The sequence below is a fragment of the Eurosta solidaginis genome, chromosome 1 (genome assembly GCF_040869045.1).
Source record: "Eurosta solidaginis isolate ZX-2024a chromosome 1, ASM4086904v1, whole genome shotgun sequence".
NCBI lineage: Eukaryota > Metazoa > Arthropoda > Insecta > Diptera > Tephritidae > Eurosta > Eurosta solidaginis.
Genome location: NC_090319.1, coordinates 356,853,299 through 356,925,387, shown reverse-complemented (window position 1 = coordinate 356,925,387; position 72,089 = coordinate 356,853,299).

Below are 72,089 nucleotides of genomic sequence, written 5' to 3'. Positions count from 1 at the left end.
GGTTGATGCTAAATATACGCAAAAGGGACTATAGGGGATCAATTATACCCCATTGAGGACAATAGAGATCAATCGCAGACTGCTCTCTTTATGGATACGTCGCACAATTTTTTGCAGGTATACTTCAAACTGGTGAATTTAGCATGGCGATGTTTTCACTGTGGAAATTGTCTCGCTGTATTATCTTTTCTGTAGTTCCGAAACAGATACAAACTTTAAATCTAGAGCTAGTTGGTATATTGATAATTCTTCAATAGTTTCGAACATAGTTTTTTCGATAGTGTCAAAGCACTTCAAAATAACCTGCATTGAAAATATCAAGACCTATTTTAGCTGCTAAATTTTTGCATTGCCGGCTTTCGGCCACCGCTGGAGCGGGTTTAAACTATTCTATTCGATACAAAGTATTTCCGCGTAGAAACCCTTTCATAAATGTGTGTGTGTGGGCGTGTGTACAGGCAATAAGCATTTTGGATTCACCAAAAATCTCCCTCTGAAGTACTAAAAAAAGTTTAATACGAATTGGCTCAAATATAAATGGCTTGTCATTGACTAAATGTAATCTATTTAATTTATGGTGATACAATTACCCCTGGCGACCCTTTCCTGTCAATGTGCTTACCTTTTCGTTGATAGAATATTTATCAAATATATTATAATTATGAAACAAAAAGTCCACACTGTCTATCTTTGAACTGGAGAAAATCTAGTTACTATCGAACTAGGACTTATCTGCTACTTTAGGTCTAGTTCTGAAATATTTAAAAAAATCGTATTTGTGGTCCGATCTGGCTCATATTTGGAACAAATATTACATACAGTCCCGTAGATGTGACATCAAAATACTTTGGAAGTCGCGAAGGGATAAGCATACGTGGCGCTGAGTAGTAGATTGTAATGATTATGTATTGAGGACTTAGATTGTAACAAATTATCAGGAAATATTCCTTGTCATAATGATTCAATAAATAAACTAAATAGAATAAGAAATTATAGGGAATTAAATAAAGACTAAAAAGTGGAAAATAAAATAATAAAAAAAAATTTAAGTTAAACGGTTTTATTGAAAACAATACTTATATTACGTAATAATAATACTAAAAGCTAGAAAATAATATCATAGAGGAATAATGTAGTAAGTACCAAGCACCTAAAGTAATTTCGTAACGTGGCCAAGTATTCAAGTTTTAGATAAAAACTCCATTCTGGATCCTACAAACAGATTTCGCAATGCTCGCTGTGTTATACAGGAAGCTGAGCTTGAGCAAACAACTTAATTTATTATAATTAAGTTTCGATACAATGTTCAGGTTTTCTTATCTCCGGAACGGTAGTACTAAGGTAGTGTCAAACTGATGCCATAGATGTGATCTCAAAACAGTAGCCATCGCTGCTAAAATTACCTTCTCGAACTTTAGTTTAAAGAAATCTCAGGATACGGAGGCGACATGTGTTTATCCTTATTTGATTTGAAGAAGTTCTTTTAAGCCCTTTCGGAGTTTATGGTGTTGTTCAACGTCATTTGACAAAGTTTCATTTGCTTTGCTCAGTTGCGTAGTCAAAAGCTGTTTTGAAGTCGACGAAAAGATAATGTGTGACGATATTCTTTTATTCGTAGTCTTCAAAGGGACTTGGAGTATAGCGAACTTCTGGTCGACGATAGATTTACCAAGTCTGAAGTCGCGCTGATGAGATCCAATCAGTTCGTTGACTTTGGGATTCAGTCTTTCGCACAATACTTAAGAAGAACCTTAAACGTGATATTAAGCTGGCTGAGTCCCCGGAAGCTAACGCTTTTCCTGTGAGATGGTCATACCGATCTACAGGCATGCTCTCGCCCCACAGTTGATGCATGCTATTTTACCAGCTTTTCGTCTGCGTCATTACCCGGTGACTTTTTTCTCTTCTCTTGGGTACGGATTTGTTATTGTCACTTGAATGAACGCACATTTTATCATCCACGTTTTCAGGCTCGTTATACCCTTTGCTGTCTTGAAATTTTGAGAGCTACCTCATCCATAACTTAAGCATTTCTGTACATCTGTTTCCGCAGTTTGCGTATATAAATTTAAATTTTGCATAAAGTATCATTCAAGATGTAGATAAAGGTTTAAATGGTCAATATAGATGAGAAAAGGCGCACATGGGTTGGCTGGCGCAGAAAAACGAAATTTAGCCACATTATAAATGTTTTGGGAAAGAATTTTTTTTATACCACTAACTACTTTACGTCTTTCGTTCTTTTTTACAAAATCAATAAATAATAAAAAATACAGACTATTCAGGGAAACATATTGTAACGAATTTACTTGCAAATCCTCTTATTTGCCCTTTTGCTAGGATCGTATCGCTAAACTGTTGAATAAATAACTCCAATATTGAATAACGGAAAAATGGTCTTTATTAAAATACTTCACAATAACACTCAAACTGTGCAACGAATAGCTTAAAAACCAAACTGATATCTTAAAGGAAACTGACTTTCAAAATAATAGTGCTATTGCTCGCTAGATATCGTCTTACTCGTAACTGCTTGACAATTCAAATCAAACTGAATTACTTCTTACTCGCCTGCACTGCTTTTATAGTTTACGCTGCATACTTCTAGGCTCTTCGATTTCCAGAAGTTACTAGTTGTTTCGGCTACAAAATCGCCAGCCACAACTACGTGCACAAATTATTGCTCTCTCTTGTGACAACTCAGATAAGATATATGCATGTATTTGTGCATTGCCGCTCAGATGTTCGTATACGTACATATGTGTAGACGCAATTATTTATTCGTTTATGTAGATACATAATGATGAATTATTGATGTGCATTCACGTCACTGGTTAGCATCGCTTAGAGACGATAGCATCGCTCAGTGCTGCTAACATTCGTTACACTGCCCTCCACCTAAGTCTGATCGTCCCGATCAGACAAATCTCTCGATCTAAACGCCACTAGCATCTCCAAATGAACCACCTTTCTATTTCGTGGTTTCCCAATGGTTTGTATGCGGTAGATGGAATTACTGATCTTCTTCACAACCTTGTACGGGCCTTCCCAAATGCACCGAATTTTGGCTGGAACACCTTTCCGCCGGAGAGGGTTGTTTAACAGTACCAAATCTCCCTCCAAGAACCCTTCCGAATTATTGTTCTCATTGTACCTGCGTTTGATCTTACTACTCATTATCCTTAGTCGTTTCCTCACACTCTGTTGTTTGACCAATGAACTACTTCGCAGAGCTTGCGCTTGACGGATTGGCTTGACAGTATCGTTCCGCCGTTTCCCAACAGAAGTGCGCGATGGCTTGAAACCACCCTTGCATGCTTCCTGCAAAATTCTTGCAGTCGTTTTAGTGCGTCCATTAGGGTTTGTCAATGCCGGTGTTTTTGTCGCAGGTACTTTTGATTTCGCTTTGTTTGGCCCATTCGTTTCATCAACCTTTACTTTTGACTTTCGTGGCCTTTGTCGACTTTTCTCCACCAGTACTCGATTACTGCTGAAACCTTTTTCCAAACTGAAGTTAATTGGCACATCCTGGTTCTTATAAAGCATCACCCTTTTCTGCATATCGATCTTGATGTCATGGTCAACCAAGAAGTCCACTCCCAATATGACTTCATCAACGATCTTCGCCACAACGAATTTGTGTAAAACCATGACCTTCCCAATCAGTACTTCATATATCACTTCTCCCTGGACTTGGTTATACTCGCCTGTGACCGTACGCAACCTTGCTCCAGGTAACGGTTTAACTCTCCTGTTGACTAATTCAGATCGAATCAAGGAATGAGATGCCCCCGTATGTACAGTCAGTACACGCTCTTTACCATCCACATTCCCTCTGACGGTAAGACTGCTTGATTTCCTTCCAATTTGCGACAAAGATATCACAGGACATTCAATAGCCGGGGCAAGTTTTCGTTCTTTACATTCGACACGCTCTTGCTCATTTCCGCCAGCTTTGCGTTTACGGCCACCCACATTGTTGGAACTATTAGCACCAAGATCGCAATGACGTGCAATGTGACCTGGGTTTTGCCGCACTTGAAACATTTAATAACTCCGGCATTCTTCTGTTGAGATCCCTTCAGTGCTTCCAAAATTGGGTCTACCCACTCTGGCCTTTCTACTTCCACACGGCGTGCTTTGAAAACTGGCTTACACAGAAGCGACGCTGTTTCCTGAATCAGAGCTTGTGACACCGTTTCTGCGAATGTTGGCTTTGGGTTTGCGTATGTAGCTCGCTTCGTTTCCACGTCCCGTATGCCATTTATGAAACTCTGGATTTTTACCCTTTCAGTGTATTCCACGGGTGCGTCCGCATTTGCAAGATGAGCCAATCTTTCAATATCTGAAGCAAACTCCTGCAATGTCTCATTTGCTTTTTGGTAGCGGTTTTGCAACTCAATTTGGAATATCTGTTTCCTATGCTCGCTTCCATAACGTCGTTCTACAGCAGCCATCAATGCTTCATAATTGTTCCGCTCTCCTTCGGGAATCGTCTGTAGAATTTCCGCTGCTGGCCCCTTCAATGCCACGAATAGTGCAGAACTTTTATCTTCCGCATTCCAGTTGTTCACTGCTGCGGTCTTCTCAAACTGTAGCTTGAAGACCTGGAAAGGAACAGAACCGTCAAAGGATGGTGTTTTTACCTTTGGATTACTCGCTGAAACTGCTGGGCGATTCATTTGCAACTCCTGTATACGACCTCTCAAAGCTTCTATCTCGGCATCAATTTTGTCCTCGAGCTGCACAATTTTTGTATCCTGTGCTTCCAGCTTTGATGTTACCCTTATCTCCTGTGCCTCCAGCTGCGAGGATATGCGGGCCTCCTGTGCTTTCAACTGCTCAGCGAACTGAGATGTCATATATGTCTTTTGCTCTTCCAGTTGAGTTTCCATCTTGGATGTAATCTGTGTCGACATTTCTGACATACGCGTTCCTTGTGCTTCAATCTTGGATGTTATGCGTGTCTCCTGCGATTCTAGTTGTGATGCCATATATGTCTTCTGTTCTGCCAGTTGAGATGACACTGTCGATGTTTGAGCAGATATTGCAGCTAAAATCATGTTCAAGTCTGTACTGGTAACCGTCTGCGATGTTTCGTTCTTCTCTTCAATTTTTGTTGTCTCCTCGCCATCAAGATGAAAGACATGCTCTTCCACATCAATTCCTTCTGCTTCCATTGCTTCTCGTAGCCGTGCCTGAAGTTCGAGTTTAACGCCGCTTGTATTCAATCCACGGCTCTCCAACTCCTTCTTCAGTTGCGGGATCTTCAATTCACTTAACTTTGCCATGTCCTTGTTGTCCTCTAGAATTTATTCAACAATCCCACTTCTGACACCAATTGTAACGAATTTACTTGCAAATCCTCTTATTTGCCCTTTTGCTAGGATCGTATCGCTAAACTGTTGAATAAATAACTCCAATATTGAATAACGGAAAAATGGTCTTTATTAAAATACTTCACAATAACACTCAAACTGTGCAACGAATAGCTTAAAAACCAAACTGATATCTTAAAGGAAACTGACTTTCAAAATAATAGTGCTATTGCTCGCTAGATATCGTCTTACTCGTAACTGCTTGACAATTCAAATCAAACTGAATTACTTCTTACTCGCCTGCACTGCTTTTATAGTTTACGCTGCATACTTCTAGGCTCTTCGATTTCCAGAAGTTACTAGTTGTTTCGGCTACAAAATCGCCAGCCACAACTACGTGCACAAATTATTGCTCTCTCTTGTGACAACTCAGATAAGATATATGCATGTATTTGTGCATTGCCGCTCTGATGTTCGTATACGTACATATGTGTAGACGCAATTATTTATTCGTTTATGTAGATACATAATGATGAATTATTGATGTGCATTCACGTCACTGGTTAGCATCGCTTAGAGACGATAGCATCGCTCAGTGCTGCTAACATTCGTTACAATATAAACTGAAAAAAGTAAATGTATGAAATTTGTATGCGATTGTGCTGTGGCAGATAAAGTCGATGTTATTTTATGAATTGTAGTCACAAATTTGGCCTACGAAATCCACTGATCATCTGGCGAGAAAACAATACATTGTCATCGTCAATATTTCTATACCCAGTGTGTATTTCTATCCAATCCTTTAATAACTTTGATTGGATAATTGAAATACGTAACGGCATAAAGATATCGAGATGGATAAAGACTTTCTCATATCAAAATTATAAGAACGGAAAAAGATTTTGATTGCGCCAAAAGTCGGTCCGTTAAGATGACGACTTGGGTATATATTTACGAGTTTTGGTATACTGTCTTACCTGGACTCAAAAAAATTGGCAATGAAATGATCGAATTTTAAAAAAATTACCAAAGACCGATAAAATGATGTAAATTGAAAAGTGAGCTCAATTTATGACGAGACGTAGAAAAGTGCGTGAAAAAGAAAATTTTTGTATTTATAAGCCTTTAATTAAATTTCGCGACCACTGCCTCCTTACGATACTCTTATTGACATACATCGAAAAAAAATCAATCAATCCTAACGAAATTTGAAACAAAGATTTTTACGGTTTAAGTGATAAAATTTCGTGATGGTTGTAACTTAGTAACGCAAAATAGAGTTTGAGTAACACTTTGGGAATGGGCGAGGCACCGTCTACAATAAATAAAAGAAAATTTTAAAGTTTTGCATGCCTTTAATAAGAAGCCGATATAATCACTTGGCAATTTTGCAGAATTATAGTTTTTGGTATTATAAATAGATGTGAAAATTCTTTAATGACCACACCCAATTTTTTCTCAAAGTAGCACGTAGTTGGATTCGTACCATTATAGACTGCTTGTGCTGGAACCTAAATTAAAAAAAAAGAAAGTCAGGACGGGACTGTCTTCGGTTGTGCCGAAGATTTCACACCTTTCATGAATGGGGCTGAACAATAATCTTATCCCATTCGTAATCTCCAAATAATGCGCTTTATAGGATAAGAAATATATAGTGAACAGATGTATATACCTAAACGATTTTAAGATAAATATAAAAAAATGGCAAAAAACCCCCTTATCTGAACGATTGGTTGTATTGGATATATATTATATATAGCTCCAATTGAAATGATTTTTACAGGAAATCTTCTATGGTATATTAGAATAAATATCACCAAGTTTAACGTTTTTATATTGGAAATTAAGGGAGAAATTGCCAAACAACTTTCTGTCTGAACGATCGGTTGTATGGGATATATACTATATATAGCTCCGATCAAAGTGATTTTTCAGGATATCTTCAATGATATATTAGAATATATATCACCGAGTTTCACGTTTATACTTTCTAAATTGTGGCAGAGATGATCAAAATCGTCTTATCTGAATGATCGGTTGTATGGGAGATATATGTTATAGTGGTCCGATCCTACCGGATCCGACAAATGTCTAATATAACACAAAAATAAATCCTTGTGCCAAATTTCGTTGAGATATCTCAAAATTTGAGGGACTAGTTTGCGTTCAAACAGACAGACGGAGGGACGGACAGACGGACTTGGCTATATCAACTCAGTTCATGAAATGTATAAAAATGGAAGTGGTACTGGCCCGCTCCTTTCAGTTAAGCCATTCAAAATGTTTTGATACAAAAGTGGAACAAAAAGCGGCCAAATTTAAGGAGACTTGATAAAAACATTAAGTGAGTTCAGAATTTTGGTATTTGACGTTGGAGACGTTGCAATAGCAAATATAAGCTACGGATCGTGAGCCAATTTTGTCTTTGCAATTTTTGTTTTGTTTTGATAATTGATGATTTGCTATCCAATATTGAAAAAATAAACTACGGTTTTCATGCTGCGTTTTTTGGAATAACGTAGTAAATGCATAGTCGTGTATTTTGTTAGTGTACTGTAATAAATAAGCTACGGAAGTTTGCAATTCAATGATGCTAAACCATTTGCATAAAATCCTAAACTTCCTTATTGTTTTTATGACCTTTGCTGTTTTAAAACCGATTACGGAAGACGATTTGTACATATTTAAATAATATATTTCAGCTTTCATATCATTTCTCCTAAAATATATCCTTAATATATACATATGATATCAGAAGGGTATATAATGTTCGAATTGGCCTGATCTTAGACTTGTTTACTTATTTTTACGCTGACATTGTTATCGCTGTTAGTGCTGGTTTCCAATAAGAGGCTCTTCACAAAATGTTGTTGTTGTTATAGCGAAGAAGACATTCCTTGACGGTTTTGGGAAATATTGTCGATGTTGATGGGCTTTTGCCAGATATAGATCCGGTAAGTTCGGGTTACAAGCATTATTAAGGTAAAAGCCCTATAAACTCGTGAATTATTTAGTATGAGTCTTTTAGGCCATCCCGCCTCCGTCCCCTAATTCCGTGTGGAACTTGGGGTCGCCAAAGCTTTGCCTGCTTAAGAAGTAGGATACGCCATGGGTAGGTGAGGTTGATAATTAGGTTGAAGAAGCTATACATTGCGCTTACAACCCATTGTGTCATTTAGGTATTTCAGTCGCCCCTCGTTACGACTTCCGCTTTTTTTCAATCACTACTTTCTTTCTCTTTATCTAGTCCAGAAAGGAAGGAACCTACGTCACGTCCATTAAGACCAAAAATATATCGATGTCAATATTTTCAGCTTTGGCAGCTTTAGTTCGCTGCTACAATTATCTTCATCAGGCGTAGGTTAATGGAATTGGAAACCGCGAAGTGGCATTTTTTTAAACCTGATTTAAATCTGATAATTGGTTTTAAATCCTCACTTTTAAAAGCATTCGTTAACTGGCGTCTTGATATTCTTTTTGGGGCATATTTTAATATTCACTTGGCTTGGCGGAACATCAGCGATCGGAGTTTCGGGTTCGCCGCATGTCTCGCTGTCTGGCAATGATGAGATTTGCTCTCTTCACAACTGAAGCACTTTCTGTTAGCATTGAAGATATATATCAAAAAAAGCTATAATATAAAATTGTAGAATAATTTTGCAGAATACTTTATCTCGTTACATGTCTGACATTGACGGGGTTCTGGAGGTTAATGTTGATTTTTTTATGAACTGAAATCTTTAAAGAGCTTCGTGAGCTCTTTAGAGTTGTCGATACAAATCTAGACTGCATGGAAAATAAATATTTCTAATATAAAAAAAGTATCGGTTTTCCAGTGAAAAAGATCGAGTTGGTATCCCAACTAAAGTATCGAATACTTACCTTTTATCGATATCCTCGTTCCATCACAAAGTCTAGTTAGTCTTTATTTAGTTAATTCATCATAATTGTTCAATTTAATAAGGTTTGTTGTCTCTCCTGAAACAAATTTTATTGTGCTAATAAAAATGTATAAATTAATATATTTATAAATAACTGTTATTTAAGAATATATATGTAGACACTTCAGTGTGTACAGTAAAGTCGGAAAGTAATAGAACAAGATCAAAAAAGTTGTTTTTGTCAGTTTATCGTATCATTTATTAAAATATTATTCACATATTTGCAGTAGTTTTATACGTTCAATGTAGTTCCATGATACGAAGACTTTTTTAATGAATTTTACTGAAAGCTCCATCAAAATTTATAAGAAAACAAAAACAATGAGTATGTTATTTTAATCGATTTTCTTGAAAATGGCCACCTTTTGATTTAATGACTGCAGCACACAATTTCGGCATTCTTTCGATGAGTTTTTGAAGTGTTTGATGTGGAATATTATTCCATGCTTCGTTCAAACAATCCCAGAGGTCAGGAAGGCTTGTTGGCTTTAGAATACTCACAAATCGATCCAATTCTTCTTTCAATAGCTCGATGGGATTTAAATCGGGGGATTGTGGTGGTCAATCCATAGTATCAAGTTCACCTGCAACTTTTTTCGTTCTAAAAGAGAAGTACAAGGTTTTGATGTATGTTTCGGATCGTTATCTTGTTGGTAAATGAATCCACGACCAATCAAATAAATGCCGGATGGTATAGCATGGCATTGGATTATACTGTGATACTTCTCTTTTTTCATAATTTCTACACTTTTTTTTAGTTGACCGACGCTAGCGTAGCTGAAACAGCCTAAAACAATCACAGAGTCACCACCATGTTTCACAGGTGGCACAATCTGCTTTGAATCTTTCATTTTCGTTTCTGCGAACATATCGAACATATATACGCATATGGCTACCGAAAAGTTCGAGTTTTGATTCGTCTCACCATAAAACTGATTTCCACTGATCAATCGTCCAGTCCGTATGTTCTTGAGCAAACTTCAGTCTTTTCTGTTTATTTACTGGCCGTAGAAGTGGCTTTCTGACAGCAATACGTCTGATCATACCTTTTTTTTCAGCCGGCCTTTGACAGTCGTGAGCGATATTGGTGAATCCAAGTCTTCATTGATTTCAGCACCAATCTATGATCCAGATTTCAGTCGATTGGCCTCATTTATTGCATATATTTTGTTGTCGATTCTTTGGTTTGTCTTTATTTGTCGACCGGATCGTTTTCTGTTAGTATTTTGTCCAGTTTACCGATATCTTCTAATGGCCGTATGAACTGAACACAGAGATATTTTCAAAAGTTTGGCTATTTCTCGATAGTTTTCCCTATTTTTTTTTTGAAAATAATTATTTGGGCTCGTATTTCGACGGGTATTTCCTTTCGACCATTTGATTTGATCATTTTCAATCTGGAAATATACAATTCTGAGACTATTTCAACATCAATTTCTTTTTTATCTTGTTCTAATATATTCCCACTGTACCGTATATATATAACGATATCTTTGTAAAGAAAAGGATTGACAGCTATATTTCAAGCTTTCTTATGTACAGCTTGAAGTGGATGGCGCGCCAAGTTGGCGTGCAGAATGAAAGTTTACACAAATAACAAAAACATTCTACACGTCAACGAGTAGGTGCTTACTTGTCGTGCACGCTTTGGGTGTGTTGTCAAAAAATTTTGTCGCTACATGTGGATATATTTGTGTATATGTGAAACGTGCAATGTGAATTGACAGCGCAAAAGTCGGTAGAGTAACCCGGCTCACGTGTAACATATCTACTCATACGAATACACCGTGCAGGGACCAAAACGAAGCCACCTACAAATGATTTGTTCGATGTAACGAAATGGGAGTATTTATTTATTTATAAAAAACTCCGAATGTGTGTACCTATAGAGTTAAGTATGATTATGGTGCGATGGTATTTGTGTGTAAGCAGGTGTCTGGAACAGTTCTTAATGCTTGTTTGCTGCACGAACGGTTGCAGCATCAACTTCAATTGCTTTGCGACGTGTAAAGCATAATAGTTTTCTGCATACATACTTACATTTCTTCATACATGTATAACAGTGCATTTGTGTATTTTCATTACTTTTTTTACAAATTGTATAAATTGCATTTGCACACTTGTAGATGCATTCACAACCATTTGTACTTATGATTTTTGCCATATGTTTGCATTATTTTTATTCAATTTAATAACATTTATGTTTTCTTATAGAAAAATATGTTTTATATGATATTTTTTATTGTAAATTGTTTCATTAAATTTTGTCTTGCGACTATTCTTAACATTGTTTGTGCTTTTTTCAATCTCTTTTTTCAATTGTTGCTGTGAACCGACCATGCAATGTGACAAAATATTTGGTGCAACATATGTTGCCAGCTGTATGAAAAACAAAACAATGGGAAATAAAAATATTAAAGCTCGGTTGAAAGGACACTTTAGTTACTCATATACATATACTTATATATATACCATAAAGTGAGTTTGAGGTCATATAAATTATTGAAGTTCAGTGGAAATTTTTTCATAGTGATTTCAGTTTGATAAGCCGCTGCATATGCAATGATTCAAGATACGAGTACGCTTTTAAGAAGTAAATATCATGATTATATTCTCAAAGATTAGCGGTGAACAAATTCAACGCATCTTAGCGTTGTCGTCTAGCCAGATGAAATTTGATACTTTGAACCTTATCCACAAATATTTTAATTTTTATTTAAATTTTGAAGAAAACTCGTCGCACACTGTGTTTGAAATTTTATACTCAGCTGAGCAGAGATCACAGAGTATATTAACTTTGTTCGCATAACGGTAATCCGTAACGGCATAAACTAATCGAGATAGATATAGACTTCTATATATCAAAATGATCTGGGCGAAAAAAGAAATTCTTTAAGCCATGTACGTCCGTCCGTCCGCCCGCCCGTAAACACGATAACTTGAGTAAATTTTGAGATATCTTGATGAAATTTGGTAAGTAAGTTCCTGGGCGCTCATCTCAGATCGCTATTTAAAATAAACGAAATCCGACTACAACCACGCCCACTTTTTCGATATCGAAAATTTCGAAAAACCGAAAAAGTGCGATAATTCATTACCAAAGACGGATAAAGCGATGAAACGTGGTATATGCGTTAACCTTATGACGCAAAATAGAAAATTAGTAAAATTTTTGACAATGGGCGTGGCACCACCCACTTTTAAAAGAAGGTAATTTAAAAGTTTTGCACGTTATAATTTGGCAGTCGTGGAAGATATCGAGATAAAATTTGGCAGGAACGTTACTCCTGTTACTATATGTGTGCTAAATAAAAACTAGCAATATTGGATGACGAACACGCCCACTTTAAAAAACTTTATTAAATGGGTGTGACACCTACCATATTAAGTAGACGAAAATGAAGAAGTTCTGCAGGGCGAAATCAAAAGCCCATGGAATCTTGGCAGGAATATTTTTCGTAGTATTACATATATAAATAAATTAGCGGTACGCGACAGATGATTTTCTGGGTCACCCTGGTCCACGTTTTGATCGATATCTCGAAAACGCCATCGCATATACAACTATTGTCCAATCCAGTTTAAAACCCTCTTTAATACCTCCCATCAACATTCCAGGTTTACCCTAGGTTCATTTTGCTAAATGGTAATTTTCCCTTATTTTTTCTCCAAAGCTCTCTGCTGAGTATGTAATGTTCGGTTACAACCGAACTTAGCCTTCCTTACTTGTTAGTGATAAATTTTGAAATGAAGTATTATAGGCTTAAAAATATATTCGTCTAGTCCATCGTGAATTCATACAAGTGAAAAATCATTCTATTCCTCCTGTCAAATAATTGCTGATAGGGAAAGCGGCTGTCGCGAATGGCCAGAAAATAGAAGAAAGGTTTGTTTTTTGCTGTTAAGAAATTGAAGTGCTCACTTGTGTTTCAAACAAACTTTTGTTTCAAATGCATCCACAGAATATGAGACTGAACATTAATATTAATTTTTAAAATGTTGTTAATAAATAAAATATGAGCAGCCAGTTAAGCAAACATTTTAAAATATGTAAATAACTCAATGCACCAGTCGTCTTAAGAAAATTTTGAAAAACACTATTGAGCAAATGATTTAAGTAATCAAACAGCGTTTTAACAGGAGATAGAGTCTGTTTACTATTGTGAACGTTTTTATCAAACATTCGCAACTTGTATGAACTCACAATGGTCGAGCCAGACGACAACGCTAAAATGTGACATAATCAACTTTTATACAAAAAAAAAAAAAAAAATAAAATAAAATAAAAAGAAAAAAATATCGATTTCCGAATTATTATAAATACTGCCTCTAAATTAAAAAAGTCACTATAGCTTTTCATGATCGGATGGGTAGCAGTAAAGCTTTCACGAAAATAAAGCTTTCTCGTATGGCCAGACGCCACAATCTATAGGAGGGTTAGAGCATTTTACATTTTTCTGAACTTGTATTTTGTGTCAATAAAAACTCATTCCAACATTTACATACGTTTTAGTCAATAAAAACTCATTCCAACATTTACATATGTTTTAGGTGTTAACATGGTCTTATGGGCAGCTAAAACTGCGCAAAAGGGATTATCTGGTTTTTATAAACACAAAATAGGTTATGTTTAAAGATTTCAAAAGCAGCATTGCTTGTCCATTGCGATTCTAGATGTTGCTGTAAGATTCCATAAAAGTGTTTTGTAAACAGGAAGTTCGCCAACTAAAACTCTTGGAGACAAACCGATTTAGGCGTTGTGTTCAATTTCGTCCCGTCTTGATCGTAGCGCATGTGTGTATGTCGCAGGTACAATTCGTATGTATTTGTGAAACACGCTCGTTAAGTGAGTGTGTGGTTTATACATGTGTGCGATTCGTTCGCAGATAGAAGTCAATGATTTAAATTTTTTGTATTTTGTGGGTTGATTTTGTGTCCTTGAGCTGGTATAAGCAGATTGTGTTTTTATTTTTAGAGGTTCGACAAATAACGTCCGAGGCGGTGTTTGCTTTTTCATTGATTATCCCTGAAATGTTTTCTGTTTATATTGATGATTTTAACTACCTGTTTTTACTCAAATATTGATTTTTTGCCGGCTCAAGGTTTAAAGACCAAATTGAAAAACACAGTTTTCGTTTTTTTTTTATGCCAATATATTTCGGCTTTCTGCGGTAACCTTCCTCAGAGCCACTAATGACAACATAAAAACATAGAAAACAAACAATTAATATCACATATTTTACTAATAAAAATTACAAGTTAAGAAAATGTTTACAAACAAAATTTATAACAAAAATCCACAATTACATCATTTGACATTAACATACATTGTTTGGTGTTTACGTCAGCACCGTCTAATCAGGTGTTTGCTACTGTCCTATTGTTGATGACGATACAAGTGAGGACGGACTGTGATGTATGTGCTCACTTCTATCGTCATCTACTAAGCAAAAATAGGACAGTAGCAAACACCTGATTAGATGGTACAGACGTAAACACCAAACAATGTATGTTAATGTCAAATGATGTAATTGTGAATTTTTGTTAAAACTTTTGTTTTTGTTTGTTTTCTATGTTTTTATGTTGTCATCAGTGGCCTTGAGGAAGGTTACCGCAGAGTAGCCGAAATATATTGGCATTAAAAAAGCCGAAAACTGTGTTTTTCAATTGGGTTTTTAGACCTTGAGGCGCCAAAAAATCAAGATTTGTTTTCTGTTTATATAATTCCATGTTTTCAAGTAGTTTCAATCTTAGGCTGACGACAGCGTGCTCGATATATGATATGCTGGGCGTAAAGCAGTTTTTATTTTCATACATCTTACAAGCCTCAAACTTTCTGGCACTGTCACAACCTTTACGATTTTAGATAAGATATAGTTTTCATAGCTTTTCATGCTTATATTTTAGCAACACTTATTGCTTCTACTCTGTCCTCAACCTTAAGTTATAGCGGTGTGTATAGAGAAATTTAGCTATGCTTGGCAAGAGACTTATAACCCTTTTCAACTACCGTATTTTGCGATGTAATGGTAGAGTGGTAATATTATTGTCAATTTTGTGAAAGTTGAAATTTAAAACATTTTTTTTATTTTCAAAAAGCTCGGCGTGGTTATTGACGAATTTACCTCAAATCTAAATATAACACCAAGAACTAAATATAACACCGACAACCACCAATTCTAAAAAATTGCTTAATAATACCAATGGCTTCTGATTCACGGCTTGCAGATGTTGTACGACTTTCCTCCTTAATGTGGGGGGTGCCACGCCCAGTTACTAAAATTTTTATTTTGCGTTTTAAAGTTAACTCACTCTCTAGGTTTCATCATTTCGCTAGCATTTATTATTTATTAAATTTGCGATATCAAAAAAGTAGGCGTTATTGTTATCTCATTTCGAAACTTTCCAATTTTTCATCTTTAACTCAACCCATTAAATTTCATCACTTTATCGGTGATTTGTTGCATTTTTCCAAACATCCATGGTAAGTTTCAATTTTTTCCATTGCTTGAAATTTCTCATAGCTTATAGAGTATATTAATTTTGTTCGCATAATTGTACCCCGTAACGGAATAAACTAATCGAGAAAGATATAGCTTTTTTATATCAAAATGATCTAAGTAAAACAAGTAAGGAAGGCTAAGTTCGGGTGTAACCGAACATTACATACTCAGTTGAGAGCTATGGAGACAAAATAAGGAAAACCACCATGTAGGAAAATGAACCTAGGGTAACCCTGGAATGTGGTTGTATGACATGTGTATCAAATGGAAGTTATTAAAGAGTATTTTAAGAGAGAGTAGGCCATAGTTCTATGGATGGACGCCATTTAGGGATATCGCCATAAAGGTGGACCAAGGCTGACTCTAGAATTTGTTTGTACGATATGGGTATCAAATGAAAGGTGTTACTGAGCATTTTAAGAGGGAGTGGGCCTTAGGTCTATCGGTGGACGCCTTTTCGAGATATCGCCATTAAGGTGGACCAGGGGTGACTCTAGAATGTGTTTGTACGATATGGGTATCAAATGAAAGGTGGTAATGAGTATTTTAAAAGGGAATGGGCTTTAGTTCTATAGGTGAACGCCTTTTCGAGAAATCGCCATAAAGGTGGACCGGGGGTGACTCTAGAATATGTTTGTACGATATGGATATCAAATGAAAGCTGTTAATGAGTATTTTAAAAAGGAGTGATCCTTAGTTCCATAGGTGGACGCCGTTTCGAGATATCGCCATAAAGGTGGACCAAGGGTGACTCTAGAATGTTTGTACGATATGGGTATCAAACGAAAAGTGTTACTGAGCATTTTAAGAGGGGGTGGGCATTAGGTCTATAGGTAGACGCCTTTTCGAGATATCGCCATTAGGGTGGGCCAGGGTCTAGAATGTTTGTACGATATGGGTATCAAACGAAAGGTGTTACTGAGCATTTTAAGAGGGAGTGGGCATTAGGTCTATAGGTCGACGCCTTTTCGTGATATCGCCATTACGGTGGGCCAGTGGTGACTCTAGAATGTTTGTACGATATGGGTATCAAACGAAAAGTGTTACTGAGCATTTTAAGAGGGAGTGGGCATTAGGTCTATAGGTGGCCTTTTCGAGACATCGCCAATAGGGTGGGCCAGGGGTGACTCTAGAATGTTTTTACGATATGGGTATCAAACGAAAGGTGTTACTGAGCATTTTAAGAGGGAGTGGGCATTAGGTCTATAGGTGGACGCCTTTTCGAGATATCGCCATTAGGGTGGGCCAGGGTGTCTCTAGAATGTGTTTGTACGATATGGGTATCAAATGAAAGGTGGTAATGAGTATTTTAAAAGGGAGTAATCACTAGTTCTATAGGTGGACGCCTTTTCGAGATATCGCCACAAAGGTGGACCAAGGGTGACTCTAGAATGTTTGTACGATATGGGTATCAAACAAAAGGTGTTACTGAGCATTTTAAGAGGGAGTTGGCATTAGGTCTATAGGTGGACGCCTTTTCGAGAAATCGCCATTAGGGTGGGCCAGGGTCTAGAATGTTTGTACGATATGGGTATCAAACGAAAGGTGTTACTGAGCATTTTAAGAGGGAGTAGGCATTAGGTCTATAGGTGGACGCCTTTTCGAGATATCGCCATTAGGGTGGGCCAGGGGTGACTCTAGAATGTGTTTGTACGATATGGATATCAAATTAAAGGTATTAATGAGGGTTTTAAAAGCGAGTGGCCCTTAGATGTATATGTGAAGGCGTTCTCGCGATATCGACCAAAATGTGGACCAGGTGATCAAGAAAATCATCCGTCGGGTACTGCTAATTTATTTATATATGCAATACCACTAACAGTATTCCTGCCAAGATTCCAAGGGCTGTTAATGTCGCCTTGTAGAACTTTTTCATTTTCTTCCACTTAATATAGTAGGTGTCACACCCATTTTACAAAGTTTTTTCCAAAGTTTTATTTTGCGTCAATAAACCAATCCAGTTACCATGTTTCATCCCTTTTTTCGTATTTGGCATAGAATTATGGCATTTTTTTCATTTTTCGTAATTTTCGATATCGATAAAGTGGGCGTGGTTATGGTCGGATTTCGGCCATTTTTTATACCAAGATAAAGTGAGTTCAGATAAGTACGTGGGCTAAGTTTAGTAAAGATATATCGGTTTTTGCTCAAGTTATTGTGTTAACGGCCGAGCGGAAGGACAGACGGACGACTGTGTATAAAAACTGGGCGTGGCCTCAACCGATTTTGCCCATTTTCACAGAAAACAGTTATCATCATAGAATCTATACCTCTACCAAATTTCACAAGGATTGGTTAATTTTGTTCGACTTATGGCATTAAAAGTATCCTAGACAAATTAAATGAAAAAGGGCGGAGCAAAGCCCATTTTGAAATTTTCTTTTATTTTTTATTTTGTTGCACCATATCATTACTGGAGTTGAATGTTGACATAATGTACTTATATACTGTAAAGATATTAAATTTTTTGTTAAAATTTTACTTTAAAAAAATTATTTTTTTAAAAGTGGGCGTGGTCGTTCTCCGATTTTGCTAATTTTTATTAAGCAGACATATAGTAACAGGAGTAACGTTCCTGCCAAATTTCATCATGATATCTTCAACGACTGCCAAATTACAGTTTGCAAAACTTTTAAATTACCTTCTTGTAAAAGTGGGCGGTGCCACGCCCGTTGTACAAAATCTTACTAATTTTCTATTCTGCGTCATAATTTCAACCCATCTACCAAGTTTCATCGCTGTAACCGCCTTTGGTAATGAATTATCGCATTTTTTCGGTTTTTCGAAATTTTCTATATCGAAAAAGTGGGCGTGGTTATAGTCCGATATCGTTCATTTTAAATAGCGATCTGAGATGAGTGCCCAGGAATCTACATACCAAATTTCATCAAGATACCTCAAAATTTACTCAAGTTATCGTGTTAACGGACAGACGGACGGACGGACGGACGGACATGGCTTAATCAAATTTTTTTTCGATACTGATGATTTTGATATATAGAAGTCTATATCTATCTCGATTCCTTTATACCTGTACAACCAACCGGTATCCAATCAAAGTTAATATACTCTGTGTGCTCTGCTCAACTGAGTATAAAAAGAAATTCATTTGGCCATGTCCGTCCGCCCGTCCATCTTTCCGTAAACACGATAACTTGTGTAAAGTGTGGGGTATCTTAATGAAATTTAGTACGTAAGTTCCTGGGCACTCATCTGAGATCAATATTTAAAATGAACGAAATCGGACTATAACCACGCCCACTTTTTCGATATCGAAAATTTCGAAAAATCCCAAAAGTGCGATAATTCATTACCAAAGACGGATAAAGCGATGAAGTTTGGTATGTGGGTTAACCTTATGACGCAGAATAGAAAATTATTAAAATTTTGGACAATGGGCGTGGCACCGCCCACTTTTAAAAGAAGCTAATTTAAAAGTTTTGCAAGCTGTAATTTGGCAGCTGAGTATGTATGTTACGCCCTAAGTTAACCTTCCTTACTTGTTTAAATTGGGAGTGGTCGCAAACCGATTAGTTAATTGCCAAAAAGTGTATATATATATGTATATTGGCAAAGATAATCGAAGTCCCAAACATTGTGAATACATACAAGTGAAAAGTCTTTCTATTCCTCCATTTCCATACCCACCTGTCAAATAATATCCGACAGGGAGAACGGCTGTCGCGAATGGCTAGAGAATGGAAAAAGGGTTTGTTTTTTGCTCACGGTTATTAAATTGAAGTGACTTGAATTGCTTATTTGTGTTTCAAATCAGCTTTTCTTTTAAATGTGTATACAGAAAATCAGACTACATATTAATATTCATTTCTAAAATCTAGTTAATAGATTTAATGTGAGCAGCCAGTTAAGCAAATATTTTAAAATATGTAAATAATACAATATACCAGTCGTCCACAAAAATGTTTGAAAAACACTACTGAGAAAATGATTTAAGTAATCCAACAGCGATTGAACAGATGATCGAGGTTGTTTACTATTGTTAACGTTTTTGTCAAACGTTCGCCACTTGTATGAATTCACAATGGTTCCAAATTTCAATACGATATCTTCTACGAATTCTGATTTAAGGGTTGAAAAAATTTGATCGAATTTTTTTTTCTCGACATTTTCTTTATCGAAAAAATGGGGGTGGTTACCCTTGGATTTTGGCTATTTTTAACGCGAATCTATTCTGGGTCAAGATAAGCCAATTTACCAAATTTCGTAAATATATTTCAATTTTGTATTAAGTTATCATGTTAAGGGACGAAGGGCTCAATTAAAAACTCCTTCGATGCTAATAATTTTGGTATAAGGAAGTCTATATCTATCAGGATTCCTTTATACTATTACGAATTACAAATTATATTACGAACTACCGCTATTCTACCAAATTTATAAGAGCCTATTGTACACATTTACGCTGCGTATACAAACTATGTCGCGATTTGTAAGAAAATAACAATGTTATGTGGGTAAAGTAAAGTTGGATAACTTTTATGCCAACACTATTGGGTATAAAAACTTTGCTCATCTGCAATGTATGTTTAGTTGCAGCTAAGCAAATACTTGTGGCATAGTAAATGCATACTTGCAACAACTGCTGCATTTCTTCTAAAGTTTTTGTTATCACATAGATATGTGTGTATGTATGTATATATATTTTTGCACTTGCACCATTGCATAAAACTGAGTTTTTCTTTCACACATAACTGCAATTTAGAGGTGTGTGTGCACTCATACAAATGCAATGCTCAAGGAACAACACATACAAAAAAAAATTAATATAAATATAAGGCGCGATAACCTCCGAAGAGTTTTTAGGCCGAGCTTCTCTTCCAATTTGCGTCGTGCTCCTTTATATTTTTCCTACAAATTGGCCGGACGGCACTTACTTGTTTTATGCCGACTCTGAACGGCATCTGCGAGGCAGATGAGTTTTCACTGATGGCTTTTCATGGCAGAAATACACTTGGAGTGCTTGCCAAAAACTGCCGAGGGGCGACCTTGCTTAGAAAAATTTTCTTTCAATTGAAAAACCTTATTTCTAAAATGTTGATGTTGCTTTGCCAGGGGTGTAAACCCAGAGCATTCGGTGTGGTAGGCGGAGCACGCTACCATCACACCACGGTGGCCGCCAAACAACAACACATACAAACTTGCGCTTTTTTATTTATGTGTAAATTTATATTTTGTTTGGTTTTTTCGTTATTGCAACATTTTGTTTGTTTGTCTATTTTATTTGAGATTCAACAGCTGTACAAGTGTTGCAGTACGTTTTGCTGTTGCTGTTCTTATTGTTGCTTCAGTTTTGTATCTCTTATATGCACGGCTTCAAGTTTTCCTGCCCTCTTCTTGTCCTTCTCGTCGTCTTATGATTAACTTTTTTGTTGTATGACCATAACTAAATTATATGGTTTTTTTTTGTGTTATTGGTTGTCTTGCTACTTGTGCTGTGTTAACAACAATCCCTAAAATTGCTTACAAGCTTCGTCATCAGCTGCAACACTTCCACCATTATTGTCATTGACTATTATTGTGATCGCAAACATTTTTTGTCAACATCGTTTCATAAATGGTTGCACGCAATATTGCTATTTCGAATTTGTTCTTACATGCAATTCATTTGTAATAATTATTTTTGTGGGTTACGGGATGACAAAAAGTAGAGTTTTAGTTTCAGTTGGAGCTAGTCAATAAGGAAAACGATTAGTAAACGAAAAAAAAAAAAAAAATGGTAGTCATCAGGAATCCAAATAGGCTATCTTTAGCTATTTTGGTGCGCCGTTACTGTGGTATTTTTGTATACCAAGAGATGGCTTTCTACATTATTGAATTGAAATTTCAAAGTTAAGGGAAATATTTTACACTAGAGCAGTAAGCTGCATATGTATATTTTGAGTTACATCATGTTTGCGCCGAAAGTCTCAAACAGGTGTTGTGGGGACATAAGGTCAACGGCAAAAACACCAACTGATGTTACGACAATTTCAAATGTTAATAAGGCCAATTGACTTTATGAGCTTTTTTTATTCGGCCATTTAGTGAACTTCCGTTTAACCATATGACCATTTCGGAAAGGCCATAACAATATATATCAATTCAAGATTAGCAAAAAGCTTTTTCAGCATTGGTTTTGTTGAGCTTTTAATCCGATTTGCACTTTTATGAAATCAGAATATTATTCCATATTTTCACTAACTTTATTAAACCCAATTTTTCATTAAAGTGAGACCAGTATATAAATAAAAAACGGCGCAGGCAAAAATTTGGAACAAAAATTGCGCTATTGTCATTAGACTGTGACCAAAATTTAGAAAAAATTTTTTTTTATTTTTTCGGAAAAATATGGGAGCTTTATTCCTATAGTTTCTAAAATTTTGATGCGGGGAGGTATGAAACAAAATATTTGACCTCATGGCTACTTGAGAAAAACGAGGTTACTTGATGGCCATTTCGGAAAATATGGATGGTCATAATGTCAATATCGTTGACATTGTAACCCCAAAATAGGTTTTCAAAAAAAAAAAAAATTAGGTGTAGTTGATATCTTAATTTATTCATTGAAGATTTGTTCGACAACAGGGGGTTTGATCGGAGGTTGTCCAAATACACTTTTTTTAGTTTCCACTACTAGCTCGTCCAGTATATCTCTTACCTGCTTTCAACTGGTGAAATTAACAAAGGATGTCCTAGGCTTGGAAATAGTAGCCGCTGCATAGTTGAAGAGTTTAGGCCTACTACTTTTCTTGGTACTATTTTGTTACCGAAATCCTACATGTTATCCCTTTCTTCGATAATTCCGAACCAGTGGAAAAGTTTAGGAAAAGAAAGCATACTCATAGTCGAAGCTGTTTGAAGCTGATAGCCGTTTCTTTGTAGAAAGCCTGTCGATTTTAAAACTGGACAAAATCTAGTTACTACCGAATGAGTACTTCCTTGGCACCTTAGGTCTGGCTCCGTAACAATAATTTATATCACTTCTTATTGCCTTCCCTTCAGGGAACTATTTGCTTTATATGTTGATGAATTCATGATAATGGCCACAAGTCATTGGTTAGCAGCAATTGTCACTACCAAATTCACAACCAACCCATTCTTAAAAGTCTATATTCATAAAGCGTTCAGTCAATAAATTAACCCTCTTAAAGGCCGGCCACTCGTGAATATATCTATCACGATTTCATCGCTAAGTACATTAGTGAAATTAAAATCATTTATTTGCTTACAACTTATGATTAATATCACATCTGATTTCGAATACACATGTGAAAGTAAAATGGTGTAGCACCGTCATATTGGTAGAAAAAAATCAAAAGCGATATCAATTAACTTACATACATATATGCATCTATTTTATAATTACTCACATACATGTATGCCATTTAGGCAGCAAATTGTAGCATTTAAAAGCATTTGACTATAGCCGGATGTATTGAAAATTTTCACCGTCTCTCTCTCTCTCTCTCTTATAGTCGTGCAAAATAAGAAACGCATGCTTATGGTATAAATGCACATATATTTCTTTTTAGCGGAGAGAGCATATGCATTGCATATAGTACTCCCTTTGTACTACTTCTATATGCATATGATTATATTGTGTCGAATATGAGTGACACTAAGTGATACTCATATCCCTAGTCTGATGCTAAGCAAATAAAGTCACAACAACAATAAAGCAGACAGTCAGTTGTATCTACATAAACGAATAAACCATTATGTCTACACATATGTACGTATATGCAGCTGAGAAGCAACGTACAACCACATGCAGATATCTTATCTGAGATGTTTCTAAAGGTATGCAATTACAATTGTGGAAGTTTCGCTCACACATACAAGCGCATGGAGTATGAGAGAAGCTATAAAAATTAAAGATCAGTAGTTGTAGCTGAGAAATTTATAACTAACTAGTAAGTACTGGAATTAGAAAAGCCTAGAAATATGCATTGAGAAGGTCGGACAGTATAAAAGGGCGACAACAGTGGAGGCGAGGATCAGTTTCATTTCAGCTGTCAATCAGTTTGGTTATTAAGCAAGCTATCCGTTGCAAAGTATCTATATATTAATACGCTAACAAAATTTCCATACAATCAATTGAGAGGCTGTTTCGCATACTTAGCATACGTAAAATCATATAAAAGTTATATGAATCGATTCGTATTGATCAGCCGCAGTGCATAGGCTTATTTTTGTTAACAAATATTACTCTATTTGTTTATAATTAATAGAAAAAGTTTTTTGTAAATTCGAAGAATTCATACAGATATCGTAATTTATTATCGTGCATAAGCGCGCCATCTTTGGGAACAATTGCCTAAGTTTTCTAATGCGAATTTCAAAGACCTAAACCTTTGTGCACAAGCGCGTCGCCTTTGGGAACAATTTTCTAAGTGTTTAATGTGAATTTAAAATTTTGTGTATCCGCGCTAAATTCGAAGCACAAATGTTTCACGTGCATGCAAATATGGTCTCCCATTGTTGCCACTTACCTATAATAGCCTCTACCAAAATCCTAAAAAATTTTTCCAAATAATTTATAGCGTACCAAAAATCTTAAATAGAATTAATTTTTGAGCGGCCCATTTTTTGTGGCAAATTTTACCTACACGTAAATACATAAGTCTTTATTTAACATATTGTTTGTTTTTTATATTAGTTGTTTTCAAAAAAAAACATGAAATCACAAATAATGAGTTAACTTTTGTTGAAACTAACTAATTTATTTATAACAATTAATGGCAAATTTGCTCGAAAATGTTGTTGCATTTGCAGATTTAATCCTCATTTTAGATAAAGTACGTCTTATACTGAACAAAAGAGAAAAAGTTACAAAAATATAACATTAGATTTTTTATATTGCCTTTTATGCTAATTACGAAACAAAAAAACGTCCCAAAAACTTTTTTGATTTTAGGTCAGAGCGGCAACCGGCATCATAGCGGCCGTCTTGCATAGGCAGTATATTACCCACTATATTTATTATTAAGCTAACTTTGTTGGATTATATCAGGCATGCTTAACCAACGAACCGATATCATTTCGTTACGATACGTTAAGAACGTCAAATTAACGAAGTGATTTTGTTTCGTTTTATGCCATATCAAAACGAAATCAAATCGTTTATGTTGATTATTAATTTCAAACTATGCTGGCAAAGCTGATTGATGGCGGAGTCATTAAAGGTGAAAGCATTAGCCAAGCTGATTGCAACTGTTCTCATGAATTTTGACAGTACGAACATTTCTTAGAGTATGTTTGACATTACCACAAACGAATTACACAAACAAATTACATGGAGTTTGTGTGTATGTCAGCTCGCTGTTACCACCTTACGGCTTCACCATGGCTATAGCATTGCCAGCACAATTCAAACGTAAAGCCTCACGTTTTTTGTTAACGTTTTTAACGTTAACGAAAGCTTTTCGTTTCGGTTAAAAACGAGATACAATTTATCTTGATAATTTCTTTATCGATAAAATTTCGAAGTGTTTCAACGGAAACGGTGGAAATTTTTTGATAAACGATTAGCTTAACGTTAAGGTGCATCCCTGGATTATATATCCATTAATCGGGTGCATAGATCCCAAAACCCTAACTGGTTTATGTCGCTTAAAGTTATGAAATCAATTTTATTTTAGTAAATAGGATTGCGTGAATAATTTAAATGTTTTTGTTTGTTTTTCCTTTCTTCCTAATTTATTCTGCTCTGTTATATCTTAGTATTATATTGTGCACAGACGATATTTTATGGTAGATATGGTCATATATATTCATGAAATGGAGTGTTTACAAATTTAATACAAATTATTTACGTACATGGATCTCAATGGGATCCCAAAATTAAATATCCGAATATTAGAATCTTCATATTTCCACAATGATCACACTAAAACCCGGAAAAAAGTATAAGTGCACTTATTGCGTTTTTATATGGAACTGTTTGTTCACTTCACTTAATTTTTCGCAATTTAAGTACTTTATTTTTTTTTTCTTTAATTAAACATTTTTTTAGTAAACTCTGCCTTCTTTCTCATTACATAATTTTTTTTTATTTTTTTTTTATTTTTTATGAAGGTATTCTATTTTACTCGAAATTTTTGTTTTGTGTCACACTTACATATTAGATATGTATTTATACCAACTTAAACGGGTGGCGTGAAATAGGCTAAATTCCTTTAGCAAATTTCTTAATTTTTAACTAAAAGTTCGTGTTTTTTGAATTATGACACTATTGACGTAAATGGGCGATATGTGCATATGGGTGATATAGGCCTACGGGGGAACCGAGCTCCCAAAACTAACTTCGGTAGCGCGCCAACGGGGACCTTCCGGGTGGTGTGGAAAAACCTATTTTTCAATTCAATTTCAAGTAATTTCACCATAATTCTATGTCAATTTTTACATAATTTGTATACTCAGTTGAGCAGAGCTCACAGAGTATATTAAGTTTGATTGGATAACGGTTGGTTGTACATATATAAAGGAATCGAGATAGATATAGACTTCCATATATCAAAATAATCAGGATCGAAAAAAAATTTGATTGAGCCATGTCCGTCCGTCCGTCCGTTAACACGATAACTTGAGTAAATTTTGAGGTATCTTGATGAAATTTGGTATGTAGGTTCCTGAGCACTCATCTCAGATCGCTATTTAAAATGAACGATATCGGACTATAACCACGCCCACTTTTTCGATATCGAAAATTACGAAAAATGAAAAAAAATGCCATAATTCTATACCAAATACGAAAAAAGGGATGAAATATGTTAAGGTAATTGGATTGTTTTATTGACGCGAAATATAACTTTAGAAAAAATTTTATAAAATGGTTGTGACACCTACCATATTAAGTAGAAGAAAATGAAAAAGTTCTGCAGGGCGAAATAAAAAACCCTTAAAATCTTGGCAGGTATTACATATATAAATAAATTAGCGGTATCCAACAGATGATGTTCTGGGTCACCCTGGTCCACATTTTGGTGGATATCTGGAAAACGCCGTCACATATACAACTACCACCACTCCCTTTTAAAACTCTCATTAATACCTTTAATTTGATACCCATATCGTACAAACGCATTCTAGAGTCACACCTGGTCCATCTTTATGGCGATATCTCGAAAAGGCGTCCACCTATAGAACTAAGGCCCACTCCCTCTTAAAATACTCATTAACTCCTTTCGTTTGATACCCATATTGCACAAACGAATTCTAGAGTCACCCCTGGTCCACCTTTATGGCGATATCTCGATAGAACTAAGCCCCACGCCCTTTTAAAATAATCATTAACACCTTTCATTTGATGCCCATATTGTGCAAACAAAGTCTAGAGTCACCCCTGGTCCACCTTTATTGCGATACCTCGAAAATGCATCCACCTATAGAACTAAGGCCCACTCCCTCTTAAAATACTCATTAACTCCTTTCGTTTGATACCCATATTGCACAAACGAACTCTAGAGTCACCCCTGGTCCACCTTTATAGCGATATCTCGAAACGGCGTCCACCTATAGAACTAAGGCTCACTCCCTTTTAAAATACTCATTAACACCTTTCGTTTGATGCCCATATTGTGCAAACAAATTCTAGGGTCACCCCTGGTCCACCTTTATGGCGATATCTTGATAGAACTAAGCCCCACGCCCTTTTAAAATAATCATTAACACCTTTCATTTGATACCCATATCGTACAAACAAAGTCTAGAGTCACCCCTGGTCCACCTTTATTGCGATACCTCGAAAATGCATCCACCTATAGAACTAAGGCCCACTCCCTCTTAAAATACTCATTAACTCCTTTCGTTTGATACCCATATTGCACAAACGAACTCTAGAGTCACCCCTGGTCCACCTTTATAGCGATATCTCGAAACGGCGTCCACCTATAGAACTAAGGCTCACTCCCTTTTAAAATACTCATTAACACCTTTCGTTTGATGCCCATATTGTGCAAACAAATTCTAGGGTCACCCCTGGTCCACCTTTATGGCGATATCTCGAAACGGCGTCCATCTATATAACTTAGGTCCACGCCCTTTTAAAATAATCATTAACACCTTTCATTTGATACCCATATCGTACAAACGCATTCTAGAGTCAACCCTGATCCACCATTATGGCTATATCCCTAAATGGCGTCTACCTATAGAACTATGGCCCACTCCCTCATAAAATACTCTTTAATGCCTTTCATTTGATACACATGTCATACAAACACATTCCAGGGTTTCCCTCGGTTCATTTTCCTACATGGTTATTTTCCCTTATGTTGTCACCATAGCTCTCAACTGAGTATGTAATGTTCGGTTACACCCGAACTTAACCTTCCTTACTTGTTATAATTTTGTTTAAGCAGCTCCATACCAAAACGATATACATAATTACATGTGAAAAGTTTGTAGAAATTTTAAGAAAATACAATCAAAAAGTACAAAGTCTTAGATAAAATTCAAAATTTTAAAGAAAAAGTTAAGTAAGTTAGACCAGTTTGCTATATTTCCAACACTTGATGCATAGACTGAGTTGAAAAAAATACACGTTGGTCGAATTTCGACCACAGGCGATACTAGTAAGTGTTATTGTGAAGTACTTTAATAAAGGCCGTTTTTCCATTATTCAATATTGGAGTTATTTATTCAACAGTTTAGCGATATGAACTTTGACAGAAGATTGCAAATAAGAGGAATTGCAGTAAATTTGTTACAATTTTAATGCCGAATGCATACAAGAATATTAGAGAAACATGTATACATCCATACGTACGTTTCATACGTACGAAAGCACTTTCCCTGCAGTGATCAATAGAAATTTATTCTACATATGTAATTATAATAACAACAAGTAAAGGTTACTAAATTCGTGTGTAACCGAACATTATATACTCAGCGTGAGTTTCAATTGTTCATTTCATTTCAGACAAATTACTTTTCTACATAACACGTGGCACCGCCGGTTTAAAAGAAAAATGTCTCCCCATTTCATCTTAGAGGAAAACTTAATAAGTGAAACATCATTGATTCAAAACTATTTTTTGCTAAGTTATACATAGCTTATTATTCTAGTCTATGACCCTTTTAAATTTGTTTTCGATCTAAGTTGCCGTAGTCCTTAGCCGATCCCGTTCATTTTTACTAGAACTCCAAAATATTTTGATGACTTTTCAACCGGAGTATATGGAATATTTGTTCCATATGGTAGCCAAGTCAGACCACAAATACGAGTATTTTTAATACCTCGATCCTTGCCAGACCTAGCGGGATATTTTTCATGAAGTGATTTCTATTTCTGTATGTAATATGTGTTCCAAATATGAGCCAAATGGACCACAAATACGATTTTTTGAAATGTTTCGATCCATGCGCCTCCTATGGGAGTTTTTTTCATATTATTGCATTGTCATCGGGTTTTGAAATATATTCCAAGTTTCAAGCTTGTAGCTTATCGGGACGTTACTTAAGTGTTAATTACAAAATTTGTTAACAACGGCCGTGCAGCCTCTCCAGTCAAGCTAAATAAAACCGTTTAAAAAAGTATTCTTTCGAGTACAATCATTTCGTAAAAACAAATAAAATTTTCAAAACAATAAAGAAAAATTAAAGAGTTATATTTTATATACGTTTAGACAAAATGCAGAATAGTGTAATTTTAAGAACATACTATCATTAATACAATATGCATATTTCATGCATGCATACATTTTTCCCTCTCAGTTACCAATGTCTTATTCATTCTGTTTCACTCATACAGCACGCGTACTTTTTGTATGACTAAATATGTTTTTAAACATGTTTTCATTTTAGAAATTATTAATCTTACATATTTTTTCATGCATTTAGCATATATAGATACATCCTGCAGGCATACAATTCATTTCAGCTGCGTTTTTTGAAGAATTTTTTTTTTATCGTACAAAAAAATACAATTACTTTAACGCAAAATTCTGAATTGTGCTAGTTTTTTATGTGACATGTACATGTTTTCAAGTAAATATAACTGATATATCTACATACAAACCTAAATACACTGGTTTATTTCTTGTCATAAGTTCTTATCCCTATTATTTTCTTATTTATCTTATTTCGTCTTCTTACGTCTTAGTTTTCGTCATCTGGTATGCTTTTAATTTTTCTTATACAACCTCGCTCTCATTCCTTTACCTTTGACCACGGAAGTTCTTGTCATTGTCTGTCTTCAGTCATCTTAATGCTGTTGTGTTGGCTTTTCTTCTGTCCACCCTCTTTACAACTATCCATCTTACCTTAAAGTACATATGTACACACTTGGTGTTTTACTACTTGATGTTATATAACAACCTAGTTCGTTGTGTCGACGTCTTACCATCGCACTTCTTTTTGCGTCCTATTTTGGCATCGTCGCCACTGTTAGCCAGCTCATTGACTCGAGTTGACTCTGCTTGTCGGTTTGCTTTCTCTGTTCTCGTTCTTATTGCAAGCAGTAATCTACCGTATATTACTAGGCACACAGTAATTGCTCTCGCCTGGGTGTCATATTTTCATTTTAATCGGCCATTGGCATTTCAACTTATGTTTTGAGGCTTTGCAAAGTTCTTTTGTTTAAAACTTTTTTTCACATTTCTTTTTCTTCGAGCTTTACTTCCATTTTAAATTTACCGTCTATTGCAAAACAATAGAAAAGTTGCTGAAACTGACAGGCATCGAGAGCATTTAATTGAAAAAGTCTCCTTAATTGATGGGATGTGTACTATTGGAGTGGGGGTGTGCCACTGGCATCGGTGGGTCGGGCCTCCAAAGTTAGTGGGGGTCGGTCATACATTTGGACTCAATGGGTCAAAGTAGGATTTTTCAAAATTTGCCCCTACCCAAAAGTTCGACCCAAATTGGGGGCACCAGAATTCGTCTTAGAGGTATGGTTCCTTCGGCAAAGTTTCTTATTTTGATCCCTTGAATATGATTTTCACAGAGCAATGGGCAATTTTTTGCCTCCCCACAAATCGACCCGGCCTAATGAATATGTATGAATCAAAGCTAAAATAAATATTAATAGCACAGCATTCAGTTAAGATTTATTCACACATTATGTGCTTTCAACGCCTACGTCACAAGCCAAAATGAGCTTCTATTTTTTTCTATGTTAAATATTCAAGTTACGTAAAGGCGAAATTAGATCTTAGTTTCTCAAATTGCGCAGTCAATTTTGAAAAGTAGTTTCTAGTTCGTCCGGAATAGCAAAGTGAAGTCAACCACTTATGGTGATTTCATGGTCCCACCCGTTATTCTTTGCAAATAGTAATTTATCGGTACGTTACATACAAGGCAGCAAATCCAAGTTTGGGTGGCTTATATATTATTGGAAGGAAGCATGGTTCTAAACTACTTTTAATCCTTGCCAGGAACTCTTTACTTTATCGGGCATGGCTGCTTCAAGCTACTCCTGGGAGCACGAAGTCAAATGCTGTATTGAAATAACAAACAGTTGGAATGAACTATCTTCTTGAAAATTGTGCGAAATTGAGGATTTACCTAGCAACCCATATTTCCCTTAATTATGAAATTATTCTAAAGCCCTATATAATCTTACATAGCCTTAGCTCTAAAGTTTTGTTATGCATAATAATTTATTGAAAAACAAGATTTTTTCATTTCATACAAAATATGTTTTAATGACTCAAAAAAAGCAAGTAAGTTGGTAAGGTTAGGTTGGCTGGAAGCAAAGGAAGAGCTCACTATGGCCGCCTACCAAATCGAAAATCTTGGGATTAATTCCCGGGCAAAGCCACATCAAAAATTGATGAACAATTTTTTTGGTAAGAAAAAAGCTGTTCTAAGCTGGATCACCCCTCTGCAGTGATTTTGAAAAAAATATGAGTGTATTTCTGCTATAAAAAGCTTCTCATTGATTCGAGGTAGGCGTAAAATATTTAGTTCCCGTTACTTAAATTTGTAGGAAAAATTAAGGGAGTATGACGCAACTCTGAAAATAAGCTCGGCCTTAAATCGCTTCGAAGATTATCGCTCCTTGTATTTATTTAATTTATTTATTTATTAGGTTAGGTTAGAGTGGCCACCGGTACGAGCACCAATGCACTTAGAGCCAAGAAGGTCCAATTGTGATACCACGTGGATCTCTCCTCTACTCAAACCAACAACTCGATACACAAAACGTCAGCAGTTTCTTAGGTTCCAACATAGCCAGATCAAAAAGATCGGGGGAGAAGGGAGATCCCAGAGATATCTTCCTCTTTTACCAAAGTGCGGGACAATCGCACAGAAAATGTTTGACTGTTTCTATCTCCTCTTCGTCTTTGCAGCTCCTGCAGTAATCATTATAAGGAGCACCCAGCCGTTGTGCGTGCCTCCCGATTGCTATGTGGCCGGTTATAAGTTCAATCACCATAGTTTTATGCCGCCCTTACCAAGAAGAAGGAGAATTTTTTGCGTCTCGCGTCCCATTCAGGCCACACGAGCTTGGAGTGGTAGCAGGATTCAAGATTGCTCCAACTTACACCCGCTTCCTAAGGAAAATCCGCTTCAAACTGAGCTTACAAGTAGCGAGCGGCGCGCTGTATCCCTTCCAGGACGACGAAAGCGGATCGGATGTGCCCCTCTTGCAAGTTCGTCAGCCATCTCATTGCTCGGTGTATTCGAGTGTCCAGGCACCCACACCACACTGAGGGAAGTTTGCTCAGCGATCTCGTTAAGAGATTTGCGGCACTTCTCTACTGTCCTGTACTTACATGTGACCGATCTAAGTGCTTTTAGTGCAGTCTGGCTGTCAGAGTAAATACAAGTTTGGCTGTAGCCGTAAGCAGCCTTCCCCAGGTGATCAGCGGCTTCATTTATAGCAGCACGTCCGCCTGAAAGATGCTGCAATGATCTGGCAGGCTAAATGATTGATTCCACCCTAGTTGAGTGCAAACAAACCGCTACCCACCTTATAGTCCAATTTAGAGCCGTCAGTATATATCTGCAGCCTATCGCTCAGGTCCGGGGGCTCCTTCAACCAATAATCCCTATCCGGTATAATAACCTCGTATTTCATATTGAAAAATACAGTCGGAGCGCAATAGTCCGACGAAGGCGAATCCAGATACTTAAGTATAGCTGAATGGCCATCCACATTTTCTCTCCATCCGGATAACTCTCGCAGCCGCAGAGCAGAAAAGGCCGCACATTGCTTCGCCATTAAATCTGTTGGCAACACATTAAAAATAGTGTCCCGCGCCTCCGCAGGGGTGGTGCGCAGGGCACCCCCCACGCAGATTAGAGCACTTCTTTGTACCTTCTGGAATATCTGTAGGTTTGATTTAGTATATAATCTCGTCCACCAGACCACTGCCCCGTATAAGAGAATTGGTCTAACCACAGCGGTGTAGAGCCAGAGGGTAATATCCGGTGATAATCCCCATCTTCGCGCAACAGCTCCCCTACAGCTGTACAGTGCCACCGTTGCTTTTTTGACACGCTCCTAAGCATTTTCCCTCAAGGATAGTTCCCTATCCAAAATATTTGGCAGAGTCCCTCAGCATCAGGGTCATACCCGCTAGCACCGGCAACTGCAGCGCAGGTATCTTATATTTCCTGGTGAACATCACCAGTTCAGTTTTGGCTGAATTGACAGATAGACCTTTACTCTTGGTACAGTTCTCCACCAGTCTCAGCTTTGTTTGCATTATATCGCATAGTGTCTGCGGAAATTTCCCGCTAACTAACAGTGCAAGGTCATCTTCATATATGATCACCTTGCTGCATCCATCCTTCTCAAGAAGAACCAAGAGCTCATTTAGTGTGGCAACCCATAGAAGTCGAGAAATCAGTCCATGTCCCATCAGATCCTTGCAGGCAGCCTGAGACACATTTTGGAGTAACAGAGAGCACCTTTCTGAGCCTAGATCTCTCAGACACCGTCTCCATTTCGCTGCAAAACTTCCGCCAGGAGGTCCTCTTTGACGACCTTAGCAGTTTCTTGCAATCCTCTAGGATCATTTTGTATGCATCCCATTTTTCAGCCCCCCTTTTATTTTTTTTATTTATTTACTACATACTACTTTTATATAGGTTCGTTGTGTTACCACATACTCTTACAGTGAAACTCGCTTCCAGTTGTTTAGTGAATCGCTACGTGGTCACAATAAAGCTACGAAAAAGCCACTCTTCGGTTTTGGAAACTCCCTACAAAGAGTCGAATAGGTCCCGATCTAGATTTTTAGTCCTCCTTCTCGATAACGCTGAATAGGTGAGCATAAAGTGACCAAATTATTTCAACATTTCATTCTCCATACAGCTAACACAGTATGGGCTGTACAGTATATAAAGGCGTACCGCATGTACTCATATTTGGAGGTGCCCTGTAATACTCCAATAACTATAGATGGATGAGCTTTTTTAATATCTTGCAGCTCCCTCTAGCGATTGGAGCCAACAGCGGGCCAGGAAAACCTCGACATACGGCATTTTCTAAGCTGGCGTGAGGTTTAGCAGTCCAGAAGCAGATAATAGTCCCCAGTATAAGCCCAAAATCTCCATCGACAGATATTTTCGAATATTTGCCAGGGTTTCCTTTTGTCCCGGCAAATAATTTGGATCAGATAGTTAGGTACCGCAAGTGAGGTCAAGCAATTCATCAGATCCTTTAATTACATTATGGCAGAGATGACCGAATTAGTCTGAATATATAACTAGATATTAAATTGTCTAACAATAACAGCGGTGCATAGCATACCATTTACCGCATCATATTTTATAGTGCTGAATCCCATCTGGAGGATGCTGCAGTGATCGGACAGCCTCAGCTTCCAGCTGACACCGGGCTCATAACAGAATGGTACACCCGAAATTCTCCCGTTTAGCGTGGATCCAGCTGTACAAGACTCCTGTCCCATATTAACTCACTATTCTATTCATCACTTGAGAAATAGTAGTGGTGAGTGTGGCAGTAGGGCCGGAAGACGGAGTAGTTCGGAATGCTGAATTGCCCGTTATTCACAAACTTTTATCCCGCGGCCCAGACTGCGGCCATTCTGCACACGATGTCAAGTAGGTAATATTCAGCATTCCGTTAAGTGTCAGTATAGATTCGGAGCGAGGGTTCCCACTAATTCCAAACATCGCCAATCGCAGCACTACTTCTAACCTTTTGACCGTGGAAGAGATGTGGTGCACAATTCCGGCACAGCTTCGAATAAAAACGCAACGTTTTTCGTAGTAGTATGTGTTTACATGGCGGATATTCGAGCATAGATCTCACGCATGAGATGTTTACTGCTTGAGGCATAGTGTACCTATACAAGTGTGTTCACTAAGCGATAAACGTCAAAACTACAAACAGCCTCGCTCACCTGATTGAAATCTCATGTCTAGAGTCGCATTTTTGGTCTCAACGACAAAATTTTTGTCTACCAATCGTCTCGCCTTTTTCAATTTTTCAATCATTCGGCGCATTCGGTAATGGTATCCATTTTGAATTTGCTGTCATTCCGAATCCAGCGAGTGCCTGTCAGAATGCTTGACAGATAAGTCAACACACTTGTACTTGTACACTATGGCTTGAGGTACAAGCTAAAACTGATTGACTGCTTGCCTTATTGATTCTCTGTCAGTGCACGGACTTTACCACTTTATTGGTAGATCTACCAACTTTTTAGCCCATTTTCATTTTCTACCACTTCTACCACCAAAGCCCAAAAATCTACCAACATTTGCTTTTGTAAAGAAATTAAGAAACCATTCAATTTCGAAGTCTAAAAATTACACCTTTTGGAATATTTTGATGCAAAAAAATATTCAATCTAGTCAAATGACAACGATTGTTCCCTTACTTAAAGCTTTTCCATTTCACAAGACTTCCATGGAAATTCTTAACAACGAATGGCGATCATTGATGTTATGTAATAAATAATAAATAGAAAATATATTTTCCGACGATATTCTTAAAGGATGGATAAAATTGGGAACTGAAAAGAGTCTTCTAGAAGAAAATTTGAGTGAATAAATGTGCTACTTAGCAAAATTACCTCAAAGTTATGCAGCCGCAGAAAGGTCGTTCTCTATATTGAACGACATAAAAACTGCCAAGCGTAATGGATTAAAAATTTCCAAGCATTTCCAATCAAATATTAACAAGTAAAAGAGTATTGTATCGGACGGACTTTATTTCAGCCTCCAATTGAATTAATAAGCCTTTATAAAAAATTTTTATTTGTAGAAGGTGATTTTGTTTCTTGTATTTAATAACTCCCATATGGTACTAGATTTTTCTTTTGCTTTTTTCTGAAAATTTTTTTTTGTCGAAAACTTGATTTTTATTTTGAAAAATTTGTGCATAAATTCAATACAAGAAATACATTTTTTTTATGAAAGAAAGTAGTAGTCGTCTACTCGCAAATATTTTCCTGCGTTATTTTCATCAGTTATTAGTGAATAATTTTGAAGGAAAATAAAAAAGTTTTAAGTAAACGATAACATGCCAGTGTGGCAGAAAAATACTGGTACACTGGAAAATTGTTTTTGCTCAAAATACAGTAAAAAGCGAGTATCATATAGGCATAAACTATGTATATATAAAAATTTACATAAATTTTTTTGTTTTGTTTACATGTTCTTTTAAAGTGTTATTTCCGTGAAATATGCTTTATTAGTTCTACAATAAAATATGAATTGTTTTGTACAAATATAAAGTGTAGCTATTGTTTTCTTGGAAAAAAAAAATGTACCAACTTCTACCACTATTTTAATTTTCCGTCTACCAACATTCTCCTTTTAAAAGTCCGTGCACTGTTCCTTGTGGCTACGTTCATACGAAATGTGAACGCCGAATAGATTTCCGAAGCCCAACGAGGCTGTTAAGTGCAAAAATAAATTAGAAAGTCGGCTTCATCTCCTCATTGAACAGTCAAGGTATCATTTTTAGAGAGAGCCGCAATTGGCAAAAGGCAACCGTGGCCTTTTTAACCCTATCTTCCACATTAAGGTTACATGAGAGCTTGCTCTCAAGATTAATTACAATATACCTACCCGTGTGAGTACGGATGGACATGGCTTGTTGATTTTTTTTTCATCCTAATATTTTTTATATATGTTGATTACCGAGAATTTAAAGAATTTATTTGCCAAATTTTTTTTAGAACAAACGATCTAGTTTGCGGAATAAACATATTGATCTTGCGCTATCTGATAATTCTTGGTTCTTAAACCTCTGCACTACTTCTTTTCATGTCTTAAAAAGACCAGGCACGGTTCGTCGCTGGGTAAGTTGATTCTATTCCTTTAGTTATCTATATATAAAAAGGAGTGTACATTTTGATTGTCACTCCATAACTCGAGAACGGATAGAAAGATTGCCATGACATTTATAGGAAAGATACAGGAAGGAGGGGTGATGGTTAGTTGATTTTGAAATTCCAAATAGGTTTAGGCATTCTTGAGATATGATTTTTTTTTAGAAAAAATTCAAAATTTGAAAATTTGGTATATAAATTTGCCTATATTAGTATTTACGATCTTTTTTCCGGGAAGTTAACAAGAGACGGACTGGGACTGGGGTTAGAACTAGGACCGGGACTGAGACTCGGAGTGGGACTGGGACTGGGACTGGAACAAAATACATACCACCCTCTGGGATAGGCAATAAGTGATGAAGAAGAATGAGAAGAAGGTGAGAGAAGAGAAAAGAGAGAAGTAGAATGATACTGAGAAAGAAATAGAATGAGAAGAATATGGAGATAGATGAAGCGAAAAAGACGGAAAGAGGAGTGAATAAAAGGATCAAGAAAAAGTGAAGAGGGGTGGGGAGGGCAGTGTAGGACGGAAAAAGCTTATTAAAAAATGCATATAGGCCAAATTTAGGGCTGAACAACGTCTGCCAGGTCTGCTAGTGCTACTATAAGTTTCGATTAGTTTATTCTCCTTATGCTAGTTGGGGTACAGAATTGAAAAGCAGCAACTGAATTATGGCAGATGCAGAGCTTTGTTTTGCTTCGCTCTCATAATTGTTGCAAAAGTTTAATTTGCATGCGTTGTCGTTGTGTTGGCGAAAATACAATTAAAGTCTTTTAGTTAAATGAAAGCTATACAATATTTTTATATATAACAGTACTTGTTTATTATTTTCCTAACTTTTCCGAAGATCATGGCAAATTTCATAAAATAAGCACGTTTGCTTCGGTTATGTGAAAAGCACAATTGAAAGGAAATTGTTGGCTGGGGTAGCAAAATGAATCAACTTCGAATATTCACGAAACAGTCAGTTGCTATGTGATTAAAATAATAACATATTAGTAAAAGCGGACGAAATTTAAATCTTACTTTTTACTTATTAAATTTAGTTCACCTTATCATATTAGCATAGTTCGCTTTGAGGTAGCCTTGAATGCCATATGCAAACCCTGATACATTAAAACGTTCGGGATTAAAGAGAAATCTATTATACCTATAGTTATATTATGAATAATTAAATAAATAAATAAATAAGTAAATCTATATATATAAAAATCAAATTCTGTGTATGTGTGTATGTTCGCTAGGGAAACGTATTTCCCATACTTCCATCATCACCAAATTTTCGCTCTAGGTTCCTTCGATCGAGACGAAAGTTTTTCATATATCAGAATTAAGAATTTTATATTTAAATGTTTTTGTTTTTAGGCTATGCGAAGGAACTATATTAGCTCCTAAAAATTATCATGTTAACAAAATCAATGATCCCATTCAAAATCAATTTCCTGATGAAGTGACGAAATATAATCGATCGACGCAGTTACAGATGAAGATAAAGTTGCGAATTATCCAATTGAATTTCTAAACTCCTTAGAACCAAAAAATTGGCTCAACAATCATACTTCTTCGGAATTTAAACCTACCAAAATTGTGCAATGGAACCAGACTTTGCCTTTAGAAATTAATGCCGAATGTAATCGAAGCAACAATAATCAGCGGTAAAAGGAAAGGTGAAGGTGTGCCCATACCATGGATTCCAATGATTCCTACCGATTTGCCATTCAATTTTAAGCTCTTACAGTTTCCTGTAACCCTTGCTTTTACAATTACAATCAACAAAGCACAAGGACAATCGCTTACTGTTGCAGGCTTAAATTTAGAGAGTCCGTGCTTTTCCCATGGCCAGCTATATGTTCCTTGCTTTAGAGTTGGAACACCAAAAAATTTGTTTATCTTTGCACCGAACGAACAAACCAAAACTATTGTGTACCCACATATATTACAATAAGATACAAGAATAAAATATTTTAACAGAAAATTTCACCAAATATGCGTACAAAATTCAATTCAATTTACAGAACAATAAATTAAATTATCAACAAACAAAAAAGAAAAAATAACGCAACATCCATTCGATCTCGGGCATTACAACGTACGCCGGGTAAAGTTAGTAAATAAATAAAAATCCAATGTTACTAATCAGTTCTATTGAACTCGCCTAAAAATATTCCACAAGATTCGGAATAAAAGCATATATGTTGTATACGGAAGCGTATCATTATTCTGTATTACAAAACTCCGGGTGACAAAATTCTGTAAATTGCAAAAAAATTCTGCTTGAACAAAATTCTGCTTTTTTAAAATTCAAATAAGCAGATTTTAAAAAAGCAGAATTTTAAAAAGCAGAATTTTGTACATACAGAATTTCGACACCAACCCGTAGTATACATATGTACCCAATTGTGTATAAAAGGAATAGCAACAAAATGGCAATTACAAAGCATACAGCAGCTCATTCATGTGGATGAGTGGAGAAAGACATCTGCCTTTATACTTGTATTAAATATGAGTGTTGAATATTTCGAGTTTCGAGCTCCTGAGATAGAAATGGATCTATCTGCGCAGCTATGGCAGGTTGTCTGAAAAATTTTCTACTTACTATTCCAAAAACAAAATACAATTTTTCAAATTTAGAAAAACTAAAAAATAACAATAATTATCATTAGAAAAAAATTATTGTTCTGGACTTGAGCTCGATTGGACCCTTGAATGATTTATCAATAGACCGATAAAATCAAAAACAATTGTTAATAAACCATGAGCACTTGGGAATGTCAAACAAAGTAATTGACAATAAACAAAAATCCAGCATTATCAGTGATTTGCACCAGATGGCGCAACACTGAATAAATATAGTTGGTAAAAAGGAATAGAAGTAGCAAATTTGCCAGTCAAACAAACCACCGCTGTATAGCTAAATGGTTAGCGCAGCATGCCTAAAGCGTACTGATGATGATGGCTTAGCACCCTTCGAAATGGATCTATCTGCGCAGCTATGGCAGGTTGTCTGAAAAATTTTCTACTAACTATTCCAAAACAAAATACAATTTTTCAAATTTAGAAAAATTAAAAAATAACAATAATTATCATTAGAAAAAAATTATTGTTCTGGCCTTGAGCTCGATTCGAACCTTGAATGATTTATCAATAGGCCGATAAAATCAAAAACAATTGTTAATAAACCATGAGCACTTGGGAATGTCAAACAAAGTAATTGACAATAAACAAAAATCCAGCATTATCAGTGATTTGCACCAGATGGCGCAACACTGAATAAATATAGTTGGTAAAAAGGAATAGAAGTAGCAAATTTGCCAGTCAAACAAACCACCGCTGTATAGCTAAATGGTTAGCGCAGCATGCCTAAAGCGTACTGATGATGATGGCTTAGCACCCTTCGAAATGGATCTATCTGCGCAGCTATGGCAGGTTGTCTGAAAAATTTTCTACTAACTATTCCAAAACAAAATACAATTTTTCAAATTTAGAAAAATTAAAAAATAACAATAATTATCATTAGAAAAAAATTATTGTTCTGGCCTTGAGCTCGATTCGAACCTTGAATGATTTATCAATAGGCCGATAAAATCAAAAACAATTGTTAATAAACCATGAGCACTTGGGAATGTCAAACAAAGTAATTGACAATAAACAAAAATCCAGCATTATCAGTGATTTGCACCAGATGGCGCAACACTGAATAAATATAGTTGGTAAAAAGGAATAGAAGTAGCAAATTTGCCAGTCAAACAAACCACCGCTGTAAAGCTAAATGGTTAGCGCAGCATGCCTAAAGCGTACTGATGATGATGGCTTAGCACCCTTCGAAATGGATCTATCTGCGCAGCTATGGCAGGTTGTCTGAAAAATTTTCTACTAACTATTCCAAAACAAAATACAATTTTTCAAATTTAGAAAAATTAAAAAATAACAATAATTATCATTAGAAAAAAATTATTGTTCTGGCTTTGAGCTCGATTCGAACCTTGAATGATTTATCAATAGGCCGATAAAAACAAAAACAATTGTTAATAAATTTAATTTGGTAAATGGATTACTGGAACCCTATTTCACCATTCAAAATTGGGCAAATTAATTTGTTTAAATTGGACGTTTAGTTGGTGCCACGCCCAAAATTTGTGTCATAAGAGTAACCTATGTGCCGGATTACTTAACTTTATCAGTCTATAGAAATGAATTATAGCTTTTTTTCATTTTTCGAAATTTTCGGTATTGAAAAAGTGGGAGTCGGCCGATACCGATCTTTTGTAGATCTATGTAAACCAGTATACTAAATGGTAAAGATATCAAAATTTTCGATCGAGTTATCGTGTTAACGGACTCACATGGCTCAATCAAAATCTTGTTCGATCCTGATAGCTTTGACGTAAGGAAGTCTATATCTATCTCGATTCCTACACCTTACCTTACCTTACATTACCAATACTTGAATAAAAGCACAGGCTTTATACATATATTTTTCTTTGTTTGTGAAGCATACATACATATATCTGTGGTAACAAACAATAATCGCTAAAGTCCTTTCTTTATAAATGGGACTTAGGCGATTTTGCTTATGAACACAGATATTATCGTATAACTTTCATCGACGGCGCTCGTTTAACGATAACTGTGATAATTCTTACCTGCGTAGCCAAGCTTGAATTTTCGGTATGCAACTTTTAGTTTTTCTTGCAAATTTTATTTGGTGAACTATTTTAACTGTAGACGGAAGAGTAATCTTGCCAATTTTCAACGGAATGACAATCAGAAACATTTCCATATCACATCAATTACATATCTACATTTACATATATATACGTATGTGTCTGTACTGCTGAAGTAAGGTGCGAACGAAATAGATGCTACCAAAAATAAGAATTTTGCTCCAATGAAATTGTGAAAAGTTTGAAAAAGAATTTAAAATGGCAAACAGTTTGCCACTGCATAACACAGCACAAAAAAAACTCAACCTCCAGAACCATTGCCAGTTATCAACATAGTAACTTTAAACAGCACATTTATTTAAAATACAACCAAAGCATGTTACGCCAAAAGCAATAAAATAATATTTGCGTCAGCAGCCACATGTTACAGTAGCCTCTAACAGGGTTGCCAAGAGCATATGAGAACAGTTAAATTCGCATACAAACTCACACACCTATACAGTAAATTTACGCATAAGCAGGGGCTTTCCAAGCTAATGATGGACTTTTTATCAGGACTAGTGGACCTGGAAGAATTTGTCCTGTCCGAAACTTGGTTTGCCTATATTCAAAAAGTGAGCCTCTCTACATCCTCTTTTATCCTTATAATATTCTCGTCTACTTTATCAGCCAATTTTCTTCTTACACCTGTCTATCCCTTACTCCATTTATCTTCTTCATACTCCCACTCCGACTTCCACTCCAAATCCCACTACCACTGGAACACTAATTTCCACTGCACCCCCACTCCTATGTACAAACTCTATAACAAATTTTGGATTCCTTCTTCAAATAATTGCGGAGATGAAACGAATTTAAATGTTTCCTAATTGGGGCGTGTCAATGCCTACTGTTCCCAAAATATGTTCTTTAAAACAATTTTTACAATTAATTCTTGACTTAACTGATCGATTATTTATAATTTTTATTGTTCGGAAAGAAAGTTTATGCGAGTTATCAGTTTTTGATATACAAAAAAATGTTGATCAAATAGCTGCTTCTCTGATTAATTGCGACTTGAAGAAAGTCATTGATCAAATTACCTGCTTTTTTCCACACTTTACCTATTTGCTATCGGTTATATGATTTTAGATATATTTTATCATTTGAAATTTGTTGACAGCCAACTTTTTTATTATCAATTTTTTTAGCTCATCAACACTAATTGGCAGCCTAAGCGATTATAGCTATTTCGTTAAAAGACACGCCAGCTAGCGCTGACGCTGATTGGGACCACCAAAGCAGGTCAAGACTTCCTCCACCTGTCTCTCCCAACTCAGTGAAGGTCCTCCACTAGCTTTGCTTTACAACTGTGTTGTCGACTCATTAATTACTTTTAAAATTAATAAAGTAATAATGTTCGATTTTGAATATTAAAAATTTTGATTAATCAAGTAATCGATTAATGAAGAAACTGGTTAGTCACCCCGCCCATCTTAATATATAAAAAACACGTTTCACAACATTTTTGGCCGCGATGGACTCCTAAACTACTGAACCGATTTTGAATTCATTTTCCACCTCAGGTGTAGTTTGGTCTATCTTGAGAGATAGGATAGGTTATATCTCAGTTTATAGTCGCAATATTATTTTATTACAAATTTCTTTTATTTGTTTATACGTAATAATAGAATGTTACGTATACGCAGTGGCACTCATATTTTCAGGTGGTGTGGATATACTTCCGTGTAATTGCTTAGTGTTTAATTAAACAACCTCCTTATCAATAAAAAATATTATAGCGAATGATATCAGGTATAGCACATCACCAGGCCCACCGAGAGGGTGGTGGGGTTTCTGAGGGGGCCCGCGATTTAGAGGTACTATGACATTTTTTTTAATTCAGGAGAGTCTTTAGTTGTATCGAGGGTAATTTTAATACACCTGGGTGACTAGAGACGGACTGGGACTAGGATTAGGTCTAGGACTGGGACTGAGACTCGGAGTGGGACTGGGACTGAGACTTGGAGTGGGACTGGGACTGGGACCGGAATAAAATACATACCACCCTCTGGGACAGGCAATAAGGGATGCAGAAGAATGAGAAGAAATTGAGAGAGGAGAAAAGAGAGAAGGAGATTGAGAAAGAGATAGAATGAGACGAAGATGGAGATAGATGAAGCGAAAAAGACAGAGGGAGGAGTGAATAAAAGGATTAGGAAAAAGTGAAGAAGGGGCGAGGGCAGAGTAAGACGGAAAAAGCTTATTAAAATGTATGCAGATAGGCCAAATTTAGGGCAGGACAACGTCTGCCTGGTCTTCTAGTTAACTATATAAATTCACAGCTTAAAAAATATTCAAATATTTACCTTAAAGTTGTTTGAACCTTTGGTTAACTTATAAAAGGTCTCAAAAATCTCTTGGAAATCCAAATTTTTTATCAGTTAAGTAATCGTATAATGAAAGGTAGTAGTTTTTGAAAATGTTCATAGCTCTGTGATACTTTGTGCGACACAGTGATTTCTCAATTAATTTGCTCATGCAGTATTTCTCTGGCTGCACACGATCGATCCTCCTTAAGATCTCATGCCAGAAATGAACTAATGTTATGAAACTAAAATTTAGTATATTTTGCAATAGAATTCTAGCTTCGCTGCTGGTGGCACTTGGGGTGTTAATGTCCTCTGCTAATTGGTCAAAGAGCTCTAAATTCTCTAGACCATTGACGATAACGCTAACCGCTTGTATTCTGGCACTTCATCGTGTTTCAGATACACACTTGACAGTTTTTTAACGCATTTTTAATTGATTCCCATCATAACGTTGGACGTGAGAAAAACCACAACCTATCGCATGCATTTTTTAGTATAGAAATTTTTTTTCAGAAATCAATATTTTCCAGAAATCAGTTACAATAAAAATACAAATTATCCAGGAAGTTCTGCTTTGCGGACCATTTGGTCCCCTCTGTGAGATGCGTCCGGGGAAGGATGTCCTACTTGCTACCCTAACTACGCCACTGGTTCGATCCCGGTGAAGCTTGTTGAAATAAAGAAAACACTACGAAATTGCCTGATGATGATGATGTGCCGGTTTTTGAAATGACACCATCGCAATATGCCAGTAAATGTTCCTTATTTTATGTTTTTCCAAATAAACAAAAATAATAATTGAATAAAAATTACTATTTATCGGTATTAAGCTCATTAATTCTTAAAAATCATAAGTAATATAAATAAGTGTTTAAGTTAACTAGAACTCACTCAGTTGTTGAAGCTTAGTCACAACAAAGGTAATTTTGCCAGAAACAATTAATTTCGAGAGCTTCGTCGACCTCTTACCGGTAACAAAAGAAACCAACAAGTTTTTGTTATATTTCCTTTATTTACTATTGTCTTATTATCTATGAATAGTGAATGATTACCGTCAAGTTATCTATTTGCTATCGGTTTATCATAGCTGAGTTATCGGTTTCTGATTGTTTTTTTTCGGCTTTTATCAACGAGTTACAGTTGGGTTATCGATTTTATATTGAATATTTATCGATATATATTTCATAACAAACCGATCGATAACTTTCCACAAAAAACTGATAATTTTTGATATTTTCGATACCACATTGGTAACAGCCCGATAATCGATAACCATTTGATACGAACTTGATAAATATTCAATCGTAAAATATGCGGTAGCATTTGTTATCGATATAATAATTATAACACTTTGATAAGAAATCGATAATTTGTCTTTAACTTGTCGATAACACAGCTATACTTACGAAACGGATAACTCCGTGATAAGAAATGGATAACACGCCCATAAAGCGTTGATAACAAACCGACAACACATCGATAGCAGCACGGTATCAAAACGTTTTTTTAATATCAACTTTACCATGTACATTTTCCCACTTTACGCTACAGTGACTACACTCTGCTTACATTCGGTATTACCAATATAGAATACTAATATCACGCATTACGCCTACACTTACCCTACGCTTGCATTCTGTATTCCTCCATACAGCATACCAATACCACGCCAACGCCTATCACTCTATATTCCCCCATACAGCATACCCTTTCTAAAGGCTACGCTTACGCTTAAACTTCCCTTCAGCAAACATACTGGATTCTCTCACATCATGCGCAGAGAAGTTTACACATGAAAAGATAATATAAAAGATTCCAAAGGATAAATATCTTAAGATCTCAAAATTCCACCAAAGTGCATTCGTATGTATAATTGCCGTGGAAAGTCCCCCATATACATATACGTATTTCGCCGCTTGTTGAGGCAGCTGTTGGTAGCCCAAAAATATGCAACAGATTTTTTTGCGTTAAAATAAAAGAAAATTGAAACACGTGAAATATTTTGCAACTGTTAAAAGAATTTGAATAGACTAAAAAATTCGTGTGAACTGGTGGTTTGTGTGTGAGAGCACAAACGAAGTAAGCTAGCTGCTTACAAGCATGCCCGTTACCTTATTGCACTAACACACATATATAAAAATGTGAGTAGGTTGCCAGCGTTTTTCGTTTCTACTACCTGACTCATACATACATACAAACCGCACCTGGCCACTGTGACTTTGTAGATATTTTCGCGAGTTGGAGAGCGTTGGTTTACCCCAAAGCCGCCAATTAACTTTTAGCTGTTGGTGGAGTACTAATGTTTGTTGTGTTTCGTTTTTACAACAAATTTCCAAGTTTTAACTAACAAGTTGTTGTTGTTTATTTTTCTTTGAGAAGTTTCTATCACAACTTTTTTTTGTTAATGTTGTGCCCTTTGGTAAGAAGTTTTAAACCAATGTCTTAAATTTTGGTTAAAAATAAATATTTAATAAAATTAAGTTAAAGAACCTAATGGAATGATAAGTAGGGAGAAACTTGGTTTCTCTTACTGATGGTGTAGTACAAGCAGGCCTATTGAAGCATGTATACCATATTTGATCAATAGGGAAACAGGAGTTCTACAATTCAATACCAACTGATTTGTAAATTGGATTTAATATTAGCTCTCCTACTCACGCAAAGTGGAGGTGGTTAAAACTAAAAATTCCATCGGTGCAATAGGCAAATAAATCAGTTATTCAATTTTGAACACAGAAATTCTTTTAATTGATCACTGTTTTCATCTGAATGTTTAGGTACATATGTAAAAACCATGTCATCGACTTCCATACCCTTCCCAAGAGAAATTTGTTTAATCGTTTAAGTAGTAATTAGAGATAAGCGCAGGTTTGGTCTAATAGCAGCTTATACAAATTTGTTGCATTTCAATAAGAGTATTGAGTTATTGCGCTCGGAGACCCCTTAAGCATCGATGCGCATAAACCAGCCGTCTCAGTCTGCATTACAGCCAAACGATATGATCTTGTGCTTCAGTAATAAAAAGAAGAATAAACCTGTTTATACTGCAATGGTGGCCATCTTCTGTTTGCGTTGGCTTGCTTCCTCATCAGCAGCTTTCGAAACAGTCTCAGCAACTTGTTTGGCGGTTGTTAGGCTGTCCATACCCGGAGTATGACGGCGGTCTCTGTATCTTCAGGCTGGAATAAAATAAAATAACAAAAAAATTTAATTAAAAAGAAAAAATATAGAAATAAAATACATAATAAAATTAAAATAAATTAAATTACGTCGAATTAAAAGAAATAAAATAAAATTAAGTTAACTGTATTTAATTAGCGAAACATATTCATATTGCTTTATGCAATTGTTTTTGTTATTGATATTAGATAAAAATTACAAAGTTTACAAACGGCGATGGTTACTAGGACATGTTTGTGAATTTCACTTCTTCATCAGCTAGCTTCTCGGGAGCTGATTATTAAACTCGGAATCCCTAACATGCATACCTTATGCTAGTGTAAAAACAGATGCCTTTATCCACTCAGCTACACGAACGGCCTGCTGTTCGCTTTGCAATTTGTGTCTACGTATTGCAGGGTGCGCAAATGGCGGACGAGGCGATACATGTGTACACCGATGGTTCCAAAGTAGTGGAAGGAGTAGAGTGTGTGGTATACTGCGCTGATCCGGAAATAAGCAGATCCTATAGGCTGCCGGATTATTGTAGCGTTTTCCAAGCGGAAATATTAGCCGTAACCAAAGTAGTAGAAACCCTGGAAGAGAATAGCTTAAGCTGCAACCGTGTTAACTTTTATATTGACAGTCAAGCAACAATTAAGGCAAAAATCTCGCATAGCACAGCACCTAAATGCGTGTTAGAGTGTAAGCAGTCTCTGGAGAGAATCGGGACAGGGAGAAGCATACATCTATATTGGGTCTCAAGGCATATGGGAATAGATGGGAATGAAAAAGCGGACGAACTAGCTAAAAAGGTCGCATCCCTTGAAGCTTGCTCCGTAGATGTCCCAATTAGATTGGGCGAGATTAAGCGAAGTCGAGAGGAACGGGTATTCGAGAGGAACGGGTATTCTGACTGGACACTGCCTGCTGGCCTCACATGCCTTTAAACTAAGCTTGGTCAGTGATAGCAGATGTAGGAAGTGCGGGTTGGAGGAGGAAACGATCGAGGACGTTCTGTGCTCGTGCCCTGCACCAGCTATTAGGAGTGATACAGCTGTCAGATCTAGAAGCAGCAAGTGGCTTAAGTCCTAGGAAGCTTCTAGTATTTGCCAAGAGGACGGAGTTATTTTATAACATAAGTCCTGGTTTTAGATAGGGTTTTTCAGTTTGGTCGTTAAAACAAACTTCTGGTAACACTACGGACTCAATCAGTCTATGTGAGGTCCTCATGGACAGGCCAGTTCAACCTACCTTCCTACGTATTGCATTTTTGTTGCTAATTTCTTTGTACACCATTAAGCAAATACTAATTATATATGTTTTTAATTCTAGCTGTGTGAAACACTTATAGGTGTGCTCTCAAAAGCTTAGTAACATTGCACCTTTAGCAGTGCTTTTATAAGAAGCGTTTCCCCTCTTCACTATTATATCAATATTATTATCTTTATTTAAATTAAACTGCGTTGAAATAAATTAAACTAAACCGATTTTTAATCGACGAATTTCCATTTGTTATCGAAAGGTTATGGAGTTATCATAGAAAAATTATCTTTATGTTTTAAATATGTTGTCGATTTGCAATCGTAAAGTTATTCGATTAGTTACCAAAAAGTTATCGATATGTTACAAGAAGGATATAAATTTGTTTTTGGGAACTTATAGATTTGTTACCGGAGAGCTAACAATTCGCTATCGGCGTGTTATGGGAAGTTATCCTTTTCGAACTCAAAAATATGTCCATTTGTTATCGGCACATTATCGATTTCTTAATGATGGCTCATCTGTTTGTTATGAAATATATACCTATAGAACTTCAACATAAATCGATGGAAAATATGTAACCTTTCGATAACAAACCGTAAAGAAGACGATGACAAGCTGATAACAATTCTATATCAGTAATTTACCGATAGTAAAACAAAAACTGGCCGATACGAAATGTTACCGTGAAGAAGATCTTCTTAAAAACGCTCCAAACTAGTAGTTTCTGGTAAAGTTACCTCTGTTCAGTATTAGCTTCAACCCTGAGCGAGCTCTAGTAACATAAAAAAAATTCTAGTCCAGACATACACATGTATGGTTACACATCGAACTTTATGAATACTTTGTAATCACGCCTTTTCTTTTAATACCTAATTAACAAGTAGGAAATAAGAAAACTCCAGTGATTAACATTTCCGGTGTATCCGTAAATTGGGTTCAACTGAACGGTCCGTGAGGACCTCAAATACACTTAATGAGCGCCCGTAGTGTTACCAGATGTTTGTTTAACAAGCAAATTGGAAAACTCTCTCAAAACCCAGGGCATATATTATAAAACAAATTTGTCCTCTTAACAAATACTACAAGTTTTATGAGACCTATGCTACATGCAGCTTCTAGGTCTGATAGCTATATCACTCCTAACAGCTGGAATCTTAGCCTAGCAAGCGCAAGAAGGGGACACAAAGCGTTCTCGATCGTTTCCTCCTTCAGCCCGCACTTCCTACATCTGCTATCACTGACGGGGCATAATTTAAAGGCATGTAACGTCAGAAAGCAGTGTAAAGATAGAAGTAACTTTGTTAGTATAAGGTTATAAGACCTCTATAAAAGATCGTCGACACTTTACAACCCCGCGCTATGTATCCGTAAGTGCAATGTTCATAAAAAATAAAATAAAAATAAAGTGCTTCATTCTCTATTACGAAACGAACATTCGTTTCACTTCCGAGATAAATCGCTAGTGTATTTGCACTATGCTAAACGATGGCAATGTATCATTTGACAATTGCGTTCGACTTCCTTATTGGCAAAAGGTAAAAAACGTAGACGAGTCGTTCGTCTGAGCTATCGTTCGCATACAGAATGAAGCCCGAAATAAAAAAGAAACTGTTAATTTATGAGTATTAAAACTAATTAATTGATATTTTATTTTTATTTGCAGAGTTTCATTGGGTTTGAAATAAACCAAAATTGTCATGCTTTTACCAAAGTTCTAACAGCAATAAAAACTTTTAACTGTAAGCAACAAACGCCTAACTATGTATTCGAAAAGATAAAGTAAATTAAACCAAAAGGTGGTAAAACTCAAAAGCATTGCAAAAATCTGCCTCCAATCAACCAGCAAGAATAAAATCAAAATTTGACAAAAAGCAGCGTCAGCTCCATTAAGATACATTTCAATTTGCTAAAAATTGAGTGAAAGTAATCAAAAGAAAAAAGAAAGAAAAATGCCACCGATATGACCACCAAAAATAACAACAATCTATTACAATGCAACCACCCACTAAATTAAGTGTAACTTAAGGCGTCAAAGTAATCAGAAATAATTCACGAAAGTGTGTAAATATATACATACAAATATTATAAAGAGCCAATCTAGCACACGCTAAAACATTTTTACATCAAGGACAACAAACAATAAAACACCAAAATGACGTTACGCATTTCAGCGAAATATAAAAATCATCTTGGTCTCATCATTTACGGTTTTGCTGCTTTGCTTTTGTTACTGACAGCAGCGCCGTTGGGTGGTCAAGCTGGACGTATATTTGGTAAGTAGTGAATAAATGTGTTCACAAAGGAAAAGAAAAAAAATTATAATAAAAAAAAATTACACTTGGATATATCATTGCATAGAAAAGTTATTTTCTCTCTTCATTTACTTTAATTTCCTTTGCAATTTCGAAGTCATTTTATTGCTGCAAACTCAATTTAGCTCTGTAGCACCAGGATTTTGCCTTTCCTGTTTATGCATGTATGTATCTACAAGCTGCTACTCTAAAGGGAGTAAGCATAAAGGTGTATACATATGTTTATATATGTGTATATGTGTGATTAGATTGTAATTGTTGTTTGTGTTCTTAATTAACTTGCGATTACAACGCAGAATTTTTAATGAAGTACTCAATTGCGTGTGAATGGTAAACAAAACTTCTACATAAAAAGCGTTAAGAATTTCTAAAGGATACGATAAAATATCGCTGGGTTTGATAAACGATACCTACTAGTCGATAAACAACATAGAAATAATTTGAGAAATTATCTTTATTTGCTTTTGAGAAATTTTTTTTGTTTGCCTTGTGCACCATAATTACTGCTGTCGCAGTGGACTTAAAAAATTACCCAATTTCGCACCGTCGCCCATCATGTGACCGCTTTCGCATAGGTTCAGGAGAGCGTTTCATATATCTCGTTTTTTGAGAGCATTCTCCTGCTACAACCTAAACTTTACGACCTTGCTCTGTTTGCTAGCGACTTTCATGCGCGCTTGATCCGTCTGCCACAACCGTTTTCTTTATAGCGCTAATAAGAAGATGGAGTTTGGGTAGGGTGATATCCATCAGCAGCTTCGTTTTTCTTTATGTTGGTCCCCCAATTTTTGTCATCAGACAGCTTAGAAACGATACCAATTTAGATCCCTTTTCAGCCGCATGTCCAATTTGCGACCAATACCTTCTTTGATGTTATAGTTCCGGAAAGCATTTCAAAGCTAACTTCTAGCGGTATATGGTTTTTTATTAGGAGTATCAACTCTTTTTTCTGCAGCCAGATGGAATACTTTGATTTTTTTCTGAGTTTTTTCATTTGAAATTTTGTTTAGTAGCTATGACATTGTTATGTAAGAGGTAAGAGGAACAAACTCATACTCCATCTTGCTTCCGGTTCAAGACTATGAGGATGATGCCCTTAGATCCGACATGTAAAAATTAAATGGTTTCGGCCTGTGGCCTAAAAATGTAGCTGGTAAAGAAACCAAATCACTGTTTTTAGAAACAGTTTGGAGCTTTCCATATGTATTCTACTCTCACCATTTTTTTACATACTTCCCGAAGGCTTCATTCAGTACGGCAAAGAAAACGCTGCCTACAGAGCTAAGTCGTGTTCGAACTCCACTTGTAATAAGCTTGAAATGCCACCGTTCCGTAAGATTATCTACCATAACCTGGAAACAAGCGAGAGAGGATTGCTCTTCCTTTAGTTTTGTAACTGGCAAAAGTGATCGTTTTTTTAGGTTTGAATAAAGCCTGGATGTTGACCAAATCAGATAAGACGGATCCGATTGTCACGATCAGAATTCAGTAGCCAATTCTTGCAGTGGAGGAAAGCAGATTTATCATCTAATAAGTAATACGAACACACAGAGAAAAACTATTGTACAATTAACTTAAAATCGCGTATACCACAACTAAAATTTAGGCATAATTAACCTACTAAGTTTTTCCACCATCTTAATAATTAATAAATAAATTAGGTAATAAATGGCCTAAGCTTTGTTTGTCGAGCATAAATTGTGTAAGTACTTTGGTAGGATGTACAAGTTTCTTGGGTCCCATACAAAATTCTTTAACTAAGTCAACTTTGTTCGATTTACAATTGTTTTTTCTCTGTGTGTAGGAAACGCCCTAGCCACAACATCAGACTTAATATGACGGCTTACATAAAATCATAGTTGCTTCCAAACGTCCTGTTTTGAAAGAATACTAATGATGTGGAGTTAATGTAAAGCTATGAGTTCTTATCGAAACCTTTAAGGCGAACTGGTGGGCAATAAATAATTCAAATAGACTAAGTGTATACATAGTGATAGCAAAATTTTTTTGACAAGGTACAGAAATAATGTTATAGGACGTCTTCATGATAAAAGCATAAAGTTTTCTAGGAACTTGCTTAATTGCTGCCTTGAGATCTGGCAACTCTGGCGCTTCTAATGGCTATAGCTTTGACCTGGCGATCGCAGGACATGAACTCAGAACATGTTCAACTGTTTATTCCTGCAGTTCGCACTTCCTACATATCCTGTTACTGACGAAACCTAACTTATAAACATGTGGCCAAACAAGGCAGCCTCCAGTTAGTATGCCCATTATTAGTCTTGAACTTTTCCTCCTAGAAAAATATAAACAATTCTCTATGATGTATAGCGTAAGATTTACACGTGATCTTCAATTCCTGTCTCCTTTTGTTCCAAGCAGTTTTGGACGTCTATGGCCGATTCATCGATTACATCGAGCACTCTCCTTTGCCAACTCGTCAGCCTGTTCGTTACCTGTTCATTACACACACTACTTTGCGGCGTTTTGGAAAACAATATTAGCAACCCTGTTTGTGGTAACTTTCTTTTTCCAATAGCATGTGCAGAATTCTGATTTGACCTATTTCAAATTTCTTAACCTCCTACCTTTCGCATTAGGTTAGGTTAGGTTAGGGTGGTTGCTCGAGGGCACACTTAGGCCAGTAGTATTAGGCCCATTGTGATACCAGAAAAACACCATTACCTTTCCTCTTCGAACCATTTTGAGGACCTGATGAAAGCTACCAGGTCCTTGACGTCATGCTCCACAACCTGGCTCAGATTATCAAGAAATGGAGCTCCCAGAAAGCGCTGCCGTGCTCGGCTTAGTACTGGCCAGTTGCAAATGAGGTGAACCCCCGTTTCCTCCTCCTCGTCCTCTTTACAACTCCTACAGCAACGACGGTAAGGCGCTCCTAACATTTCTGCGTGCCCACCTATGAGGCAGTGGCCAGGTAGTGCCACACAAGTGTGGAAATTGTATACATTTTTAGGTTTTACACGTGACGGGATCTTTTAGGATCCCATTTGGGCCGGGTTTCTTCCGATGTTCGACACCACGGTGTTTGTAGCCATCTTTTATCGGCTTGACGGTAGATGTGCTCTTTTAGCATAAGCTTGCATGTGGACAGCGGCATACCTAAGCGTTCTTGTCCAGGGAGAACCTGCCTTGCCTGGTTGTACACTGCCTAGCGAGTTCATCTGCAATGCAGTTTCCCTCGATATCCCTATGTCCAGGGACCCATGTGAGGTGTACACGGTTCTGTTGAGCCATCACTTGAAGAGATCGGCGACAGTTTAGTGCTAGTTCAGAATTGAACGATTGCGAGCCAAGAGATTTTATGGCAGCTTGGCTGGCGCTGAATATAAAAATTTCTTTTGCCGACATTGTATATCCCTATCCTAGCTGCGGCTTCCATTATGGCTGCAACTTCCGCCTGGAATACACTTCAGTCGTCGGGTAGTCGGAACGAGAGCTAAAGGTCAAGGTCCCTTGAGTATACTCCACCTCCAACTCTACCGTTTAGCTTGGAGCCGTCCGTGTATATGGAAATGCTGCTGCTCATAGCAAGGCACTTATCCGACATGGTCCAGGCATCCCTGCTGGGGATGTTTATCTTAAAGTTGGTTTCCATAACTGCTAGAAGGATGAAAACTGTATTGGTTTAGTATACTTGAGTGTCCTATGGTCTTGTTGTTCCAACACGACAACTCTCTTAGACGCACGGCTGACGTTGCCGCTGCTCGATGACCAGCTAGATCCAATGGAAGGATGTCGCAGTACTCATCTTAATTTTTTCCGATATAACCTAATTCCAATAATTTAAGAGCGATAATATATCGTTTTGCACGATAAATCTCACTCAACTTCCAGTTCCGAGTACACGCGCAGATAAACGTTGACGCAAAAAAAGCAATTAATACCCCGCTGACATACAAGTGTTCCCTATTTTGTTTAACCTTAGATTGTAAAAACAATTCTAAAAAATTTGGGCTACGAATTTATAACCTTTTTATACTTCTTAGATATTTGCGATAGTCGGCATTAAAACTACCTAAAACAAGTAAGGAAGGCTAAGTTCGGGTGTAACCGAACATTACATACTCAGTTGAGAGCTATGGAGACAAAATAAGGAAAATCACCATGTAGGAAAATGAACCTAGGGTAACCCTGGAATGTGGTTGTATGACATGTGTATCAAATGGAAGGTATTAAAGAGTATTTTAAGAGAGAGTATGCCATAGTTCTATGGATGGACGCCATTTAGGGATATCGCCATAAAGGTGGACCAGGGCTGACTCTAGAATATGTTTGTACGATATGGGTATCAAATGAAAGCTGTTAATGAGTATTTTGAAAAGGAGTGATCCTTAGTTCCCTAGGTGGACGCCGTTTCGTGATATCGCCATAAAGGTGGACCAGGGGTGTCTCTAGTTGTACGATATGGGAATCAAATGAAAGGTGTTACTGAGCGTTTTAAGAGGAAGTGGGCATTAGGTCTATAGGTGGACGCCTTTTCGAAATGTCGCCATTAGGGTGGGCCAGGGGTGACTCTAGAATGTTTGTACGATATGGGTATCAAACGAAAGGTGTTACTGAGCATTTTAAGAGAAAGTGGGCATTAGGTCTATGGTGGGCGCCTTTTCGGGATATCGCCATTAGGGTGGGCCAGGGGTGACTCTAGAATGTTTGTACGATATGGGAATCAAATGAAAGGTGTTACTGAGCGTTTTAAGAGGGAGTGGGCATTAGGTCCATAGGTGGACGCCTTTTCGAGATATCGCCATTAGGGTGGGCCAGGGGTGACTCTAGAATGTTTGTACGATATGGGTATCAAACGAAAGGTGTTACTGAGCATTTTAAGAGAAAGTGGGCATTAGGTCTATGGTGGGCGCCTTTTCGGGATATCGCCATTAGGGTGGGCCAGGGGTGACTCTAGAATGTTTGTACGATATGGGAATCAAATGAAAGGTGTTACTGAGCATTTTAAGAGAAAGTGGGCATTAGGTCTATAGGTGGACGCCTTTTCGAAATGTCGCCATTAGGGTGGGCCAGGGGTGACTCTGGAATGTGTTTGTACGATATGGGTATCAAATGAAAGGTGGTAATGAGTATTTTAAAAGGGTGTAATCCTTAGTTCTATAGGTGGACGCCTCTTCGAGATATCGCCATAAAGGTGGACCAAGGGTGACTCTAGAATGTTTGTACGATATGGGTAACAAACGAAAGGTGTTACTGATCATTTTAAGAGGGAGTGGGCACTAGGTCTATAGGTGGACGCCTTTTCGAGATATCGCCATTAGGGTGGGCCAGGGGTGACTCTAGAATGTTTGTACGATATGGGAATCAAATGAAAGGTGTTACTGAGCGTTTTAAGAGGGAGTGGGCATTAGGTCTATAGGTGGACGCCTTTTCGAAATGTCGCCATTAGGGTGGGCCAGGAGTGACTCTAGAATGTGTTTGTACGATATGGGTATCAAACGAAAGGTGTTACTGAGCATTTTAAGAGGGAGTGGGCATTAGGTCCATAGGTGGACGCCTTTTCGAGATATCGCCATTAGGGTGGGCCAGGGGTGACTCTGAAATGTGTTTGTACGATATGGGTATCAAAAGAAAGGTGGCAATGAGTATTTTAAAAGGGAGTAATCCTTAGTTCTATAGGTGGACGCCTTTTCGGGAAATCCCCATAAAGGTGGACCAGGGGTGACTCTAGAATATGTTTGTACGATATGGGTATCAAATGAAAGCTGTTAATGAGTATTTTGAAAAGGAGTGATCCTTAGTTCCCTAGGTGGACGCCGTTTCGAGATATCGCCATAAAGGTGGACCAGGGGTGTCTCTAGTTGTACGATATGGGAATCAAATAAAAGGTGTTACTGAGCGTTTTAAGAGGAAGTGGGCATTAGGTCTATAGGTGGACGCCTTTTCGAAATGTCGCCATTAGGGTGGGCCAGGGGTGACTCTAGAATGTTTGTACGATATGGGAATCAAATGAAAGGTGTTACTGAGCGTTTTAAGAGGGAGTGGGCATTAGGTCTATAGGTGGACGCCTTTTCGAAATGTCGCCATTAGGGTGGGCCAGGGGTGACTCTGGAATGTGTTTGTACGATATGGGTATCAAATGAAAGGTGGTAATGAGTATTTTAAAAGGGTGTAATCCTTAGTTCTATAGGTGGACGCCTTTTCGAGATATCGCCATAAAGGTGGACCAAGGGTGACTCTAGAATGTTTGTACGATATGGGTATCAAACGAAAGGTGTTAATGATCATTTTAAGAGAAAGTGGGCACTAGGTCTATAGGTGGACGCCTTTTCGAGATATCGCCATTAGGGTGGGCCAGGGGTGACTCTAGAATGTTTGTACGATATGGGTATCAAACGAAAGGTGTTACTGAGCATTTTAAGAGAAAGTGGGCATTAGGTCTATAGGTGGGCGCCTTTTCGAGATATCGCCATTAGGGTGGGCCAGGGTGACTCTAGAATGTGTTTGTACGATATGGGTATCAAAGGAAAGGTGTCACTGAGCATTTTAAGAGGGAGTGGACATTAGGTCCATAGGTGGACGCCTTTTCGAGATATCGCCATTAGGGTGGGCCAGGGGTGACTCTAGAATGTTTTTACGATATGGGTATCAAACGAAAGGTGTTACTGAGCATTTTAAGAGGGAGTGGGCATTAGGTCTATAGGTGCACGCCTTTTCGAGATATCGCCATTACGGTGGGCCAGGGTTGACTCTAGAATGTGTTTCTACGATATGGATATCAAATTAAAGGTATTAATGAGGGTTTTAAAAGCGAGTGGCCCTTAGATGTATATGTGAAGGCGTTCTCGCGATATCGACCAAATGTGGATCAGGTGATCCAGAAAATCATCTGTCGGGTACTGCTAATTTATTTATATATTCAATAACACTAAAAGTATTCCTGCCAAGATTCCAAGGGCTGTTGATTTCGCCTTGTAGAACTTTTTCATTTTCTTCTACTTAATATGGTAGGTGTCACACCCATTTTACAAAGTTTTTTCCAAAGTTATATTTTGCGTCAATAAACCAATCCAGTTACCATGTTTCATCCCTTTTTTCGTATTTGGTATAGAATTATGGCATTTTTTAATTTTTCGTAATTTTCGATATCGATAAAGTGGGCGTGGTTATGGTCGCATTTCGGCCATATTTTATACCAAGATAAAGTGAGTTCAGATAAGTACGTGGGCTAAGTTTAGTAAAGATATATCGGTTTTTGCTCAAGTTATTGTGTTAACAGCCGAGCGGAAAGACAGACGGTGGACTGTGTATAAAAACTGGGCGTGGCTTCCACCGATTTCGCCCATTTTCACAGAGAACAGTTAACGTCATAGAATCTATGCTCCTACCAAATTTCAAAAGGATTGGTAAATTTTTGTTCGACTTATGGCATTAAAAGTATTCTAGACACACTAAATGAAAATGGGCGGAGCCACGCCCATTTTGAAATTTACTTTTATTTTTGTATTTTGTTGCATCATATCATTACTGGAGTTGAATTTTGACTTAATTTACATATATACAGTAAAGATATTAAATTTTTTGTTAAAAGTTGAATTAAAAAAAATTTTTTTTTAAAAAGTGGGCGTGTTCTTCATCCAATTTTGCTAATTTTTATTTAGCACATATATAGTAATAGTAGTAACGTTCCTGCCAAATTTCATCATGATATCTTCAACGACTGCCAAATTACAGCTTGCAAAACTTTTAAATTACCTTCTTGTAAAAGTGGGCGGTGCCACGCCCATTGTCCAAAATCTTACTAATTTTCTATTCTGTGTCATAACGTCAACCCATCTACCAAGTTTCATCGCTTTAACCGCGTTTGGCAATGAATTATCGCATTTTTTCGGTTTTTCGAAATTTTCGATATCGAAAAAGTGGGCGTGGTTATAGTCCGATATCGTTCATTTTAAATAGCGATCTGAGATGAGTGCTCAGGAACCTACATACCAAATTTCATCAAGATACCTCAAAATTTACTGAAGTTATCGTGTTAACGGACGGACGGACGGACGGACGTACGGACATGGCTCAATCAATTTTTTTTTGGATCCTGATTATTTTGATATATGTAAGTCTATATCTATCTCGATTCCTTTATATATGTACAACCAACCGTTATCCAATCAAACTTAATATACTCTGTGAGCTCTGCTCAACTGAGTATAAAAATGTAAGCCAAAGGTTGACTTAAAACGCGTACAAATATAGATTATTAAAGCTTACGAATCATGAATAAAAAATGGTGTCGATTCGCTGGCGATAAGACCTAGGACGTACTAAAAAATTTATATAACATATATCGTTAAGATGGCATCTGCTTCTAAAATTTTAACCTTCATGTAACCGGGATACAAAACTCACGTAGGCAGCCGAAAGTCTACATTTGTAGCAAGAATGGAACTGCTCGTAAAACTAAGAAGATATTTAAGGAAAATACTTGTTTCTTTTCTTCGTACACAAAACTAACGATTTTATTTAAATATTGAATTAATTAAAAAGATTTAAGTCCAGGGTTTCCTTGCGGACTTAAACTACAGGAAAAGGTGAGCGCAATTTAACGTTGACACTTTTGCTATTTTTGCTGTTTCAATGATGAAATCGTTTTTTTTTTTATCGGGGCTGCCCCTTGAAAGTGTTTTGGCAAACATTCCGATTGTATTTCTGCATTGAAAAGCTTCTTAGTGAAAATCCATCAGCGTTGCACACGCCGTTCAGAGTGTGCGTGAAACATGAACGTCCCGTCCCGCCAGTTTGTAGAAAAAATTAAAGAAATACACGCAGAGAATTTGATTATTTGTTTATATGTTTTTATTTAATTTTTTTTACTTTGGCTATTTAGCCTAAATTTTACTTCTCCTCTAAGTTCCAAGGTCCAGGTTAAACTCCAGTTAAGTCAAACAGTTCACAATGTAGACAACGTCGTACAGTATAAGTGGGTTGTTTCATTCTGCCGTCTGTTGCTCCTTCCATCTTTTAGTGTTTCCAATGCCGAAGGTTTCTCGCAGCAAAATTCTTGAATTGCCTTCGGTGTACTACTATCGTCCCATGGATTATTCCAAGCGCGCACTCTGCAAGTCTGTTGGGTTGACCACTGCTTCTAGCACTAGGCTTGGGATTATTGCTTACTTTGATCCATACCTTCCCCAATATTATTATCTACTGGATTCACCTGCCGTTACATCACGGAGGTGGTTGAATTTCCACAAATTTGTAACTCTATTGTCCCTCTTTCTTCCATTTAATCAACACAAGCTATCGGAAAGGTTGCATTGAAATACAGCCGGGTATACCCTGTGATTGAATCTCATCCAATAGCCACAGTCCTTGGTCACCGAAATTCCACCGCCTTCATTTTAGGCACAACGGCGTAGATGGAATGCCCTTAAGTTCTCAGACACATATTTGGGAGCTACGGATATCGGCTAGAGCATCAAACCATCGACGACGTTGAAAAGTAGACTACCAGTTACATCAAGGTGAAATACACATTCACATTAAAACCCAAATGTATATATTTTTTGGTAAGAGTTATTCTTTTTTTGCTCCCTCAAGTTTTTAAAACGCGAAGTGAAGTTGAAAGCCTTTTCCGATTTACCCATGTACATATTCGAATATATAATATTATCTTAATACTTACATATATACTTTATTATATACAAATACAATAACACCACCATGTTTGTTATTATTTAACTTCAAAACAAATTTGCCCACTATCTATTTAAGTCAGCTTCCTGTGTGAAATCACCTTTTCATCCACCTGTTTCCTTCAATTGATAGGTTGTATGATGCAAGGTGCCGGTGTTGGGGCGTCTTTAATAAATAATAGCTTTTCATATATTCTTATTATATTTTTGACACTCCATCATAATTTTGATGACGACTTGAGTAGCCCAAATCAATTGAAGTAAATCAAAAAGTGGAAATTCTTTTGCTGTAATTGGCTTAGAAATCATATTTTTATCATTTCGTTTCAGCCCTTTCGGAGAGCCCACATTATGCGAAATATATATGTGGAATAAAAAAATTTAGTTTTTAGTATTTTTGTTATCGTAGATAGGGAAATGTGCACCAATGAATGGCCAAGGTGATTATTTTATATGCGGTTCAAGTAGCTCACTACTTCCGGTCGCTTGCGGGTAAGTATCCTTCGAGTAATCACTAACCATCCATTATGTAATGAGCTAATGCGAGAAGGCTGTTGCCTAGGTAGCCCACTCCATCATAATCGGTTTAACGGCAATCTTGGGGACTTCATCTATAGCAACTGATCACCATAAGTTGCGGCTGCAAGCTGGCGTCTGTCTTAGGTCAAGTGGCTCGCTATATAAACATGTATCATAAATGCGCCATTCCTGCTGCGCGGATTGTGCGCTGGACTTGCGAGACGCTACGTAAAATAAGATTTAAATGAACATCCTTATAAAGCCTCTGATAAAGGGAACACCTTTTTGGGTGATGACCTCAGAAAAACAACTAGTGCGATGAAGAATACCCCGTTGCAACCAAAGGTAAGGACGCTGCCTACAGGACTGCGTTTAAAGCAAAGGCAAAAAGAGGAGCATGTGAACGCGATCGCGAGCTCAAACGGGAATCGAGATGCTTTTGCAGAAAGAACAAAGCAGAGGCAGGAGCTTGAGCTGCTAGATATCAAAATTAACGGCCGAAAAGGAATTTGATCACAATCTGTGAGGTGTCGCCCCAATAAATGGGGTAAAGCTTTATTAACACAACAACACGAAGTTATTGTCCCCTACCCGACTTTGACACAGACACCAACATAGTCAAGCAAATAAAAATTCAGTGGCTACGCTGGCTGCGTCATGTTACGCGAATGGAAGATAATGCTCCGTCAAAAAATTATTTTTAATAGAACCCGAATACGGTGTTCCCAAATGGCGCCAGCTAGGGCAGCAGCGAAACGACTTGCGAGCCTTTTTTGGACGGGTATAACCATTTAAATGGTTAAGTGCCAGTTAAGCTAATAAGTAATAGCACATTAGAAGAATCTAAAGAAATGGTAGGTCAAAGTAGGAAAATTAACCTTTTAATGCCATAAGTAGAACAAAATTAAAATTCTAACGAAGTTTTGTTTTAGAATAATAAAAGCATTATGGAAGACGATATTAGCAGTTGTGTAGATATACGTCCCGTAGTATGTTTTAGCTTGCATGTATGTGATACCATACAGCTGGGAATAGGCGTAGTAGGTGGGGGGAATCTTGCCCTGGTGCTACTCTGCAAAGCATAACCTCCTGGATAAGTTTTATATTTGTTATAACTGATTTCTGGAAAATATTGATTTCTGGAAAAATTTTCATATTAATGTATGTTTGTTTAATGGTGTGTTCAGTTTATACTTATATTTAAGAATTCATGAGCTTAACACCGGCTTATAATAATTGAATTTCAATTATTATGTTTTCTAAGAGAAACTGAAAAGAAAGAAACATTTACTGGCATATTGCGATGGAACCATTTCGAAAACCGCCAACGTAATCATCATCAGGCGATTATGTAGTATTATCAAAGGTTTTACCTGGATTCGAACCGTGAATCACATGGTGGAACTGCAGTTGCCTTTAACCACTAGGCTATCCTGCAGGTATTTGTTTTCATGCTTAATTCAATTTTTCTCATTTCTACATTAACAACACAAGAGACATTTTATCTCTTTATTAATTTGTGTGCCATGTAGATTTGGTTTTGTAAAGTTCTTCTTCGTTGCGAATGATAAGCTTTGTAAACTCAGGCTCAGTTGTACATATTTATGTATGTTTGTTTAATGGTGTATTCAGTTTATTCTTATATTTAAGAATTCATGAGCTTATTATAAGCCGGTGTTAAGCTCATGAATTCTTAAATATAGGAAAAAAATTTCTATACTAAAAAATACATGCATATATCCGGAACACTTGCGACAGGTTGTGGAATAATTGAAAGCATATATCTTTTTTTCTCATGTTCAACGTTGCGTTGGGAATTATTAAGAAATGCTTTAACAAGAACTGTCAAACGTGAATTTGAAAGACGATGGAGCGCCAGAATACAAGCGGTAGGCGTTATCGTCGATGGGCTAGAGAATGTAGTAAAACACATAGAACAATTAGCAGAGAACATTAACACCACAAGTGATATGAAGCCTCTGTGTGAAAAATGAGATATTGATATAGTAAAACGTGTAAGAAGGCGCCGCACAATGCCCGGATAATCGGCTAGAGATGTTGGTCTTTCCGCAGAATGTAAAATTTGTCGCCTTATGAAAAGCGTTCTCGATCGTCTGCAACAAGAAATACGTACAAGATTTACACGACGAAATGACCTTAATTTTAAATTTGGATTTCACTTAGACGTTGGAAATTTGTTAAACAAAGATAAGAACAACTTAGAAAGTATAGTAAGAACTTGGGTGAATTTTATAATACAGATTTCGATCGAACAGAACTTTTTATCGAAATACGTGACTGAAAAATATTACTTCGCAGTAGAAAAGAAATTTAAAGATTTACGATGAACGATGGGGCAAGGTCGCCTATGTGACCTAACATTATTAAGTGTGAAAAAAAGAAAAAATTGAAATGATAAACTTTGATGATAGGATTGATAATGTATACTTGTTACTTCAAAGGCAAGCAAAATTTGCATATTGATATTAGTTTTACTTATGTATTATAATCATATTATTATTAAATATTGTAAAAATTCTGGGGAATCCTTGTGTTTTGCACCTCCTGCTAAAGTTCGTATCGCTGAACTGTCCAATAAATAACTCGAAAATTCAGCATTGCAATATGGTCCTTATTTAGTCTACTTCGGCAGTCGTACAATTATATTTCAGTATCACGTATTTCACAAAAGCGTGCTCAAATCAAACTGATTAGTCATTCCTCAGCTTCCACTGCTTTTATGCTATATGCTGCCTCGTTCGCATACTTCTCCTAAGGTCTAGTTGTTTCGAGAAAAGTTGTATCTCATGATTGGTTACCAGCTATATATAAGTACATTTGTAGTTTATGTTTTTCTTATAGCAATATGCATGTATATGTGTGAGTAAATACTTCGGCTGCTGACTACATCTGTGTGTCAAATGTCATGTGTGCAAAAAAATATTTTGTTCCGGGCGCAAGAAAACTTCACTACGCCACTGCATTTGAGTATCTAATGTTCGGTTATGAACGAACTTAGTCTCCTTTACTTTCTATTTCTCATTTCAATTGTAAGGGTAAAGTCCCCCAAATTAGCTTTTTAAAAATTATCTGGCAACATCGCAACATCGTTGCTCACAATGATATTTAATTGTGAATACCATAAAGAGAAAGAATAAAAGATTGTATATACGTTCGGTATTCAGCTGATGAAATATAGTATGTAAGAGTGAACAAGATATATATGTGGGGTGAAACATGAAAAATGACTGGCAATGATGGCTCGGCATTTTCCATGTTTCACCGCCATCAATATATTTTCGGCAACTTCACGAGTAAGAAGTTTTCTCAAGTTTGTGTGTGCATTTTGCTAATTTTAAAATAACAAAAATTATACTAAATTCAAAAGAGAAGTCGTTTCTTTTAATTTGGCATCATATCTGGCGTAGGAGACCGCCACGTGATCCTAAATATTAAAACATTCTGTGGTGACTACATGGAGGCGGCGCCCTCCGAGACAACAGAGGCGATGAAGGTGACGCCACAAGGCGATTAACCACAAATTGGTAGGTTACCGGAGAGAGGACAACCGAAGTTGTTCATAAAATATAAACAAATCTACGTCAGGAAAGCCAATTAAGAACGAACACATAAACTCAATTGCCTAGAGGCATTTATTCACAATTTTATTAAAAAATATTGGATATAAACTAAACATTTAATTTTCCTTTACTAACTTAACTTGCTGTCTGCTTATAGTGAAATATAGTGAACCCCGTTTTATAGCAATTAAGATGAAAAAACTAACTCGAAAACAAACTCAGAAATTAGGCCAAATGTCCGTGTAAAAACAGAACAGAAAGTGTCAAAACAGGGGCAAAAATAACCAACATAAAACAGTTAAAATAAATAAAATGTTGGTGTGAAGCTCTGAAATAAAATACATTTTTACAAATACTGTACGAGTTTGCCCTTAACAGAAGTCAAACTGAAAAAAATGGAAAACGCTTGCAAAAAAGTAGCTTAACATATGTAAGTTTGTATATGAGAATACATACATACATACATACGTTGCCCTGAAAATGCCAAAAAAAAGTTTTTGCCCTACAATTTGCACATATTTTTTACATACAAATTCTCTTTTTGCGCCCTCAGCAAACATATGCAATTCGCCTGCAACAAAGGACCGGCTTAAAATTTAACGTTCTCGCTTTAAAAATTATTTCCTACTATTTAAATACACTTTTCACGCTCTAGGCCATAAATGTGTGTGTTATTGGCAGTGTTTGGTAAAAAAATATAAATAATAATAACCCTGTGAGTTGGCTACTTTACAGCACTTTTTTGTTGAACTATTTACAATTTTTATTAATTGTTTGCCTTTACTAGGCATTAATATCGAATTGATTGATTTTTATTGCTCGTTTGCATTGCAGTAGAGATAGGCCCCAAATACGCATTGAAAAGCGATATATGTTTGTACAAATGTATATGTTGATATAACCCTCCAAAAAAATGCGATTAGTCTAGGATGAGTACGCGATGAGTCGCAAAAGAGTATGCGACCAATGCTAGTTTTGATATCTTTGTATCCGTTGAACTGTTCCCTTTTGTTTAAGCATGTCCTATGAAGAGACTAATTGTACCCATTTATATCCGAATCGGAACGGCAGGACCAATCCCCTTTGTACGCATATGGGAACGAATGGAGATTAATCTCTTTTCTCATCAAAAAGTGCTATTTTCGTATGTTAAAACTTCCAAAAATTTGTAGATAAATCTATGTAAAAAACTTATTAAGTCGCCAACTCATTCCACTATAACCCAACATAGTCATTTATGTTCGATGTGGGGCTCCGCATTTTTCTTAAATAGTTCGAATCAATCACCTATAGTCTTTAAATAAATCACTTCGTTACCGCTTTTCTATATTTCTTAAAATGCGCTACATAGATTTCAACCTGACTAACACCAACTGTATCCAAAAGGGAATAGAGGGGATCAATTGTACCCCAATGTATGCAAAAGAGATCAATGGGAGACCGCTCTCTTTAGGAATTAGTCGCACTATTTTTGGCAGGGAAAATATAACACCTATATATATCTATGCGTGCCTGCAAATTGTTTTTGTTAAATGTCAAGAAATCAAATTAGTCAATAAAATCAATCGTTGAAATCGAATCCTGACACCTTCGGACTAATTAATGAAATCAATAATAAAAAAATTGTTTGCATTTCTTATTTAATCATTTGGGAAAAATTTAAACAACGTGACATCAGGGCGGACAAGGCGACATCTGTTTTGATTCTACCTTGTAAATCTCTTCAAAGCCTTTTCTCCCGGGAGTGGGATTTGAAGCCGCACTCCACGATGGTTGAAGTGCTACAAACGCATTCAGCCACGTCATGCCTTAGTTGTTGTACACTTATCCCAATTGCCTTCTTTGCATATTTTCTTTATTCATAGTCCATACTTTGTATGACATCATATGGTAAAGTTATGCGTTGGTAAGGCGGTTTTCAAAGAAACTTGGTATTGTTTTTTTTTTATAGAACTACAACGAATTAACCAATGTTGTCTGTTTTTATAAAATTTTTTAAGCGGGCAGCACCCTTATTGCTTTAAATGTATTAAAACATTTATTTGAAGCATCAGATTGCTTGTGGGTGAACACAAGCAAGCGAATTGGAGGAGTACTTAAATAACTCCAACTCTCTACCTGTGTGGGTAAGCTATCGTCACCGTAAAGTCCGAATCGCACTCGACTACGCTCAATGACAAAACATTTATCGCCTTCGGCGCTAAGGTTTTGTGCTAATGCATTCTACGGTTAACAAAATAGACGCTGAGTTACCAGACGCGCACAGAAGCATAAGTACAGCGCGTCCGCAATGACCATTACCGCCAAAGAGGTTGAAGATGTCATCGTTTATGCTAAACCATTTAAAGTAGTAAGCCCGGAAGGCATAGCCATGTCCTGTCCACCTTCATCCTTGAAAAATGGAAAATGGCCAGGGTGGTTCCGCTATTAAAAGCTGGGAAACCAGGTAACGTAGGAGAACTACATAGCACTGCACGCATCTGTATGAAAAAATACTTAAGTGACGGCGTTTTAAGCCTCGATATCGAGCTTCATGTAATGGCACACCTCTGCGTATACGTAACATTTTATTTGCAAATCTACATACAAAAAGCTATGTCAACTGTTGAATGACGTATCACTCTTTCCGGGCACCGTTTCTGAAATGGCCTATTTCATAATGATTTTTAAACATCGATCTTTCTCAGGATTTCATTATTCGAAACCTCACCGTTGATATAAGTTTACGACAAGTTTTGTGATTGTGGTATCCTAAGCAAGTAGAGTAGATTCTTAAAAGCTAGAAGTACTTGCCATGAGATCGCAGTTCGGATGTCGGAAAACTTTTAGGTAATACTATGGAGAGTCCTCAAAAGATACATATTTCTTATAAAAAGTTAAGTTAGGAAAGTTCTCATTTATTTGAGGATCAACGGTTCATTATGTCCGATAAAGCAGTTTGTCTTATGAATGCAACTGTAGCGCATATAGAATTTGTTTCCAGCGATTAAATAGTAACCGCACAAAGTTTATTATTAAAATTTATTACGTACAAAGAAACATTGTCTAGAATTGTTTTTCCCAGGCATGATATGTTACTATGTTAAGCGAGATGTAGATATGGACATATGAAATTAAATTCACTGGAATTGATCAAATCTCGATATTTGTACCACACAATGTATTAAATTAACGTAAATATTAGATTGCATATAAAATCTACAACCACATGATTTGAATGTTGGCAATATAGTAACCGCGTACACACGAACACACACACACACGCGCACACACACATGAACGTAACCTTAAAATGCTACACAAACATTTCTTTCTGTTAGGAATTTTTTTTTTTTTTTTTTTTTTTTTTTTGCGGGGAGGCTGAAAAATGCCTAATGCACCATAATTGCTGCCGTCGCAGCAACCGTGTGTCCGTAGACTAAAAAACAGCCCCGTTCTGGAACCGTCGCCCACCCCGGCACCACTTTCGCATTACTTCAGGGTGGCGTTCCATATTTCTCATTTTTTAAGAGCCTACTGTTGTCCCTGCGTCCAGGTTCCCGCTATTTGCTCTGAGTGTCCATTTAATTGCCACTGCTTCGCATGCGCATTTCTCTGCGCTCCCTCTCAGCATCCATCAGGCGTGTCATTACTATAAATGCCATTTTGCTCACTGCAGTCCAGCATTCTTTCCTGCTGCACATATGTGAAACTAAATTTCTCGTGGTAGGTTCCTCCCCAAAGACTCCATGCAAGGTGAGTCTTTCTTCGTGGAAACGGGGGCAGTAGAACATGACGTGTTCTGCGTTTTCTAACTCTGTGGTACACATTGGGCAATGAGTATCTTCCTCTATCCTACGCTTCCATAAATACTCTTTGAAACCGCCATGTCCACTCATTATCTGCGTGAGATGGTAGTACAGTTCGCCGTGCTTCCGCTCATTCCATTGAGCTATGTTCCAAACTAGTGTGAAAGTCCAACGCCCTTTACTCGAGGCCTCCCACCGTTCTTGCCACTTAGCTATTGTTTGTGTCCTTGCTCTTTTCTTGTCTTCTTCAGATGGTCGCTCGATATTAGTGTTATACAGATCGGCCATTTCGCTTGCTAGTAAGTCCACTGGGATTTTCCGGGTTAGAACCAGGATCGCGTCGTCGGACACCGTCCGATAAGCACTTGCTATTCTTAAAGAAGCAAGTCGGTACGCTGCTAATATATATTTTTGATGGGTCTGTTTAGATCCATTCTGTTAGGGATATAAAGAAATATATACACACATGCTTTCATATTCATGTACTGGCATAGATACCTTAAAATAGGTATACCGTGGTAGAAATTTGGCGTGCGTGCCAAAATTGTTGCCATACAATTATTGTTGTTAACCAGTTATTTGTATCTCGTTTTGGCATATATTTTACAGTGAATATAAACAAATCCACACATACAAAACTATGATACTGTATATGTGCCAATACATGTAAAAGGGAGTTAAGGTAATGTATCACATACTTACTTGTATGTGGATAGATATTAGGGTAGACCAATTGAGGTGTTCTATTTGAAAATTTTCAGTAATTACTTAAATCTTCTTTGAAGGAGATATAACCCAAGGACTAATAAAGAAAGCGAACAGTGGAGAATAATCTTAGAGGCTTTTCAACACACATTTTCCACCGGGAGATGATAAAAGAACCAGAAAAAACCACTTTCATTTCGATCACGAATCGAGTAACTGATACAAAGATCAGATAAGTGGCGAAGACTTACCTTAGGTTTAAGTCGCCAGGCACACATAGCAAAGACCACAGCTCCTTAGAATTATATATACTATTTCTGCTCAAAATATTTGAAGGGTTAATTTTTGAGCATAGACATTACGGCCATAGTAGTATAGCGTCTTCAAATATTGGACGAATGCATTACCTAGTGCCTAACCTGTGACTCGAAGACGATTCACAATGGAGGAAAAAGGATGGGGTAAAGGCGCTCAAGTGGCGAATGAGGCGATACGCTTGTACACCAATGTTTTCAATGTAATGGAAAGTATATTGTGTTGGTTTGGAAATAAACAGATTTTGACCCTGCCAGGGCACTGAAGGGTCTTTCTGGCAAAAGAGGGAACCATCACCAAAGCAGTAGAAATACATGTAAATTTGGTTCTCGGGAATATGGAAATATATGGAGATGGAAAAATGGAGGAGCTAGCTTAGAAGGGCACACGTAGAATTACCAAAGGGATTAGCAGGGATAACAAGTAAAGTCAGGACTTTCTTTAGCTGTGCCGAAGTCCTTATACCTATCATGAATAGAGCTGAGCAATATTCTGATTAAATGGGTTATTTATTATATATGACATATGTCAGCTATTTGTTTTGAACAACAAAAAAGCATGCTATAAAACGTCAAACTTTTAGCTGTTGGAATGAAGAAGAAATTGAGGAAAACCATCTGCTTGAACAATCTGTTTTATGGGATAGATATTATATACATAACTGATCTCCAATTTTTTTTTTTTTTTTCAGATAACAGTGCATGCGTCATATGTACTCATTCTGTAAAATTTTGAGTTTCTAGCTTCTCAAATGAGGCACTTTGCCGTTTAAACATTTAAGGCCGTCCAACGCCTTGCGTGAGTCTCTTCTTGTTGGGATAACTGGCGCCAATTGGCCATGCCAAGGGAACTTAAATCGTTTTTCAACTGGTCCTTTCGACTGAGTAGAGACCGGCCTCTTTCTCTGCTCTTTCAGGCGGTATCGGAGTCGGAGGAACTGTGTTTTAATTCGCTTGACTATGTTGATATCTGCGTAAAGCTCGTACTGTTCATCAAATCTTATTCATAACCCGCCATCTTAACGCGTAGAGGTCCATAAATCTTTCGAAGAACTCTACTTTCGAACACTCCCAGAGCTGGTTCATTACATGTTCCCAGTGTCTATGCTTTTGCGCCATAAATCAAGATGGCTACGATGAGTAAGAAACAAAAGATGTTAATTTCTTCGTACTGTCAGAGGCTGAGCTAGGAATAAGCTTGTGAAGAAAATTTTAGTAAAACTAAGCAAAATTAAGTTTTTTAAACTGAAGCACTGACGTACTTGAAGTATTCTCATTAAAGGAACCTAATTGATGATCAATCGAATGTGTCTTTAGAAAAAAAAAAACCTAATATCCACACAGTTCAGCACTCTAATATTGGGGGCTTTCCTCTAAGACAGTAAGAGTTTTATACAAAGAATGAACTAGTCTTAGGTATCATACACCCTAATGTTAACGACGAAATGCTTATGAACTATCATATGCAAATGAGAAATTCATAGAAATAATTCACTTTTCTGTTGTTTAACGTTAAGCTGATTGTATATTATTCATGAATAGTTTTTACTAAAGCGTTTGTTTGCATAAACGAAGCACAAAAGTAAGCTTTACATATAAGTAAGAAAACAATCGTTAGCATCATTGCAGAGAACTCTTAATTATACCTTTAATGAACATGAAGTGGTATATTAACTTTGGTCCGATGTTTGTAACGTTGAGAAATATAGAAGATAGACTCACCATTAAGTGTACCGAATTAATCAGGGCGACGAACTGAGTTGATATAGCCATGTCCGTCCGTCTGTCGGTCCGTCCCTCTGTCTGTTTGAACGCAAACAGTCCCCCAAATTTTGAGATATCTCAATGAAATTTAGCACAAGGATGTATTTTTGTATTATATTAGACATTTGTCGGATCCGTTAGGATCGGAATAATATAACATATATCTCCTATACAACCGATCGTTCAGATAAGACGATTTTGGTCATTCCTGCCGCAATTAAAAAGTATAAACGTGAAACTCGGTGATATATATTTTTATATATCATAGAAGATTTTCTGTCAAATCACTTTGATCGGAGCTATATAAAGTATATATTCCATACAGCCGATCGTTCAGATAGAAAGATTTTGTGCAATTTCTCCCTTAATTTCCAATATAAAAACGTAAAACTTGGTGATATTTATTCTAATATATCATAGAAGATTTCCCGTAAAAATAATTTCGATCGGAGCTATATATAATATATATCCCATACAACCGATCGTTCAGATAATGGGGTTTTTTGCCATTTTTTGCCATTTTTTTATATTTGTCTTAAAATTGTTTAGGCATGTACATCTGTTCACTATATATTTCTTATCTTATACATCCGATTATTTGGAGATTACGAACGGGATAAGATTATTGTTCAGCCTCATTCATGAAAGGTATGAAGGTTCGGCACAGCCGAAGTGAGTCCCGTCCTTCCTTGTTTTTTTTTTTTGGATTTGTGAACGGCAGCAAGATTGCACTTATTTACAAACGCATAAGCTATACACGGTAGCCATGAATAAAAATCAAAAGAGTTTGAGAGTTCTTGAAGCTTCGTACAAGTTGCTACCAAAATTTATCCTCATCCATTTGCACATCCAATCAAACATTTATACATAGGAGGTGTATACAAAAAATGCCTTAAAGAGACAACCGAAGGTGAAATATTTGTGTTGGACATAAATTCCTGATTTCGTTCTACATAAAAAACTCAATACCGTCATTTGTTCCTGAGA